The sequence below is a fragment of the Haemaphysalis longicornis genome, unplaced genomic scaffold, assembly GCF_048455015.1.
Source record: "Haemaphysalis longicornis isolate Haplotype H1 unplaced genomic scaffold, Haemaphysalis longicornis Haplotype H1 scaffold_7, whole genome shotgun sequence".
In the NCBI taxonomy this organism is placed as follows: Eukaryota; Metazoa; Arthropoda; class Arachnida; order Ixodida; family Ixodidae; genus Haemaphysalis; species Haemaphysalis longicornis.
This window is the reverse complement of record NW_027526422.1, coordinates 114,763,523-114,835,611: the sequence shown is the minus strand read 5'-3', so window position 1 is coordinate 114,835,611 and position 72,089 is coordinate 114,763,523. Positions and strand designations below refer to the sequence as shown.

Here is a 72,089-nt window from a genome sequence, read left to right as displayed (position 1 = left end):
ACTCGCTTTGTGCTTCATCGAATTAGTCCACGGGAACATGCAACGAAGCTCACAAACAAGAAGTATGTATGTCGATGCTCACCCCCGTCATATCGAATATTGCTATTTACTTGTTGGATTGCAGTACTTTGAGCTGCTAGCTGAGCATTGCTTGAGTAACGTTTGAGCAGTAAGCTTTACCCTAGCCCCTACAAACCTCTGACAAGCAGCTACTACGTTTCTTCGGGCAGTGTTATCGAACCGGAATGTGTGATTGTGCTGAAGACAGGTCTTCTATTTCACCCTGTGCGAAGGTTTTATGGTTTGGAAAAGAAAATTCAGTTTGTTTCATTTTATTATTACGTGCAGTAATTGAATTTAAAGAAAAGCTTTCTAGCTGTACCAGCCAATGGTTCTTTCATGACGTGCGGGACAACAAACTGCCAACGAGCGGAGGCGGCGCCGGAGGGGAAGATGGTGGGAGGGACGATGGAGGGCTTTACTCACGGAGCATGCTTTGGATACTTGGCGAATTTACCCACCGTTCCCCGCGTGGAAGTGCCTGATCACTGGCGGCGGTGTCGGCGGTACGGCTTTGTCGTCTGCTTGAGCGACGGCTGTTTTGGGCCTGTTTCGGTGCAGCTTCGCGTGCATTTCCCGCTGCCTTATCACGGCTTAAATAACTTGTTCGACAGCATCTTCAGGCTAACCCGCACCCGACGGAATTATGTGGTCGTACGGCAAACATACCAGGACTGGTTTGTAGGGCGGGAAAACAAAATATACAAACCACACACAGACATCTGCCCGCTAGAGAAACGCTACCTTTGGCGCACTGCTTGCCGCGAATGGGACGTCGTTTTCTTTGTCAAGAGTTCGAAGGAATGCCGTCTGGTCAGGTAAAGGCATTTGCATAAAAAAGCAGGACGCTGACCAATGTTGTAACAAATTGCAAATTTTGTGATCCGTACGGATCCCTTGTTCACAATGGATTGATGGCTTAGCATCAGGCTCCTAAGTAGAGTTCAGCGCATGACGTAATGTTCGGGAGTACAGGTGGTTTAAAGTGCCAGATGATCTGTTGATTGTGTTGCTTGTTGTCTGAATTATTAGTGATTCGGTATTGAGCCTCGTTGCGGATTTGTTTTCCGTGGCTGTGATGCACGCGTGGTCCCTGTTTATCTTGCCGTCCATCTTCACGGTATGCTGTGCAAGTGCATTCGTCACGGTGTGGCCCTTGGTGACGTCGTTCTTTTTCTGCTTAAGACGCCTGCAGAAATTCCGCTTTCACCAATGTATACCGGTTCGCCGTCAGCGCATGGGATTTTGTAGACCACATCAGGTGAGCGCGCCTGCAAAAGACGGCCTCTGGTACTTTCGAGGCGCTCCTTGCATCAGCAAAAAGGATATACTTCCAACTGCTCTGCAGCAATAGTTCTACTCCAGCGATCTACGGCTTACTGAAGATCCACAAAACTGGGACGCCTCAAGGCCCAGAGCAGATATCACAAGGTGATGCCTATACAGCCTCTTAAGGTACCTTCAAGGCATTCTGGTTCCCCTGGCAGGAAAGAAGATTGATTGATTGATTGATTGATTGATTGATTGATTGATTGATTGATTGATTGATTGATTGATTGATTGATTGATTGATTGATTGTAGGATTTAACGTGCGCCGACGCAACGCAGGCGATGAGGGGCGCCGTAGTGAAGAGCTCCGGATTAATCTTGACCGCCTGGAGATCTTTGACGTGCGCCGAACTGTCGTACACACGGGCGTTTTTGCTTTTCGCCTCCATCATTAGAAACGGCCGCCGCGGCCAGGAATCGAACCCGTGGCATCGTGCTCAGCAGCACAACGCCTTACTGAGGCATCGCGGCGGGTCCTGGCAGGCAAGACAAACTCACCACCGGAGCACGAATGATTTCCTAGACAAGATGCGGAGTATCACTGTAGACACAGACAAAATAGTGGTTACTTTTGACGTCTGCTGCCTTTTGACAAGTGTTCCCTTCGATATTGCGGTAGAAACTTTCAGGCAGTTGCTCCACAAGGAAATGACTTTGTTGGATCTTATGCTGTGCGATGTCACTGAGCTCTTCACCTTGCTACGGTTTTGCCTGTCGAACACTTCTCGTAGAAGCTCGAATTCTACAGGCAAGTTTTCGGTACCGATATGGGAGCATCTGTTTTAGTAGCGACTGCAAATATTACAATGGAAGCGATTGAAAACAATGCATTGTAATTATTTCAGCCGAAATCCGAGGTGTTCTTGAGATACCTCGACGACTGCTTCTGCTTTATCAACAAGGAAAAAGTGCAACCTTTCCTTCACTGTCTCAACGGGGTTGAGCCTTTCAACAGGTTCACTTTGGAAGAAGAGAAAGACGGTTGCCTTTCTTTCTTGGACGCAGTTGTGAAGCTTGCTCCCACAGGCCTCGTTTTCAGCGTGTATCGTAAACCAACCCACTCCGGTAGATTCCTTGACTACGAGCCCGCTCATCCGGTAGCTCACAAGCGCTCAGTGGTTCATTCTTGTTCAACGAGCCATTCGTACCTGTTACAATGTAAGCAGTCTGAAGGAGGAGCTCCAGACCATTGAAGAAGACGTCATCAGGAATGGGTACCACAAGCTTTTGATTAGGACGACAAATATATTAAACCATGAATAACCAGCCGTCAAACAGTCACGACATGGATAAAGTGTCAACATGCAAGCGCGCTGCGTTTCCGCACATTCGAGGTGTAAGTGAAGCCCTCGCTCGTGTCTTTAGAAAACGTGGTGTGCAGATCGCGCATGTGCCAGCAAGCAAGCAGGGTGACTTGCCTAATGTGGTGGATCCTCTCTTTCGGCACAGTTTCCTTGGTGAGGTCTACAACATATCATGTCGTGACTGCGAATGAATGTACATTGGTGAAAGCGGAAATTTCTGCAGGCGTCTTCAACAGCACACGGATGACGTCACCAAGGGCGACACCATAAAGAAAGAACTTCACAGCATGCCGAGGAGATGGACAGCAAGCTAAACTGGGACCACGCGTGCATCATAGCCACGGGAAAGAATTTCGAAACGAGGCTTAATCTGGAATCACTAATATTTCCGGCAACAAGCAACACAATCAACAGATCATCTGGCACTCTAACCCACCTGTACTCTCGAACATACGTCATGCGCTCAACGCTACTTAGGAGCCGGCTGCTAAGCCATTATTTCAATGTCAACAAGGAATCCGTACGGATCCCAAAACGTCAATTTTGTTGCAACTTTGGTCAGTGTCCTTCCTTTTTTTATACACACTCCGTGTTCTAAATTAGTGTGTACCAAATCGGTTGTGTTGTAAGAGGTATAACAATAGGCGAAAGTAGCAACTAGTTCTGATAAATAGCTGTTATAGAAGTTCCCTCAGCTTTCTCGAAAATATAAAACTTACTGAATTAAGTAGTTTAAATTGCTATGCCCAATTGTTTCCGTGTCCGCGCCTGTGTCACGCGGTGGTTAAGCCCCAAGCTTGCACATCAGGATGGCTAGGTTGTTGTGGGTTTACTTTCCAACCACTTTCACAGCGTGGATTGGAGGCAATTTTTATAATGGTCTTTAGATTTCCTACAAGCGTACCCGTCGCTGAGGCATTTGTAGCTTACCACGAAGCGTCTTAAATGAAGTATATGAAAGGATACCTGCTCGCTACAAGCGGCGACCGAAGGTTTAGCAGGCCCGTCTCTGAAGTCAAAAACAAGTGACCAGGGGGTCATGGTAACTCCTGAAGTATGGCTAATTATCCATCACGGATATCGGTGGGTGCCATAGGATGTTGCATTGCGAAACCGAAACCGAAAATATTTCTAATTACCCGAAAATAAACTACAATAAGCATATTCCGGCACATACTTGATGCGAGGTGCACAAAGTATTTCCTAAAAAGCATCGTTTACACAAACACAGGTGCGTATGCATGAACTGTAAAATCAGGGTCGTCATCCATTACATCGCAAGATGAACTTGCCTCATTTCGCGTCACCGCTGCAGTTGTTGCAGCCATCGCAGGTTTCGCAGGGTAATTTTTCTTCTCGGTTGCTTCCAAACCTAAATATGGCGTTGGCGACTGCATAAACGATAAAAACTATGTTTATTTGCGCCCGCATATGCAACGCAAATATAGACAGAAGGTAAACAAATAGAAAGGTAAACATAGTGGTAGGTTTATTACTTAGGAACCAATATTATTTAGTATTCTTAAAAGGACCAGGAAAACCTGATTCAGTCGGCCACACGAGCAGCGACAGCACGCGGCTACCTGGACTAAGGCTGCCGCCCATCTGCTCTAAATATCTAAAATAAACGTTTGGTCCTGCTCCTGCTCCTTAAAATTCCAACTTGCTTTTTTTCTTGCCGTGTGGAATGTTCATGGGACACTTCATGGAATCTACTTTTCGCTAAAAGTTCAATGATTGTCTGAAAATGACAGAATAGTGTAATGGTATGGCTGCCTTTCCAAACATTGATATCAGAAACGCAATTATATAACAATCACCCGCCCCGGTGGCTCTGTGGCTAAGGCGTTCTGCAGTTGTGCCCAAAGACGCGGGTTTGATTCTAGCTCTCTGTGGACGCTTTTCCGATGTAGGCGAAAATGATCCCCATGTGGTCGAAATCATCCGGAGCCCTCCACTACAGCGCGCCTCACTACAGCGCGCCTCACAACAATTTACACAACAATCTGATTTGAAACAATTTTATCTCTAGAATATGGCAGCTCGGTGCATGTGTAAGGTACTGCGCTGGTGAACACAAAGTTTCGTCCTGATCCCTGGCAACGACACTCGCCTTTTTTATCACTTAAAAACAAGGCCGCAGAACGATAAAGTCGCATAAGCAAAAACGTCTATGTTCCTCGAGTGCTGCGCACGTTCAAATCAATTAGGCGTCATAAATTGTTCCGTCTCCTTCTCCTAGCAGGGCCGTCCGCAAAGCTTAACCAATTTTTTTACTCGGACATTTCCAGTGTCAACCGAATTTTAACATTTCGAAAATTATTGTCATCCTGGGATCACTTTTCACCTTCCGCACATGCATTACACTACAACTTCACAATAGTGAACAGCTTTATTTGAAACGATGCAGCGAAATAGATAGTGACAGTGCTGGTCGCCGATGGTGCTCAGATTCAATTATGTATTTCGTGATCTTCGAGCTGCTTTTATCTGCGTGGTTATTATCGTCAAGCTTAAGTTAAATCACGTTTTTGCAGTGCACCGGACAACTCAATTGGATGGATAATGGGTTGAGTTTAAATAAAATGATAAGTGCAGGAAGTCTGTTTTTGTAGCAAGTGGGTAATTATCGAAATCTCATTTTCTAACGCCAATCATCACGTAATTAGTGACGAGACCACACTGTGTGTGAGGAAGCAAACCATCAAGCCCTGACAGATTGCAGTACTGAAAACGAAACTTTATTTATTTCAGAGACAAACAGTATCGCTGAAATTGACCTGAACATCGCGGGACACTACGCGAAAATGCAACAGGTTCTAAAGACGCAACGCTGAGTCCGGCATGCATAAGACTAACAAAATTGTCAAAACGGCCAGTTACGTCTGATGAGGCAAAATATTACAAAACCGGTTCAAACCCATCGCTATCCGCTTTGTCCGAATGAGCACATTAAACTTGTCTTAGCACACAAATCTATTGTTGTACCTTTCGTCTCTGTGGTTTTTTCTTCTCGATGGACATTCAGCTTCGATTGGACCATCCATTGCGGTGGATTTTTCGTCTAGGTCGACATTCAGGCTCGATTGGACCAAATGTCTCTGTGTATCTTTTGTCTCGCTCATCACGTGACCGATTGGACCTTCTGTTTCGGTGGGTCTTTTGTCTTGGGGGACATTGAGGCTCGATTCGACCTTGCGTCTCGGTGTATCTTTCGTGTCGCTGATACGCGACTGATTGGACCTTCCGTCTTGGTGGTTCTTTCGTTGTCTCGTTAGACATTCAGGCTAAACGTGCCCCGCCTCCGCCTCCACCGCGTTCGGACTTTATTGCCCCGCACACCGAGAAAGAACCGGTGGCTCGTATAGGTGGACAGCTTTGCTTTAACAAAGAAGGAAACAGCAGAGCTACGGGTCTTCGGTGATATCCAGTAGCTTCACTGTTTCTTCACTCTTCGCATCTTAGCTGCGAAGGTAGCTGAATTTTTCTTGACGCAACGGTGACAAGAAAACAAAGGTAAGCACGCTACTTTCTTAAAAGTGCTTAAGCCAGTCGTGGGGTAGCCCAAAGAAATCCATTTTCAGGTCTGTCAATGCGGCGCTTATTGTGGGACCACGCGTGGTTCCACATTAACATTAAAGTTCTAATTGTCAATACTGTGTGCGTAATATAAACCATTCCGGAATCGAATGCAGTCTTTCTTTGGCAACGCCTATTTTTGGCTCCTGGCAGTTAAAAGTTTCTCCGTAGCTACATCATTCCAAGGGATGTTTTAGAGCACATAAGATTAAGGTACGTTGGAATCGCAAAATAACAACAGCATCTAGCGGTGCTTACCTCATTGAAGGCTTGGTTCTTGCCGCAAAGGCGTTCTTCGAGTCTATCGTTCAGTCCCGTCAAAGACGTGTTGAGGGCACAGATCTTGGACCTGCGGAGAGGGTTCATGTTGCAAATAGTGACGTCAGGCAGATCGAGCGAGTCGTTCGCGTTGTACTCGAAGGCGACCGTGACGCTGTAGGTGAAGTACTCGCGCAGGATGGCTCCCGTCTCCGAGGCGCTGTAGTACCCTAGGGTCAGCAGCACACTGGTCCATAGTAGCTGGCGCACCCGGCTTTTCCCGGCTAGTGCATCGACACCGGGCAGGCAAGACTCCCGTGCCAGTCGACCATATACGTGAGCACAGGCTCCTACAAAGCCTCGAGGAGCAGGGTCCGCCATTGCGGCTTGACGAACCTGTGCGAAACATATTAGCTGATATATGGACATGTTTGGTATTCAGTTCAGCATTTGGGGCAATGCCGCCTTGTTGAAGAACAAAGATTTAACCCGGGAGGGTTGAAAGAAGAAATATAAAAATTCCATTAAAGGAGCATACGTTCTAAGGAAAGCACGCAGTGTGCTACGAAAAAATGATAGAGAACGAACACAGTCATCCATCTAAAAGCCTTAAACCCCTATAGCGTGAGTGTTGTCAAGGTTGTATGCAGTATAGGACAAAAATCTGGAGCCTTAAAACCCTAGAATTTCAAAGTTGCCGTGGAAAACGTATCTGAGTTAGCACACAAGGTTCGCTTTTGGCTTTATTGTGCTTTATTGGTGAGTACATACCAGTAGTATGTACTCAGCATGAGGTCGTGGGTTCGATTCGCGGCCTCGGCGGCCGCTTTTCTGATGGAGGCGAAAAGCAAAAACGCCCGTGTGTACGAGATTTCGGCGCACGATAAGGATCCCCAGGTGGTCAAAATTATTCCGGAGCCCTCCACTACGGCGCGCCTCATCGCCTGCGTTGCGTCGGCGCGTTAAACCCCACAATCAATCAAATCAGTAGTATGTACTCACCAATCAGGCAACAAAACATTGCTATTTTATAGTCGACTTGGCTGCTTGGCTTTTTTACGTACGACGAACAGCAGAATAGCTTCGAGTCATTTAATAGTGGCACAAGACATCTTGAAAATAAATACGGATATAAGCTAGCTTAATATTGAAGCAAGCGGGCTCTGTTGCCTACGGGTCTCTTCTTGGGTGGTGGCGGTGGCCGATGACGTCAAGATTGCCTTTACACGTGATAAAATTCGCGTAAGTTGCCAACTTTTCGTTCTTCTCTCGTGCCAAATATTCCTTGTGACCCTATCGACCAATCATAATTTCTGAGCATGACACAAACACTTTGCAGAATTGTCTTTCTGCTGGAATAGGCATTGTTTATACAGGCCAAATATTCTTATTTTTGAAGAACTCGGGCATAGCAAGATAGTGCTCCTTGAAGTAACGGCAACACGTATCACTTTAGAGACCGAATGATTTCTTGCGTTGAAGATGGGCTATGACTGAAAAGCAATCCTCTGTGCCAGTACTTCGTAAGTTATATTTACGAATGCGTCGCTGATTGGCTGTTTAACATTACTTCAAATTTTGTAAGTATTTATTCCGGACACCACATTTGAACATTTGGACCATTCTTTTTGAAGCGTAATTTGGTGTTCTTTCAATAACTGATTGAACATAGTGATGCGGGAAAATCTCAAGAGGCTCGAAATTTATTATTTACTAGCATGTTAGATTATTCCATAAACTCCTAAATACCGTGTATCAAGAAGCTCTAAATATTTTCAGAGAGATGTGGTCGTCTTACGACGCGCCTTCTCCTAAACCCCTTACGCTTCTTAGAAAGGATGAGTGTGGGCACATATTCTTCGAAAGCCCTTTTTCATCTCCTCGAACAACGTGCCTTACAATGCTTTTATCAATTCACTGATTTTTGCTGACCCAGATAAGATTTACACCATGTAATTGTAATCCGGGAAACTTTGTTATTTTCTCCGTTTATGTCATTATTGTAGTCGCCCTTCATCATAATCATGGAGACAAAAGTTTATTGCAGACTGTCAAGCTCTATGCGCTCAGGGCCTAGGTTGAAAGTGCACAAATGACGCACTCATAAGGCAATGAAGCACATATTCTGCCGTAGCGAGATGGTTCATTTGTCACTCAAATATGCTCTTTGCGCGAATAGAGGCTCGCGTATTTGCAATAATGAACTGGTTTTTTATTCTCAGTCACGTGCTACAAAAATGTAAGGACCTCACTATAACATTTAATTTTTGAGACACCCTGAACACTTTAAGAAGGTTATTGCCCCTCGTTCAAAAGTACAATTAAAATACACATTACATATCTCGAAAGTAATTCGAAATAATATAACAGTTCTAAAAAGAAATATGTTTTTAAATACAGCTTGTTTCATATAGTTTCCAAATGTAAGTGAAACTTGTTGCTTCTTCATAAAAAAATAAAATCATACCATCGCAAAAATCATCCAAATTTTGACATATAAATTGTGCCCTGGGAGAATGGCTGCTGGAACAAGTTTTTTTATAGTAATTGTCCTTTTCTCGTTCCGAAGGCGCACAATCGGTCAGAGAACGTAACAGGTTTTTGCGCTCGCGTCAAAAGCGCGCATGAGCTGGGAAAACGTCCATGCAAAGCACTAAAGAAAGACGTTTTGAGGACTGGCCTTTCGGTTTCAGAGAAATGAAAAATTTCCCCAACACTTGTGCAGCTCGACGAGAAGTTCAGATGACTCCGCACAGCTCGTTGGATCTTTAACTTCTAGGCTCCTAGTCACCACCACTGTGAAATTCAACTGCCCGGCACAGTAAATGGAAACGTAGCGTGGCAACGGAGTCCCAATTCTTTTCCTTCTTGCCACTTCCGGCTACCGTTTTTTCCTCCCCCCTACTTAGTATTTTCTCATTGGCTGCAAAGAAACGTTGAATAGTTCATTAGGTGGTAGCTTAGCTTTTGAAAGCCTGCTTTCATGCTACTTGTCAGTTCATACTTGTGTGGCGCGATGACAAAGAGTGCGCCATTGATCACGAATTATTTTGCTGGTACAAGCTCGCCGTTACCGCAACTGAAGCGGAAGTGCCGTATCAAAGGTGCTAAGTGCATGCAGCTGCCCGGATGTGAAGATTGAAAGTAGAAGTTTCTCCTTGCTGCGGCAACCAAATAGCCGCGCTAAACGCAGAATAAATTTACGTTTATCCTGCAGGCCGCAGCTCGCACTACTTAGCATTTACAGTATTCTGAACCCCTCTTTATAAGCAATCGATGCCCCGGGCCGACCGGAAGCGAAACAGCGAGATTGATTAGGATGTTTCTTTCGTGAGCACATTTTCCGCTCGAAGAATGGTTGGACTCGCAGGAAAGATTTCGTGATTGATAGGGGCGCAAAGAAATTTACGCTCGATAGTGGAACTCACTTTCTGTATGGTGTTCTAGTCGTGTGTGTTTGGTCTGTACCTTGGGGCATTGGGGGTTGATTACTACGGGTTTCGGGTGAGCCGCTTGTTGTATTGCTTTATATTTTATGTAGGTGTGTCTCCGGGAGTCAGCGGCTGCCCTTAAGCGCAATTTTGTCGATATGTTTTTGCGTACCGCACGCATACTTTATTTACTATTTATTTTGACCTTTCTATGTCATTTGCAACGAAGCAAGTGCAACCGCACCAGTGGTCAGTTCGCTATTCAGTTGCCATAATCGGTTGCGGAAGCGGGGAAAAGTGTTAGAAAAAGACAAATGAACTAATGGCAGTTTGGCGCAGTCATTTATAGATCCAGAAATAAATGTCTGAAGGCTAGCAAGAATGAAGGCAAGGCAGCCCTACCCACTGTCGGAGTAAATATTTGTGTATATGGCGTTTTTTGAATCGCAGACTGGGCGCACGAAGTTGGTTGCCAGGTTCAACAGAAAAAGATTCAGCCAAGTGTTTCTGCGCGCTTTTGACTTGAAAGAAGCATGTCGGGAACGGTGAAAAAAACTCAATACGTGCAGTGATCGAAACAACCGTTGCCACTAGAAATTAGCTCATCACAGAGACGTTACGACGAGCATCCCTGTTTCGGTGGACTCATCTGTATTTATCGTAAGGTCATATTCTTGTAAGCGAAGGGCCCATCCCAAAAAGCTTTCCGACCAGATCCACCGACCAGCATATATGAAATCATGGTCCGGAAGATATCGCAAAATGGTGCACAGCGACGACAGTTGCAAGACATTCACTTTTCGCGACTTTATCGCCGGTGTCCGCCTATGTCAAAGGACGGTTAGCGTTTACAATAGCGAGTTTTTTACCCGAGAACGAATTTTTTTTACCCGAGAAATTTTTAACGAGTTTTTTACCCGAGAAATTTACCCGAGAACGAAATCAATACCGAGCAGGAACGTTTACCCATAAAAAGAGGAAAATTCGCGCCAATTTCACCGCGCAGATGTAAGGGATATGACACCACATTCCTGGCAAATTACGTTTATTTGGCATACACAAGTATGGCAGCAAAAATGTCTTGCTTCACAAACTTGGTTACTAGGCACTGCTGGCATCCAAACTGGAGTTGGGGGCATTGAACGCGTGTTTGCTATTTCGAGCGCCTTGACCTTCATAATTTTAGACGTGAGGGGCCGTTGCTTCATTCGCTGCCTTTTTTATGAACTCCACCACAGAGACTTGAAGCTCCGGGAATAATGTGCGAAACCTCCGAATCGTCTTTGTGTGCTTCAATTCTTGTAAACATCCGTGCTCAGGGCCACTGAACCCATGCATAAAGATTGGGTTCGGGTGTGTTTTTGAAGACCACTTCTAGTGAAAATAGGTGCGCGCTATGATTGCGCAAGTAAGGTATTAGGTGCCACCGGTCCCAGTGGCACAGTAGCTCTGTTCCGAAACAGCCAGTGGCCGTAGGACTCCCAGTCGCTGCCCCTACAGTAGCACTTGCTCTAAATACCTCCAATCAATCAATCAATCAATCAATCAATCAATCAATCAATCAATCAATCAATCAATCAATCAATCAATCAATCAATCAATCAATCAATCAATCATTCGATCGACCGATCAATCAACCAATCGTTCAATTATTGAATGAATCAATCAAATAACCACTCAAACAATCAATCAATCAATCGATCGATAAATTAATCAACAAATCAATCAATTATTCAATCAATCAATCAATCAATCAATCATCCGCGCGCAGAACGTGGACGAGAACAAAACGAGGACGCAAACGCAAAGCGGTTTTTGTGTTCGCGCCGCGTGATTGACTCGCAGTCTTTTACCTTATTTTCTTTTTAATTTCATTTTGTTCTCATTTATTATCTCTGCACCTTCGACCCTAGTCACGTGTGGTTAAGAGGCGTTCCGCTGTTACAGAAAGTGGACCTGAGCTTTCCCTCTTAATTAATACTTGCTCCCACAATAATACTCTATATTTTAAATGTGCGATTACTTTGTACTTCCCTGCTGCTGTTAAATCTGGATGTAAGCAACCTGTATTTACGAAATTGATGGATTTAACGAAGTTTTTTAATTCCCCTTGCACCGCCACAGAAGCGCATGTGTTTGCGACCTCTATGTAACGAAGTTACTGCGGCGGTTAACCTTGATATAACTTACTAAGCTATCATTGTTTTATGCACTTCCGCTGAAAAATCACCAGGAGAAATGCACTAATTTACCGAATACTAGCACTACTTTCAGAAGCCAGCAGCGAGGAAAACGCCTAGAAACGCCAAAAACAAAACTCGTCATGAGTATGATGATAATGATGATGATAATGACAATTATTGGCCTCCGCTTTGAGTCGGGATGACGGCATGCGCCATCTCGCCTACGTCAGTCAAGAACATGAAGAAATTAGCGGCTAGGGCCATCTCATGGCTAACGCAGCACCACACTAGCACCAACTATAGGTTTTGCGCAACCTCAGTGATCAGCTCGTGATCACTGAGTAGCTGATGAGTTACAGATCACTGAGGCCCTAGATTTTCCTTTTATAGCACCACACTGGGTGGAAAGAGTATCTGCACTTCGCTTTGTTTTTCGTCCGTACCGCAAACTACCGTGCATTTTCACGTGTGAACGTAAAGTCGGCCAAACATTTACGTTTTGAAGGGCTAGGCGTCCCTGTCGGTGAGTAGTAGCTCATCTTCACTGCTATCTGGGCTGTCGGTTCACAGTCGGTTCATCCAACACAATTCAATTTAATCCAATCCAAACCAAATCCAGTCGAATCCAATCCAATCTAATCCAATTCAGTTCAATCCAATGCACCTCGCGCTTGAGCAGCACGGCCCTTCAGGGTGCACGCGAAACTGCTCAACCTCGGCCACTTTAGCTTACGCTACAAAAATTGCGAACCCTTGTCAACTTCGTTATATCCAGGGTTAACTGTACCGCCTCCGGATGACAAAGCATGTAAGTCCTATTTAGCGAAGAGGCTGGCATCATACGTCTGTTGTAGAAAACGGCTCTTAAACATCTCATTGGCGGCAACGCGTAGCACAAATCCCGGAGGTTTATCGGCCATCGCTTAACTTCCGATATTTTTTAGGGGCGAAGCCCGTTAGGGGCTCGGGCTGTCGGCGTCTCATGCGGTCCTTGTCTCATGTCGTCGTAGTGTCATGTAGTCACGGTATTAAAACATCAGGGCACTTGCTTTTTAACGCCTAGCGGTAGAATGTTTTATCTTCATGGAAAAAACGCGTACTAAAGGGACACACCGGTACACTCCTTTTCCAAAGCCTAGCTCCTGGAACGCTTCGTCCTTCAAAGACACGAGACGTACAGCGAAGCTGTATATCTCTAACTCCCAACGGTTTCATATGCGTGGGCGAAAACGTCAAGGCATGAAGAATTCGATTCTACACTCCATGCTTCGCTGCTCCCCAGGTTTCACGTAAGTGAAATGGCGCGGTATTTTTTTGTTTGATGCGAGGACAAATACTCGAAAAGTGTTGTATATCCATATAGCAGGAGACGCACGAACACGTGCATTGGCGAGTAGTTACCATACGTAATAAAGGGAGTTCAGCGTTACATTGCACCCTCAGCAGCGTGGGAACGCACCACGCGAATTTTCGCACTACTTAAACTGTAACCCCCGCGGTGTAGCATTTACCGAGACTTGAGCGGGCTTTGCGAGGCGCACAGTGGCACCGTAATAGGTGGTATATGCGTGCGGCAATCGCAAAATATTGTTTTTTGCATTTACAGGTTGCAATAATTTCCTGGGTGTTTTTTCTTGCAATTATTTTCACATTATACCGTACATTCTTGCCAATAACCTTTCGCTTTAATTACCCGGGGTATGCAGTTGAGGACTGTCCCCCCAAACAAACGTCATCCACCTCCCGAAGTATGGGAAACCAGTGGATTATGCGAGGGAAATAAAATGGCAGCATCTCCACTCAGTGGATGATGGCGAGGGTGCTGAGTACGGGGACCCGAAATGACATTCAAGTTGCGCCCCGAGTGACATCCGATTTGCGCCCCGACCGTCATTCGATTTGAGCTGTGGGCTGCGCCTTGATTATTCCCGAAATGAAACTGAAACTCACCGCTCAAATCTAATTTCGCTTGGTTTTCGCTTGATGGTGGCGTGTGCATAGACGGACGCGGGTGGAGATTGGGAAGTCCTAAGGTACTTTTCACCGTTATAGGTGAATGAGTAAGCCGTTCGACTCTCGGATACTAACTCACTGTCGTAGCCCAACGGGTAAGACGACTAACACTAACTCTGTCTGGTCTACCAGACACAAGCTCGAATCCTGCCGGTACCTGTGTGGTTTTTTGCGATTGTAAGTGCTATGTGCACGGACGCGGAGAAACATTGTGCGGTACTTAGGTACGTACTCCGCACCTAAAAACAATCATTTATCCTTGGCAAGGATACGAAGCGCTCAGCTGTGAGCCCATTACCATAATACCTTTGAAGTCTTCCTCTGCCTTAGCCTCAGTGAGAAGGCCGGCATGGAGTGTTCGCTTAGCGGGATATGGCAGTAATATATAGAATTGCTTGTGTGTTTACGTTCATAAAATGATATTATTGTATATAGACGTCTTGAGCTGCAGCGCAGTAGACACAGACACGGTGGAATCGAGACAAGGGGACAGCGCCGTCCTGTCGTCTTCTTTTCTTAGGGACTGTGTATATTACGCTGCAGTTCAGAACACAGCTAGGTCAGCAGGTATACGTCCCAGGTAAGCGAGAATTGCGTCACTAGCGTCAATATTTCCCCTGGTGCTTGGTAGGCGAAACTGTCAAACCAAAAACAACAAGAAATTACTGATGTTGCTATGGCGAGGCTTTTGTTGGTGAGCGAGGCGGAAACGCCGTGCGGCTTATCGTCTGCTATGGGCTCAACAGGTGCGAATGTCTTTGTGTGCCGCAAACGTGTACCAACACCGCTTGCATTATTATTTTCAGATTTTGTGCTGCTGCACATCTTGTTTTCGACAGCTTTCAGCTGCTAATTTGCTTTGACTGTGAGCACTTGCGAAAAACATTTGTTTGGAAATGTTTCTCAGTTAAATACGCGCCAGCAAGCACGCCTTGAAGCGTGACAATTTTGTTTGGACAAAAAAAAAAGGAGCAGGCGAGAAATGTGGTTTATTCACCGATTTCATTACCAGCGTTTCGCAAACGAAGGAATTCAGTACAAACCACGATAGCATAGAGCTCTGCATCTCGTATAGCAAGCGCAAATGTTCGCATTTTGTATTGGTCTCACAAGGTAAAGAGACATCTTTGTGCACTTCATCGTATACAAAACTTGCCGCAGAGGTCACCACGCTCATTTGCTTCACACAATACAATTCTACAGAAGCGATGTTTTATATTACCATACGTTTGTGAATAATAAAATGATTAGGAAGTGCAGATAACCAGCAGACTTCGCACAACATTATTAACTGCCTCTTTTTCTTATCTTGTAAAGCTGCTAGCCCAAAAAACATTCTATAGCTAGTGACTGCGTAATTCTAACATACGTCACAACTAGAAAAGGAAAGAAATACTATTATGGACAACAGTAAACAACAAGTAAAAGCGAAACAAATAATTAGAGTAGAAAGAAGGTACAAAATATGTGTCCTGTAGCACAGGTCGAAAAGCGAAGCGCAGCTTGGACCTCGCGCAGATAACTCGAACTTCTGGTAACACGAAATGCAAGCAGTTAGACGCTACGTAATGATTTTGGGGGCGTCTTTCGTGTTAATAAACATTCAAAGGTTGTAATGCCACTATAAGAAACTGGTCGTCGGAACGCTCTAAAAAAATCCAGTTCGTGGATGAAGCATTTAAGCACATTCGGGAAACAACATTTGCAAGCTTTACTCTCGTGCAAAAAAAATTAAGACCAACTGTTGACCAAACGGATACCAAAGCGAAATTTCCCTCTGCGTGTCCGCTGGCATCAATCGGCTCATAAGAAACAGTGGACATGTAGCTTCACATGCATACAACATTACTGGCAAATGCGTTGTACCAAACAAAAAGAAATTCACTGTAAAGCAACAGAACAAGATTTTTCATCTTGGGGAGCAGCGCGGACTAACAGGAACACAAAAAGAAAGAAGTGGACAGGACTAGCGCTGTCCACTTTTCTCGGTTCGCCCTGCAGCTTTTTTTTATAAAGATAGCCCTTGCTTCTTCATAACTTTCACTGAATAAAAAGTGCGCGGACCTGCCGTCCCCAGGGAAGCGGAAACTTTTTTCTGTGCTATTCGTCCCCGAGTTGTCGCACCAAACAGCAGCGCAGCACGCGTTGTGTCCTTTTCTCAGTATCTTCGATATTTTGAGCCCGTTCGCACTCACAGAGCTCGCAGACCTTACCAGGCACAAATAATTACACCCCAAGGGTTTTTTGCATGGGTGGAAAACCCATATAGGTATATCCTAAAGGTATATCCCTGCCCTGGGTGCCAGAAGAAATGGTTGAGGAGAAAAATATTTTTCGGTTCGCCCTGCAGCTTTGTTTGATAAAGATATCCCTTGCTTCTTCATACCTTTCACTGAATAAAAAGTGTGCGGAACTGCCGTCCCCTGGAGAGCGGTAAAATTTCGCTGTTATATTCGTGCCCGAGATGTCGCACCACGCAGTAGCGCAGCGCCTTGTGTCCTTTTCTCAGTTTCTCTGACACTTTGAGCCCGTTCGCACTCACACAGCGCGCAGACCTTACCATGCACCCCAACAGTTTTTTGCGTGGGTCGAAAACAACACTAAAGGTATATCCCTGCCCTGGGTGCCACGAGAAATGCTTGAGCACAAAAAAAACTCTCAAGAATGTTTGACTTGACAACATGTTTAAAGGTTCGCGCACCTTCTACCACTTGGTGCCGTAACCGCTAACAACTGTCGATGGTGGGCTTATGTGTTACTCCGACATTGAGGCTTTCCAGGTGGGGAAAGAGCCCACTTCGGCGACCACGATGGAAAGTGCGGACTCTTAAATGCATCAAGACAGGACCAGCATCCCATCTCCTGCTACATCTGTATGACTTCCATTAACGCAGCGCTGCGGAATTTATTGAAGGGCCCCAACAACTAATTATCTGCCGATGACGCCCTTCCGAAATCCAGCACCATCCAGCCTCCCTCCTTTAGAGCAGCTAGCCACGTGAAAACTCAAAACGCGCCGGACCTGCCCTGACGTCCCACCTCTACATTGCCGCGCAGGAATCCTCCTTGCAGTGAAAGGGACTTATGGCTCGCCGTCTGGGGCCGTGGGGTGTGCTCAATATAAAAATAATTTCTCGCTTAAAACAAAAACCACTCCGCTTAACCTTTCTGAAATAAACATGCTTTGTACGCCCCGTCAAATGAGCCTAAGCCTGTATTTTACATGGACCGCCACACAGCGCGATGGACGTCTGAATATGGACAATTTCGCAAATGGTTCAAGGTTTACGTCTTTATCACGCTGAAACCACCCCATTCTCGGCTCCTATATATTTCTTCCAGAATTATCGTCACCAATATAAACAAAGTATGATTGTCTCTACAAAAGTTTCAATGGCTGTGAAAAGTGTGTAGAAATTCCTCAGAAAAGTCAGTTTGCTTCCCTGCATAGCCCATTTTAAAACGCACTACAAACTGTACATACATTGTAGCAAGCAAGCGCGTTTCTTTTTCTATCATCTGGAATTATTTTACTGCTCTCAGTATATTATTTTATTTTTCTGAATGTTTTTTTAGCAACGTAAGTTTTCGTCACCGCTGCGGCTTTCAAATGGCTGTAAAACACAGAAAAAATTTTTCCAGCCAGAAATCGGCTAGGAGAATTAATACTGTGAGGAAGTGATGAACCATGAATTTCTATAGTGTAATCGGACATGGTCGAGCGAACTCTCTGCGACGTTTGCGTGGAATGTCTCTAGGCTGTAAAAAAGGAAAATAATCAGAACACATTTTATTTATACAGGTAATAGCATTAGTTTACGTTAATGCTGCGTATGTTGGAAAGACAAAGCCACATATTCAAACGTTGAGGAATTTTCGATTGGCTACCAGCGTAATGGCGACACTTTATTACCAATACCAAAACTAGCCGAAATATCCGGCCCCTGTTCAAGACGCTAAACGCATACGAGCTTGCCAAAATGTAGATCCTTTTGCGTACATCATATATCGTTTTAAGTGTCAAATACAGTTGTACACGAATAGTTATGAATCGAGAGACAGAGACAGAATTGCACACATACAGATAGGCAGACCACATTTTTCCGGTATTAGATACCTAAGACTATCGGGTTTATCAGATCTGATGCTGACGTTATTATTAAAGCTGCCATTTTCTTGTTTTGACTCAACTGCTGTACACTAATCACTCAGTTTTCGTGAGTGACTATTGAGCATTGAAGGGGACAATGCCTTGTCTCATAACGTGGGGATCACTGTTCTACGCCTGATTCCATCAGTATGGGTTCCAACTCAGAGTTTGGCTTGTTCATACTATTAGCGCTACCTTTGCCATCGCATGTCCTCCATACTCCCCAGGCTAGCAAACCAAAGAATCCAGAGTTTAGCAGACCGACAAGCATATGCCAGGCGAACACACTTGCGGCCAGCATCAAATTGTCAGGGTTGTTCTCCTCCCAAGCTGGGTGGTAAGGGTACCGACCGAACAGCATGAACGCCAACTGCCACAGCCAGGTTCCCTGAAGTATCCCGAAGTAGGCCCGACCGAGAGCCGCCAGTACGCTGTGTGGCTTTGTCAGCTCAATGAGGATGCAAGCAGCCTCAGCCGCAGTTACGTATACTAGCACCGTATGAGTCAGTACGTTCAATGGCGGTCTCCCGTGCAGGTGGAAGTGGAACAGCAGTCCTTCGACAGATATGGCGAGGAAAAGTGCAACGTAGTCTGTCCCAGGCGGGAGGGGGAAGCGATTGTTGGTCAGCACGTCCACGATCCCGCTAAACATGTAGAAAAGATACATAGATATGTGTTGCGAGTTCTCAAACACAACAAATTTGCCATCTCGCAGAGCTGTGATGATTTCTCCTCGTAGACCGTTAGCGGAGCAGACAATTTTGATGATGCCTTCGAAGCAGTATGGCCGGAATTTCCAGGGGAGTGGGTAGGTGCAGCGGCCCTGGTAAGGGCGCTTCTGAGCTTTGCAGCGGAAATATTCGAGCCAAACGCAAAAGGTCCACCAGCAGCCCACAATGATGAACAGTGTTCCAGGAATTGTATGTCCGGGAAAATTCCCCATTGCCTAACGGTAGTCTTTGGTGGTGAAGTGGTGGCTGTGGCTTTCCTGCCAATTAAAAAAAAAGAGAAAGAACAATTGTATTACTGAAAGGCTGAAGCAAAAAATGTAGTATTTTGTGTAATTCATAACTCAGCACATATTTCATAACACGACGGCTATGTTTGACGATGACCCACGAGTGTGACCACAAGTATTTGGAACACCCCTACAATTTACCGCAGACTTCAGACACGCGGAAAAGGAAGCACGTGGCAGGCGACTATAAAAGGGCTAGCTTGGCAGTGGGCACGTAGACGTTAACGAAGGAGTAAACGGAGCACGGGACTGGTGACCGAACTTGATCAGGGATGCCTGCACACTGCCCCCACCACCCTGTCTGATATCTTTAATCACCGCTATGATCGCACGTCGGACGTGGCGTCACGAATTTCAATTGGAAGTGTTAGGCTACACTACAGCGCTGTTAGATTGCTGTTCGCAGACACCAGCGGTGCCGAATCCGCCTTTGTTGTGCCCAGGAAAACTCCCGGCTTCCCAACCAAGATGTCGTGTTGCGGGCTATACAGAGAAACCATCGATGTCCTGCTCCCGGGCGGCATATTACTGCCTGCTTATCTGGTCCCCAAGCGCGTGCCTTTATGATACAATATAAATAAATTGGCTCGTAAATATCCCCGCTGAATACAGCCAGCACATTCGGAAAGAAACTGTCCAAGAAATGTAGAGATTTCAAAAAAATGTCATTTCTGAGATTTTTGTTATTTTTAGCTACCCTGTTTGCCCTAAAAGGCTGCCACTTCGACCAGGACTGCTCTGACTAATAGGAAATAAATTGGAAATAATGGGAAATAATGAGAAATAATGGGAAATAATGGGAAATATGGGAAATGGGAAATATTAAAATAATGGGAAATAATGGGAACGAATAGCGTTCCTGATAAAATCTTGCAGGATGGGCAGGAAATGATGTGTCGCCAGTGAAACGACATCTTGGTTGCGCTGAATAGCGCAGACAAAGAACCGGCCTTGCAAGAACGGAGAACGTATACCGGTTTAAAGTTAGGCCATCTAGACTGGGCAATGCGAAGTCCCCTTTCAGCCTATGATGCAATCTCTCCCGAGAGAATTGAAAGGACGCCCCTTTTGTGTACTATCTATCTCTATGACGTAATTGATTTTAAAGGAGAGCTTTACTAATGTGGTCGAGCGGTTACTGTGCCGCGGTAAATTTGACCTCAAGTAAGGCTTGAATTCGGGCTAGGTGGTTCGTCATTATACGGTGAAAACGGCGCATAAACGAGGACGGGTAAATAGGTACATTGACATGAGCAGCGTTCGTTTTTGTGTACTTCTTTCCCTTTCCTTGTTTGACCGCTGTTTTCACAGTATAAATTTGACCCTCATTTGACCGCAGCGGCGCCGTATCTTTAACAACGAATCACGTGACTAGTTATGCCCAGCTCCGCCGACCGAGCTCCTCGGACGGCCCACAATAATAAAAAAAAATTCACGTATCTCCACGAAGTGAATCATGACGAGTGGTCGAAGCACTGGGGATCGTTTTTACCGTAATCACCCGTGAGAGTGCTTACTAATGCTAAAAACATTTCCAATCCAATCCAATCCAATGCAATACAATTCAATTTAATCCAATCCAATACAATCCAATACACTGATCCCCACAGACGCCCACCACGGCTCTTCAGGAGCACTCTCTCTCTCTAACCTTTTGTGAACCTTTTATTTTGTTCTTGTTAACCTTTTGTGAACCTTTTGCTCACAGATGTTACGATTTACACGGTGCTGTACCCCTCTTCCCTCTCCCTCTCTCTCTCTTGCTCTCTCTCTCTAAACTTGTGTGAATCTTTTATCTTGTTCTTGTTAACCTTTTGTTCCCACGTGTTTCGATTTACACGGTGCTGTGAGTCTCTCTCTCCCTCTCTCCCTCCCTCTTTCTCTACCTCTCTGTCTAACCTTTTGTAAACCTTTTATTTTGTTCTTGTTAGCCTTAAGGGATCTATTTATTCACAGCTGTTTTGATTTACATGGTGCTGTGCCGTGAGCATGGACGCCGGACGCCGGACGGACAAGCCTCGGCCTTAACGATCTTCGCTCCTAAAAAAACGGCCGCGTTCGCCGCCGCCGCCACCGCCACCGCCGCTGCCACTGCCGGCTTGGCGCACGCGCTCTCCGGAACTGGTTCGCGCATGACCACATGACTTGCCTCCTTCATGTCAGCTTGGCCATGAATGAGAGCGAGTACGGTCCGCCTTCTCGGAGCGGGGTGCGGGAGTTGGAGGCTTCGATCCGTCGTCGTCAAGCGGCGTCGGACCACCCCGCGGATATCGTTAGGGGACCACAACAGTAGACAAAGGCAGACTTTGGACAAATAGTAGAATACTTACCGCTAAATTAAAGGTTAAAGAAGTGCAAGGAAGGCTTAACAAGGTGAAGCCAAGCTTTCGCTTTGCAAATAAAGTGTTAGCTGATCTGAGCCGCCGCCATTTTTTTCAGAAATTCTTGCCCTTTTCGGTGAAAGGAATCTGCGACTCAACCAGTTGTCGTTACGTGAAGCGCGACCTAAACGTCTTGGGCTAGTTCTCAGACGTGAAGGGATTAAAGCCTGGCTCCGATATGAAAAAAGCGGTCGAATTCGTTTTGCGAACATTTATCAAAAGTTTCGCTGAGATCGCTCTCCGTTTCACCAATATCCCCAAAATACGTCAGATTTTTTTTGCGCAGTAAGCAGGCTGAAGCCATCACCACGGTGCTATTTGTACTCTCCACTTCATCTATACTAGCCTGCTCTTGTGCGGTGACTCTTACAGAAGTCTATACTGACACTGGTAATCATTGGCACTGGAACTGCTTTAGTTAATAAAAATCCACTTCCGAATGCTATTGTGCACGCCAGCCGTACCTCGCTCTAACTGAACAAAGTTTATTTATAACCGAACGGGACTGCATCGCTCTTCTTCAGGCTTTGGTAATTTTTGTGGATGCGTCAATGGCCGAGCGTGTTCAGTCGTGACAGACGATCAGATGCTACGGTGGATGGCATGCTTGAAAGACCCTACAAAGCATCTCAGGCGTGGGCTCACCTCCTGCTGGAGTATTCATTGTCTACACTCCCTTAAGGGCGCTTGCGGAAAGATGCTGAATGTCTCTCACGTGACCCCGACTCAACAAATGCTGATGGAGGGGCATCGCTATTTTTTCGTCAGTTTTTCTGCCCTTACCCTTGCTTGAGCGAAGCGCTAAGGCTACCAATAGAAATATCGTTGCTTCTTTGACATGATTATTTTTTGAATGATTTTTACACCACTCTACGTTGGTAGCATAAATGTCACTAACCTGCATCGGCCAATGATCTCTGACAACCCTGTGATATAAATACGCTTTTTCATGCTTGACAACAAGCACCTTCGGCATTTTTCAATGTAACCTTATCGTTGTGAGTGTGGGTACCAGGCTAACTTTTGCTTTCGTCCTAATCTAAAGACACTAAGTAAATCTACGGAGTCATCTTCGTCAGTTAAAACGATGACACTTGTTCTCAAGCGTTCAACTTATGCGATATTATCGTTTGCTGATCACCACTTTGATAGCAGTATTTTACCATTTTCGCCGTGTCTCTTATTAAGCGCGATTGAATTATCCCCCTGACGACCATGTAATCACCAACTACAATCTTACATTTTACTGAGAGTGCCTGCGAAAGAACTAAGTGACACTTCGAACAGAGTCGACTTCATGCTGTGGGCACTAACGTTTGGGAATTAAATGTCATTTTCATTTTCCGCATACAAATTACGAACAGATTTTCCATTACTAAAGTGTTTCAACAAGTCGGATCGAACAAATTAACCATTCTCCTCCATTAGAATTAGTTCCAAATTTTAGGTTTCGGTACAAAAAGTCACTTTCCTGAGAAAAAGGTACGTTGTTTTTTATGTTTCTGTATTGTCTAATTCTTTCGTTGTCAATTGCGAGAAAAAAGAACAGGAAAATATGCACAGGTATTCAGGGTCACTCCACTGTGGTTGCCGTTGTGCAAAGAAGCGCTTTGTCACTCTTTCTAGCGCAGTGGAATTAATGCAGCAAATGGTCATGAACCAGCGCGGAGTAGCGTTGCTTTTCGCATCGCGCCAAATGAAACCTCCCGTTTTTCTTGAAGGTCTTTCACAAGAAATACTTCCATGAAAAGCCGCAAAGTATTTTGGCTAATTGGTTTCCCACAGAAGCGTTTGAACTTTCCGATATTCAGTAGCATTCTTTTCTTGCTGTTTCTTTTGTTGGCGTTTGACGCAGGGGGAATTTTAAAAATGTTACCCTTGTAAATGCAGTTAGAGTTTATATAAAAGAGAAAAAAATTAAGAAAAAAACGTAGATTTTCAAAAGAAACCAAAACCTTCTTGACGCATTTGCATCAAAATATTCCGGAGAACCTTACATCGCGTGCATTGTGGATAGGCATGAGCGAGCTTCAATGTGTTGGTGTGCCGCGCGCAGAAATATTTACCAGGTTAACAGAAGAGGCTTACTTAAACTAAATTCACTTACGGAACAAGAAGACAATTTGGTTTAATTATCTAACTACCCCATGTTCCTCCCAGTTTCATATTTGGTGTCTGCTTGGTTTTTTATGATTAGACCGGACCTAATTCTGCAACTAATCGTTCTCTGAGCCCTATTCCATTGCTATGACATCAACGTCAAAATATTACACGAATTTTCGTTTAAATAAAGTTGAGTTTATTTTTTTCTTTTTTGTTTGCGCTAGTTTATATGGATATAAAATACTGTTCAATTTAATGTATACACTATGCTCAGGTGTTACAAATCTGAAAATTCCTTGATTAGACGCTCTTGGTTATTATGATATATGTTTCGCAGCAGGTGATAACACATCTGGTTGTGCTCTTATCAATTATGGGGGTTAATTGCCCCTTCCACATTACCGTGGACACTATGACGAGTCTCATCTTTGTAGTTAAACGTTGATGAATATGCTTTCATAGCCTGTACACTCGTTTGAGCTTCATCACTACAGCCGCAATCTTTTTGCTAATGCTGTAGAATTTTTCCACATGGCGTGAAATGTGTTTGTGAAACAAATATTCTACCACAAGTGCTGTACTTGTTTGATGCCCTCTTTAGCGCATAATATTCCCGCAACTCCACAGCTTTACCCCTTTCTTGTTCTTGCTAGGTGGATTATTTTTGGGCTATCTATTTTGTGCCTGAAAGCTTCTTCTATTTCACGGCGCTGCAGCAGTCGTCCATAAACCGATTCTTCGCGTAAATTTTGCCACGTTATGTGGCAGTGAAGGTTTGTCTGGAATCCACGTCTGCTGAGCCGCATAGCTTGCATGGCGCCAGCCAAAACTGATGCTCTACAGTTACTCAGGTATGAGGGACGTGAATTCGTTCTCTAATACAAATGGAGGCCGTGGTTCCATAACGCACCAGAGTGGCCACATTTTGTTTTGGAGAAGGAGTGTTTTTAAAGATGATAGTCTTTCTTGGGCAACTTAATTAAATGGAGAATTGTGCTCTGTCCGTATTTCTGTTGGTTTGTCTGTCTGCGTAACCCTATTCAGCCAGTCGTCCAAAGAGAAATAGGATTATATACCCACTGGCAAATCTATGCGTCTACGTCCGGTGGCAGTGTTCATACTTGCCTACATTGGTGAACAACAACAAAACATTACGCAAATGTGAGGCAGCAAATATATACATAAGTGGTATTTGAAGTGTTCCTTCATAAAAGTCATGGATGCTTGATTTTTGCGATACCAAATGAAGTACTACACCTACTGCAAAAAAAAATCGCTCTGTAGCCTGCTTTCGCGCGCGCCACTATAGATTATGGTGGCATTTTAAGTAATCAAACGGCAACAATTATGAAAGGCTTTACTAGATTTCTTCTATGGTAACCAAGGGAGCTGGTTTCCTGTGACTTAGTGTTATTCTAGTCATTATTCATTCTATGGCCATTTGGGCCAACCCAAATTTGCTTTCGAGTTGTTTAGTAAGGCACCTAGTTTCCGCTGCATATATCATCACGTCATATTTATATAGAAACTTGCCGGTCTCCATGACTGGCAGGCCCGGATCATTTCCTTCGCAAGATTTGGCTCCTCTCCCAAAGTGGATGGCGTTAGAACCCGCGGCCAAGACCGAAGCCAACACCCGCGCTGCAAACACAGAGGAAATGCTAAGCGCCCAGAATGCGGTGATAGCTAAATCGGATGGAGGCATATTTCATAACAGTAGGGACCGAGGTTACATTCCGACGACGTGAAGCGTTTTTTTTTTGTCTCGATTAGCTGCTAATTGTTCCCCACCGCTGCTAATCCGGACACCTCTGAACTTAGGGGTGGCCCAGTCATTCTGCTTGCGGCTGCGCTTGCGTACGGACGCAGAATGTCGAGCTCCGCCCAAGGAGCGGCTTCGGCGGGCCTTTCGGCCCGCGGTAACATGCTCAGGATTCCGAAGACTATCAAGTTGTTCTGCCCGAGTTTCCAACAGGCCAATCGGTGTTAAACACAGTTTTTTCCATGCCGACATGCCTGCATGCCCGTACCGAGTGGAGGATTTTCGAGATACCCTGACTCGTCTGGCACTGCTCCCCGATGTTTTGGCATTGGGGCGAGATACCCTGACTCGTGTAGCACTGCTTCCCGACGTTTTGGCATTGGGGGCGTATCAGATGAATCGCGTCTGGGCCGTGACTTTGAAATCAGCTGACGGCGTCAAGAAAATCCTGGCCATGAACGATGTCAAAGTGAAGGACCGGCGCTGCATCGTCATCGACCCTTCGAACCAGGAAGTGCGGCTAAAGCTGCACTGGCTGCTCTACAACGTGCCGGACGACGCCGTTTGCGCTGCGCTGGCACCCTACGGGCGTGTTGGCGAGGGGCGTAAGGAGCGGTGGCGCGTGGACGGCATCCAGGACAAAGGCTCGACGCTGCGTTCGGTGACCCTCAAACTGAAGGCTGCCGTGACCATTGATGACCTGCCGCACGAACTTCGTGTGGCGGGTGACAAGGCCCTCGTCGTCGTCGCACGAAGGGCCCCGCAGTGTTAACGCTGCAAGCTCAAGGGGCACGTCAGGCATGATTGTAAGGTCCCGAAGTGTTCCTCGTGTCGTCGCTTCGGGCATGACGCGAGCACATGCGTCAAGTCGTACGCTAGCGTCACCGGTCCAACAAAGGATGATGACCTCCGCGAACACCTCATGGACGAGGCAGGCGCGGAGGAGACGGCAGCAGGAGTTATCGACGAGGCGGCGAAGGAGCTGACGACGGCGGGACGGGTTGAGGTCGAGGCTGGCCAGCGAGCTTCTGAAAAGAAGCCGGTCGAGCCGAATACGCCCCCCCCCCCCTACTTGCGGCATCTAACGAGGTCAGCGGTACCTGAACGGCAGGCCAAGGAAAGACCGTGGCGTCTTCTCCCGTAGTGGACGTCGTAGACATGGACCTCAGTGTTGCCGCTATAAAGCGGCAGCGCGAAAGCAACGACACCGGGCAGGGCGACGAACTTCCCAGCGGCGACGAGCCGCCTACCAAGGCGGTTACAGTTAGACGTCCGGGCTCTAAACCGAAGACCAGCGCTCCCCCCGACCGAACGAAGCCACCGGCTACGCCCAATTAGCACGTCGCTTGAAAAGGTAGTCGGCATCCTTTGGCTCCTTTTTGGGGGTTTTGCTGTTTCTTCGAAGGGCCAACGGAATAAATGCAACTGGGAAGTTGTGTCGCGGGGGTTTTTTTGTCGTTCCCTTGATGTTTCTCGAATCCATAGTGTTGTACGGGTAGGGGGGGGGGGGAGGGCAGGGGTTAGCGTTTATTGCAGTGGCTTTGAAGCCCTTAGATGCTATAGTGTTTTTTTTTTGGGGGGGGGGTTTGGGGGTGTGTATGGAATGTTCAGAGTGTGCAAAATGTATTTTTTTTGTGGGTTGAATGTAATTGTTGCGCGAAAAGACTGATTGATCCCTCATATAACATGGTTTATCAAGGCAAGCCTATGCGCATAGCCACGCTTAATGTCAGAGGGCTTGCTGATAGCAGGCGTCAAAACCAGTTATACCGTCTCGTGACAGATGAGGATCTAGACATAGTTGCTTTGCAAGAGACGAAGGTTGAGAGGGAGGATCAGACGAACCGTATGGTGCGGCCATTTATGTCGCGCTACGACGTCTGTGTCTCGCACGCGGTGGGTTTATCTGGGGGTTGTGCGCTCCTAATACGGCGAAGTGTAGGGGCGACACCAAAGACCGTCACCGCGTCGGAGTCAGGACGGTTTTTTGTATGTGACTTCGAGTTTAGTTCAAATGAATGGCGCATTATTTGTGTATACGCCCCCACCAAAGTCGCCGAAATGAAATTGTTTTTTGAGGAAATCTTTAAGTGGTGTAATACAAAAAGGCTAGTTATTTTAATGGGTGACTTTTACTGCGTGTGTTCCACCCGCGACAAAAGTAGCTCGTCCACTTTTAGGGACGGAAGTACGGTGGTACTAAGCGATATAGTCGCCGACTTTGCACTGGAAGATGTAGGTGATAGCATGAGTAATGCTGGTTCCGTTTGCTATACATACTTCCAAGGTAATAGCCACGCGCGACTGATAGGGTGTATTTATTTCTTGATATTCTGCCGCAGTGTAAAAATTATAAAGTAACTTCTGTCTGGTTTAGTGATCACTGCCTGGTATCGTTAACGTTAGGCAGGACCACAAAGCGGCGAAAGGCCTTTTGTTGGGGCTTGTGGAAAATAAATAATAAGTTACTGGAAGACGAAGTATTCGCGGAGGCAGTTACCACATGCGGACAAAATATTTTTAGCGGCGAAAGCGACACGAACATTATCTTTAAATGGGAGCTTTTTAAACAAGAGGTAAAAATGAAAGCCCTGGAAAGATCGGGCGCACTTAACAAGGAGGGCAAACGTAAAGAAGCTCTGCTACGAAGAACCCTTGATGTTTGTGTCAAGGAAGAATGCAAGTCGCCCGGGACGTTCAAGGATGATATTCAAACACTGAAGCAGCTCGAGGAATTAGATAAGCAGAAGTATTATGGTAGGCTTGTAGGTGCGAGAGCTGAACGGTTCCTGCTTGGTGAAGCGCCGACTGAAAGGGCGCTCAGCTCTGAGAAAAGATATGCACATAAAAACATGATAGTGAATATCGAGCATGATGGCGCACTGTGTAACGACCAGGCAAGCATCGAACGTAGCTTCTGTGACTACTATGAGAAGTTGTTTGCTCGTCAGTCTATTGATTTAGTGCAGTTTGAAAAAGAGTCTATGTGTTTGTTGCCACGCCTGAGCGAAGAAAAAAACAGCAAGCATAGAAAGTGATATTACAGTCGTTGAAGTAAGGAGGGCTATTGACGAGCTGAGCCCAGGGAAGACGGCGGGTCCTGATGGACTGACCGCAGCTTTTTATAAAAAGTTCAAGGATGACATTAGCCCTGTTCTACGGAACGTCTACGCCGAGTCGTACAAAAACAGGAGTGCTACCACCTTCCTTTCCTGTGTCACATACAGTGTTTATACCCAAATCAGAGGACGAAAGCAAACTGAGGTATATCTCCGCGTACCGCCCAATCAGTTTGACAAACGCCTATTAAAAGGTGTTAATGAAAATATGAGCTAGTCGTTTGAAGACTGTAATAAAACATATTGTGGGACCGCACCAAACGTGCGGAATAAAGGGGCGGTCAATAGTGACAAATACTCCCACTGCCAGAAGTGTTCTCGAATGCTGTGACAGTATGCAGGGTGCTTTGGCCATGCTACAGATAGACCTGGCAAAAGCATTTGACCAGGTATCCCATGAGGTTATTTTAGATATGCTACAGCATGTGAACGTAGGTTCAGTTGTTCGCGAGGGAGTGCGCATGGCGTACAATCGGTGTTGTACTCACCTTGTTCTAAACAAAACGGTAAGCAAATCCATTAAAGTTTAACGAGCTGTGCGTCAGGGTTGTCCATTGTCACCGTTGCTTTTTTGTTTGTACATTGAAGCCCTTTGTTTAAGTATCTTAAGAAGTGAGAGAATCAACGGTTTTCAACATCAAATCTTGGGTGTGGACTCCGTTGGCCTAATTCTTTGGGTTTATGGTGTACCCCGCGAATCGGCACCTTCTTCGTAGATGTCAAAATAGAGCTATTGGATAGACGCCCGCTTCATAACGCGAAGAACCCAGGTTCCATTCCGGCTACGAAAAGCGCGTTTTTTTAGATACGAAGCATCTCTTGCTCTCGGCTTCGTCGTCCGTCGTCCGTCCATTCGCACCTCTCCCACTACACTATAAAAAAATAAATAGTTAGCGGCGCCCGGTTTCGATCCCACGACTCTCTGGCCGCAATGGGAGGTACGTGGCGCTCTTCCCACTGCGTTCCAAAACCGAGACAGGAGCAAGTGCTACGAACGCGCCTTATCTCCTTGACTCATTCAAACTACGTCAAGAAGCTACTGATGCCACGAAGGCACGCGAAGCTGAACGTCAACAGAAACGACGAACTGAAAACTTTAGAGGAGGATGTTGAATTTTGCGTGGGAAAGCTGTGGCGAGAAGCGCCACGCGCCTTGCAGCTCAACCAGAGAAGAGGACGAAGAGGGCGGGCAGCGGGGTAGGAGCGTGAGCACGCAATAAAGAAAGGCAAGAACTAGGAGGTGTTCGATCAGGTAACACGGGTGTCGGTCTCTTCGCTGTGTCTACATTTCTCTGCATTTCTATACATTTCTCTGTCTCTACATGGGGGTTCACACTACGTTCCCATTCGTGCTCCCACAAATGAAACAACATAACGGCAACACAATGGAACCTACACAGAACCCCCATTATGCTTCGCATCCTCCTCATGATTCCGCATGGTAAGATGGTGTAATTGTTTTCTTTGTCAGGCATAAAAGTCATTTTTGAAGCTTTTCACTTTGGCTCACCGTTTCGGCAGCAGCCGCTTCATTTTCAAGGACAGGACGCTTACTAGACGACGTTATCTCCATTGCAAGTCATGCCAGCTTGTAGGCCCGACAACGTGTTGTCTCATGTGAGATTTCCCACGCTACTTGTGTGCGTGTCGTGAAGAAGCTATTGTAAAAAATGTAATATACCTACTTAGTATTGAAAAATAGAACACCGATCTTGTTTCTAGGGAGGGGCGAGAAGACCACGTGGAGAGCTTTGTTGTAGCGGTGAATGTGCACCTGTGAAAACCCGCAATTTTTAATGAAGCGTTGCATCCACCAAACTCTCGTAAGCTCGTTAGGTTGCTCTTCCCATCACAGTGAGGGGTTAGTTGCTGAACGGATGGAATGTAAGGAGTTCAACACATGCGGCGTTGTTCGGACAGGCCGGTACCCTCCTGAAAAAGGTATCATAGAGGGGATTACGTAGGGGAGATGGGCGATAGCGCCTATTTTAGCGTAAACCAGGGGATAAGGCACATGGGTGGGCATATATCCTACAGTTACCACTGCACAGTGGCTGGTCACATAGAGCAGATATTCGTGACTTCGCGGATGTCCACAGAGACGAGTGGGGTTAATATTCGAAGTATCGGTTTTCGGGTACGGCCTTAAATGGCGGTGCATGCGAATGCCAGTTAGGAAAGCGGGCGAGCTTCGAATGAGAGTCGTAAGTGGTGTAAAATTACACAGATGCTTTGTGATCAGCCTTCTTATTTTGTTCGTTTTAGCGTAGCGGTAGGTTTATGCTGTGTGAACTTGTATTTGATATATCTTTCGGAGGCCGTTAATTGTTCCTATAATATCGGGAGACTGCGTGTAATCTCAAGGGTCGGGAGAGTGCCGAGCTTTCATCAGCTCTGGGTTGATGTTCTACTTGATGTGATGACTTATGAAGGATCCTGTTTTGCTTGCTTAAAGGAAAACCTCTATTCAGCCGGCCAATTGCCAGCAGAATGGCCCTGATTACTGGTGAAAGCGGGGGAATTAATAATTCATTGGGGAAGACAGGTCGTGGTCTTCCTCCAGCCTGATATATCTATTGGCGTGGTGTGTGCTACACAAAAATACTAAGGCTGCATCCGGGTAGATAGCAGATATTACTGGCTTGAAACAGCGTTGGAAGGGTCTGCGTGGTCCTCTTACGCTTTTACCTTTTTTCTTTTTTAAATCGTTGTTTACGGTTGAGAAGGTTATGCAAATCGCCTAGGGGTGTCTTCGGTCAAAGAAGTTTATTTCTCATCGCAGGCGATGAGATAACAGTCCTGAGTGGCGCGTCAGCTTAGGCCAGTTGTTTTTATGCATAGCCTTTGTCAGAGGCTTTGTCGGTGGCTGCGAGATAAATGTATCACATTCTTGGCATGGTGTGTGGAGGCAGTCTGGTGATTACTCGTTGACGTTTATCATGCCTTGTTTGTACGTCTTTTGAATGTTTGGTAAGAGCAGTATAGGGCATTTGTTAGTCGCGGAGCGAGAATGATAGTGTTGACATTCTGCATGAAAATGGTGCTTGCTCCCCTACATTTTGGGCCGATGGTTGCCCTGTTTAGCCTGATTAAGCAATTCCGTGGCGCTGCCATTGGGCTGGTAGTGACGCCCCGTACGTGGATCAAACTTTTTGACAAGAGCGGGGTCGTCTGATTTCCCAAAAACTCTTTTTCCTGCTCTTTCACAGCTGAAATACGCATAGTGGGGATTTCAGGCACGTGGATACTTGGTGCCTAAGGTGCGTTTTCCAGAGTGAAAAAGGCCATTTAGGTCCCTGGGTTCGCTACGCCTGGCGCATATGATTCGTATCTGCTGTAACACACGCATCTCTGCTTGTGCCTGTTAACTGAAGGTTACCGATGACGAAACCGAAGAGAAGTGGCATAATAAGAAGCGTAGTGGTAAAGCTTGGTCGATTTACTTCATATTCTAGTTAGTTTACTCGTGAAGATCTCGAAAATTTGACGTTAGGAGCAAGCTGGAAACGTAGCTGTACTTCCACTTGCCTAGATGGGGTTGCAAATTTCTGTCAGTATAGATGTAGGAAACTCACGGCAGAAATCTCTTCGGAGATTAACCGCCACCGTATTGCGTGGCTGTACCGATAGGATGCTTGCTTTGGCTCAGTTGGTAATGTGTATGAGGAGGGAAAGACGGACACGAGTGGGCATTTTTGGGCCGAAGGCAATGCGAGCAGGGGTTGAAGGGGTGCGTTCTCTCTTCAGAATAATTGAGGAGGCGTTTGATGGCCCCCCTATGAAGGAGTTCTATAGGCGAACGTCGAGGGCCAGTGGTGGGAAGGGCTCATGTAGTTTTCAGTTCCCTTGTTTAGAGATAGGTTTTACCGCCAAGCCTGCTATTTGGAAACGGATGGTGCGAAAATGTTAATCATTGTGTAAGTGCCCGAGCGGGAGCCGCACGTTTCACATGTTTTCAGCAACGGAGGGTAGTACTTGCAATACAGCCTCTGCCAGTTCCCTGCGACTGGTGATTCATGGTGGGTGGCCCTTATTTCTGTCCCTCTGACCGGGGATTCAATCAAGTGTTTTCTTTACCCGCTAAGAGAGGATGAGGAGAGGAGGAGGACCATGCCCAGCTCACTTGTTTTCATTGGGCTTACAGTTCTTAAAGTATTTTCGGAAATACTTTAGGGACTCTTTCCTTGGCTTAGAAGGATCGGGACGTGTACACTGCTTTTTGTGCGCCCACGTTTACACGTACAGACTTGAGAGTTTTTTTTTAAAAGGTGTTTGTTTTGTTCAATAAAACTTCACTTAGTCGGCGCTCGTCCTGAGTTTTTTTTTTCTGTGCACATTCACAGTCGCCCAGTTTTTTTCGCCATAAGAGGCTGTGAAACTGGTTGAAAGGGTGGCAGTGAAGCTTTAAGGGGCAATACTCACCTCGTGAATCAAGTTTCGAGTCCGTGCCTGTTGCTGTGGCTCTACGGCAGTTAAATTGCGATTTGATTATGAAATGTTGTCCTATTCGCAGCTCGGCTAGTGGCACAATAATTAGCAGCTTTTTGAGTTTGGGGACGATAGACGTGATCAGAGACTCGATTTCTGCATGCAGTGCCGTGGTCATAAGATTTAGGTTGCGCTTGTTATAATATCTCAGTACATTTGATTTTATTGCGATCAGCGTGCCCTTGGTAGGTTTCTGTTTTGGTGTTAAGGATGTTTATTATTATCGAGCTTTGCGTAAAGCAGAACATATCTACATGCTTTGTTTTTGTGGGTTATGAAAATCGCCTTGTAAGGAGGAGTTGCTATTTTGTCGATCAAGGTGGCAGTGGATAGGACTGAAGAGACTGTCGGTGCGTTGTTCCGAATTTCTACGGCGGCATCCTGATAAAAATACGGTTGCCACTAAATGCGTTTGCCTAAAGATAACTTCAATGGTAAGTGAATTAACTCTCGAGTGCTTTTCCCAGGCGGTTAAGCTATTTTGCAATATCAATATCATTTTCGTCTGCTCATGGAGGCCTTTTCACGCAGATGCGGCGCCCCCGGTTCCGGTTGGAAAATTAGATAAAACCGTCTTTTAGTGGCATTTAGGAGCACGCGTGACTAGGGTGACCACTTTAGTACTAGAAACCGCGGTGTCCAATGCGGGGGGGGGGGGGGGGGTGGTTGGGGTCTGGAGTGTGGAAACGTCAACACAACACAATGAGAAATTAGTTGCAATGATTTATTTGGAAAATTTTGGAGAGATATTTTTGCAATGTGGTGGTGTGCAACGTATATATGCGTTCGCACGGGCAAACATCTCCCCTCTGACAATGCCGCCGACTATAAAGGTGAGTCCGTGACTACCCGCTCACTTCTTGGCAGCAGAATAATACCGATCTGCTGTAATGCAGCTAGTAGACCCAAGTTGCAGCACGCCACCCCCTGCATGTTCCCATAACCCATGTCACCTCGCAGGCAACAATACTGGGGTCATTATTTGACTGAGCTTCATCCTGGAAAGAGAGAGAGAGAAAACTTCGCATGTCTTTGTGTGTATTTGCGTGCCATGACAAATCGAACGCGTCGTTACCTATTACGGAAATGCACAATCCTCAAGGCATAACGTTGTCACCTCCCCGTTCAACCGCAAAACGTGGGATAGTACTTGCGGACCTTACGGCGGACGTATCTATCATGCAGGACATTTTTGAAGAGTTTCTTGCCTGTTTGGGAACACAGCACAATAGCCCTGAATGTGGGACAGTCCCGCGACTTGATGGATGGGTGGTCAGCACAGGTATAATGGGTTAGCTTGATCTGGCACAGCTTTGTCTTTCTTAGTAAGTACGAAGGTACTTACCACGGCAATCGTTAACAGAATTTCTGCCACCTCAGATTTCAGTCGACCTAATGAACAAGAAGTGTTTTGGTAAAGCCTATTCAACAATAGCCCATATTCACATGGTCGATCGCGTGAGAGAGGAGTGCGCGTAGTATACTCAACCCCTATATATAGCCTTCATAGAATAGGAAAAAAAAAAACATTGGGCATGGATGAAACTGAGCAGTTATTCAGGCATTGCGGATTCAGGATGAAGACGAGCATTACGTAACAATATTAGAGGATACCTCCAATGGGTCTCCAGCTACCATCGTCAAACATGAGGAGAGCAGTGAAATATCTATGAGGAGAGGGTGTCAAACAAGGATACAAAATCTCCCCAATGTTATTCACAGCATGTTTACAAGTGGTATTCAGAACATTGGATTGGGAACAGGTGGGCGTAAGGGCCAATGGAGAATAAGAAACTTCAGATTAGCGGATGACATTACATTGCTAAGTAACTGGGGGATGGATTGCAAAGCATGATTACCGCACTGAACAAGCAGGGTAGAATCGTGGTCCTGAAAAATTAATGTGGAGAAAAGTAATGATCAATAACCTCGCGACAGCACAGCGGTTTGAGGTGACGAGACAGTGGAAGTGGAAAGCGAATATACCTACTGAGGTCAAGTAGTGACATCGGATCCCAACCATGAGGCAGAGATAATGAGAAGGATAAGAATGGGGTGGAGTGCATACAGCAGGCATTCTCAGATAATGGTTGACAGCCTACGATTGTCCCTGATGAAGAAAGGGTAAGACAGCTGCATCTTACCGGTACTCACCTACGAGGCAGAAACTTGAGGCTCGCTAAGAGGGTTCAACTTAAACTGAGAACGACTCAGCGGGCAATGGAACGGAAGATGAAAGGTGTAACATTAAGCTACAAGAAGAGAGCGGAATGGGCCAGGGAACAAACGCGTGTTAAGGACATATTAGTAGAAATTAGGTAGAAGAAATGGACGTGGGCAGGGCACGTAATGCGACGGCAAGATAACCGTTGTTCATTAAGGGCAAGAGAGTGGATCCCTAGAGAAGGCAAGCAGGGCAGGGGCAGGAGAAACATGGGCAAATCAGATCGGGAAGTTTGCGGGAATAAATTGGTGGCAGTTACCACAGGACCGGGATAATTGGGGGTGTATCGGAAAGCTCATTGCCCTTCACTGGGCGTAGACAGGCTGATAATGATGATGATAGTGAGGAAGAATTCTTTCTTACTTAGAGATTGCGAGTGCAAAATTGAACGTCATTGCCCTGTTTCTGTGTTGGCTTCCTGGCCACGTGTTTGTAGTTTCTAGCTTTTTCAGGTTTGAGCAGCTATTACACGTGGCCAGGTGACCGTCTTTTGTCATAAAGGTTACTAGCAAGCGTTTTTGAGATCTCATCTGCTTCCACGATGGGTAAAGTACCACTTTATGGCTGTTCAGGATAATTCCCAGCGACGGGTCAGCGACTATTTATGGCATGATAAGCAGTCAGCAACTTGGATTTGCGTGGGGGGGTAGAAAACTTTTGTAGCTGTACATAAAGGAGCAGGGTGTTTCAACAAGTTACTGGAATCAATGCCTTATTGCTACATCTGGTCCTACTGGCTTCCAATATCTACACTAGCTCATTGTGAAGACTGGACAGCAGTTGGCCAATAGTTTCGTCATGTGCAATATTAGTTACTCTTTTACTTGTGGAGCTCCTATGCCTTTTGTAGGTCATTTGCTAGAAATCCAGCTCGGGGTAAATGCTTGCTCTCTACAAGAAAGCTGCTTTTGAGACTCAATATTGTGGAAAAAGTTTAGAATAGGGTGCACCAACAATAAACACTGCATAAAATGAGTGACTCAAGGTAGCTTTTGCCTTCACGGGAGTTTTTCAAAGTACAGATGTTGAGATGGAACTGAAAACTTTTCAGATCGGTTTATTTAAAGTTCAGTTGGTAGATGTTTATATATACGCAAGGGCTCAACACGTTGAATGTGTTAATTTATATACCGAAGAGCTTAGTTCGAAGTCGTGGACATAAATGAGTACCCTTGTGTCGGAGAGATGCAGAACGCTGTCAGATTTATTTATCCCCTAGAATAAAGTTCCGAATATACTATTCTGAGGCACTGCGGCATGAGAGCTAGCAATATAAAACTCAACATGCAGTGTATTGAATGGAAACAGAGAGCCCCATTTCTCGGCGGATCAAATATTAGCTGCTCACCTATAACGTGTAAGGAGGACATCTGCATAGCTAAGATAAGGATCATCCTCTTTAAACGTAAGTTTTTTTATATTGCTTTTCGTGTTGACTGGAGCTGCATTTGCATGTTTTAAGGTTCCAAATACTTTTGAGCTAATCAGGTACTCTTAAGGTACTTTTAAAGTGCAGCTAGGTAAATGCCTTCTGCATTCTTTAACCGATCGAATGTTACTCTGGGTGACCTTGCGTTTATTCTGGCGTATGTCCTAGCGTATACTTATTTTTACTTCGCCAGTGGCGTTCGTAGCGCCAGTATTGTATTCTGAGCCAGCACTGCGAGTGTACAATTATACGAAACACGCTTCCGCTCCTCTCAATGTAAATATATTTTTCAAGTATTTCCCGCCTTTTCTCAAACGCATGGCCTCAATATCTACCAATTAAAATATATCCTCGCTCAATCTTCTTCTCCATGTGATTTGGCGTAAATATTTGTTACGTTGATGGCCCAAATGTCGCGAAACTTGCTTTGGTTAGTGAACCCTGACAACCTCGCTGATTATAATTACCGTCTAACACTTGAAATTGATATTTTAGCGTGTCTCAATTGTAACCTTCTTGTTGTCAAAGTTTACCATCCTTCTTTTTCGGGACGTTCTTTATTTTGTAGACGCTGCTTATTCTGGGGTTGAGGAAAGCGTCAGGTTTGTTCTACAGTGTGGATATCGGGGAACTAAACTGTCAATGATTGCAAGTTTGATTTACGTACTTCAATGTTGTGGTCATTTTCCGTATAAAGAAACAAAAGATTCTGACAATAAACATAGTATACTCACGTTAAATGAAACCCAAGTGCCACCATTTCGGCGTTCACATGTTCGGTACCGTGTTGGTGGTTGCAGGCGTATACCAAACTTTAGACAGTAGCAGGAGCCTTTGCCCAAATTCGAATAGACCTAATCGCCCCTTTTTACTGTTAGGGTCCATTACAATGTTGCCAGACCGCATCCAAGAGTACCTTCTTCTGACAAAAAATTATCCTGGTTTGAAGGCCATTTTTTCTTGCAGGTTGCGAGAGAAAATAAAACAAGGAACATACCTATGCACACGTGTCGAGTGTAATCCACGATCGTTACAATGACGTTCAATGGGCTTCCTCAATTGCTTTGCGCCTAGAGTAGGTTGAACGTAGCAAGTGGTCGTGTAGCGACAGCCCGCAGCGTTCCGTAGCAAATACAATATCCGAGTGACTCACTTTCTTCAAAGCGTTCTCACAGAGAACAATGATCTTTGCAGCCTCAAGGTATTTTTGTTATTTGTTTTCGAAAGTGCGAGCATGCAAGAAGTGACATTTCCGCGCATTTACATTTTTGTTTTTCTGGTAACGTTTGGAACCCGGAAAATACGGAATAATGCGACCCCTTCACACGCTGTTTTAGTTGATATCAAAGAAAGCTTCAAACTTGAAATTAACAAGAAACCTTTTTGGCGTGTTGATGTATAAATAATTTGGAGAAAAGTTTATGGCATACATTATTGTAGATTGAAATAAATTTTTTGTAGATGTTTTTTTTAAAGACGAAATGAAGGAACAGAATTGAAATTAGTTTTCCTTTCGCGGGCACTCCACGCGTTTTAAAAGATCGTAGGTGAAGTGCATGACAGGGTGACACAAACATGCGATCAAGTGGTCAGAAGGTGAATTTTTATGGATCCGAAATGAAAAAGCATGAAGCTGCTACAAATAGGACGAGCTTTCGTAGCGCTCTTAAGAGAAAATAGTGGAAGTATTTAAAGTGCTGCTTGACAAGACGTTTTTAGTTTCATCGGTAAGTGCGACAGGGTAACGAGAGCAACGATGATTTCAAAAAAATTGCAGGGGACATCTATGCTTAGGACTTAAGATGGAAGACGCGATAGCGTTACCTGGTCGTCAAGGGAGAGCTTCGGAGCTGCGGCATTCGCCATTCATGCTGTCCAAGCACTGATATTTAACTTAACGATACTAGGAACATCAGCTTTATGTAGTAGAAGGAGCTTCACTGCGCTGAGGCGGCAATTTATAAAACCACGTATCCTTTCTGTCTTCTGCGGCGGAGTATCATTGTCGGCAAGCCTGCCGGCTCGCCTTCTCCTTTCCGCATTCGGTTTTAAGCAACTACGCCCGATTAGAGCTTCAGGCAAGAGCTCTCTTTTGGGAGCGCAGACATATTCCTGGCGGACGGGGACACTGTCTTCCGTGGTCGCTTCATGAACACGGCTGATAGCGGTCAGTTAGCCTTTACGGAAAGTCGCCAAATGAGCCCAGTAACGGCATCGCGTCAACAGTTGCTCATTGGCGCATGCACGAACGGTGGCAGAACAAACTCACTGCGCAGACGCAACGCTTGATGAATCACCACGTACCACTTCTGTGTAATAACATCTGCCGTAGCATTACTGCCCTCATTCCCTCCCACCAGTCAACCTTTGCATCTGGCTGCCTCAGTCGTAGTTTCCGGTTGGCATTCGTAACGTATTTCCGTGGACACTTGATGAGGACAACTGATAGCGGACGACTAGCGGGCACGCAAAATCGAGAAGTGAGCCTCATGACGCTCGCACGTTAAAAACATCGTATTTACACAAACGCTCAAAGGCAGCTTCAAAACGAATCTAAACTATCTATAAAAACTAGAACGCTACTAGTAAACGCGAAAGTATGGCTGTAATGTACTGGAGGTTTACGTAGAATTGACAGAGTTTCGATATTAACTGACAAAAAACAAAACGGCGGAAATCAATGCGTACAACATGAAATGTTTGGCGAAACGTTAAAACATGGTGGACAATTAAAACTACCAGAGGGAAACCTACTATCGGGAGAAATAAAGTTTGAGCCGTCATGGACGCATATGGCAATATTTCAAACAACATGCATAAAATAATAAAACACCGGAGGCATTTTGTGCAAATTGGTATGCTTGCGACTCGGTAGTTTAGCAAACGTAATTCATAATAAAGTATTACAGGCCAAACAGACGAAGAACAAAGGAAGAAAGCACAACGCAGGCGTTCACTCGATACTGGTATTTTATTGAAAAAGAACACAAATACCTAAACTACACTTACAATCTGGCGATGTGGAAACACATGGTGAAACCAGAATGGAGACATTAGAACCCCTGACATGGCCACAACGTATCTAGAAACGCCTTGTCCTCCTCGTACTTGGCTTACACACGTGTCAAGACTCTCGCTTATATGATGGGATTCAACAACTTCGCGTGTCAGCTGGTCCTTGTGGGTGAACAAAATATTGTTATCATCAATACACGCCGAACAACCACGTGCTCAGCAATGCGCTCACCGGTAAGAAGACGTGTATAACATTAAATTACTCTGATATTCACGTGTGTGTGTCTGTACGCACACATACACGCACACCCGAGCAAACACAGAACACATACACAACACACAAAGAACAGACACACCTACAAGAACACGCATACGAACACGCACACGTGCACATACATGCGCGAACGCACATACTCACACGCACATAAATAGAATGCACAACACAGACACGGAACACACGCAGCAAACTCGGAACACTTTCACCCACAGAAAACACACAACGCACACGACACACATGCACACACATGCACGCACGCACGCACGCGCACGCACGTACCCACACACGCTCACAGATGCACTCACGCACAGGTGCACACGTACATGCAGGCACATACATCGACACAAATATGTTTATTCATGTATAGCTTAAGTAAGGGCTACGTGATTGTCGTTAGATGACGTGATTGTCGACGGCACATTCAAGGGGTATAACTTCTGCTTCGCACTTGTGCTTCACTGTACAAAAAAGTCTTAAAGGGTCCATGTTCGGCACCCGACCAATTATTCGGAGCCCGACCAATTCCAATGGCATAGGGCGCGCTTTAATGCACCCGCATCAAAAATCTCTCCCTGCTTCTCAGCTGGCATTCTCGTTCAGTAGAGCAGCTTTGCTGCAGCATGGGTAGTCATTCTGCCACAAGTAGCTACAGGGATACCCATGTACATGTGGTAGGCCTAGCGGCAGGATTGTGGGCTGTCCTTTCGACAAACCTAGAATAAATAAGCCCTTACACAATTCCATCTCATTAGAATAGGTTGAGGCATCTTCTGCAAGTTTTTAGTGACAATCCTCTTTCAAAAAGACCTGATCCTGATTTATTGATTTAATGATTTAAAGACCTCATTTAATGATCCTGTTTCTGTGCTTCAGTGCAAGTAGGCTGCTCAAGTTTACTTCGCTGTCGACGGGGGGAAATTATGCGTGGTGGAACCCGTCGCGGTGGCTCAATGGCTAAGGCGTTGCGCTGCTGAGCACGAGGTCGCGGGTGCGATTCCCGGCGGCCGTGGCCGCTTTTCTGATGGAGGCGAAACACAAAAACGCCCGTGTGTACGAGATTTCGGCGCACGATAAAGATCCCCAGGTGGTCAAAATTAATCCGGAGCCCTCCACTACGGCGCGCCTCATCGCCTGCGTTGCGTCGGCGCGTTAAACCCTTCAATCAATCAATAATATGCGGGGTGGATGTGTGTCTTAAATGCGGATCAAGCACTTTTTTACGCGCGCAGAAGCCAGAGAGTTAACGAGCGTAAAAACGTCATACCGAAGCGTTGAAATCAGCCTTTAGAAATTCTTTTGTTAAAACCTTCACTTCTGTCGTAGCTTGAGTGTTTGCATTTGCTTTCTTCGTAAGGATTTCATATGTTGATTGTTGTATAGCAAGCGGCGCTCATTCGTCGGCGCCTCAATGAAATCTTTATTTTAACCTCAAAAACAGCAGTTCCTGATATTGGACGAAGAAAAAAAAGGCCGTTGATCGACTTGACGAGGAAAGTGCCTCGTGTGCGGACGAACACTAGCCCTACTTTTCGGCGTACTGTAGTTTTTGGGCGGGCAAATTTATGCGCGAATACTATTCACACATGTATAGAGCAAAGACTAAATTTTGACCCCAATAAATAAAATTGATTGATTGTGGGGTTTAACGCGCCGACGCAACGCAGGCGATGAGGCGCGCCGTAGTGGAGGGCTCCGGATTAATTTTGACCACCTTGGGATCTTTAACGTGCGCCGAAATCTCGTACACACGGGCGTTTTTGCTTTTCGCCTCCATCAGAAATGCGGCCGCCGCGGCCGGGAATCGAACCCGCGACCTCGTGCTCAGCAGCGCAATGCCTTAGCCACTGAGCCACCGCCCAATAAATAAAATTCTGGCGCAGGTTGTTCCAACGAATGCCGCAAACTATGTGACAAAGCCTAAAATTTCCGTTAATGCCCAACTTCTCTGTACGCTACCTTGATGAGATACCAGAAGTTGGATGAGGTGCGGGGTAATTAGCAGGATTGTGGTCTGCTGCAATTCTCAACACTGAGGCTGTTAATTCGCAGTTTGTGAAAGATGGGCATTTTCGACAACAGTGAGGGTACTAAATCGCTGAGGAGCAAAGCAGCCTCCCCCTGCCAACACGGTATTACCAAAAAGACGAAAAAAAAATTGCGCAAAATAACTAATGGAGTGGTTTTGAAGGGCAGCGTTGCGCTGCTGAGCACGAGGTCGAGGGTTCGATTCCCGGCCGCGGCGGTCGCTTTTCTGATGGAGGCGAAAAGCAAAAACGCCCGTGTGTACGAGATTTCGGCGCACGTTAAAGATCCCCAGGTGGTCAAAATTAATCCGGAGCCCTCCACTACGGCGCGCCTCATCGCCTGCGTTGCGTCGGCGCGTTAAACCCTGCAATCAATCATCAAATCAATCAATTTGAAGGGCACAAGTACACAAGTTAAGTTCCACTTCGTAGTCACGGCTCCAGGTTTACGCTATAAACGTACATCCAAACGCATTTTTGCGCACGCAGTTCCATAGAGAAAAAATACCTGCATCTCTAAATTTGAATCGGAATGCAGCAGATATCATGTGTGGCAGTGTAATCAGGTTATACTTGAAAGAAAAAGCTATGCCGCGAAATTTATGAGAGACCAGAGAAGAGTAAGATCAATAGTTTAGGAGAAAAGTCCGTATACAGAGATAGCTCCATTTAAATATAATGTGACCTCTTAGTTCTTCTGTGTACAAGGCTTCAACACCGAAGTTTGTCTGCGCCCAAGAGGTGAATATATTTCTTACTCAAGCTATGCCTTCTCATCTAGCGGACGTACTGCGTGCGGAAAGTTATAAAGGAACCCTGCAACAATATTTTCGCCATTTTTAAACTCTAAAGAACCTTCAGAACGCACTCAACAACCGAATCCAGTATTTAGAAGGGTTCCACAAGTACCCAGCAAATATCACTGCATTAAGTTGAGACGATTTATTAGAAACTTGCCAAACACTTTTACTCTCTCGGTTTGTGAATCGTTTCTAAGCTGTACTGATTTGAATACAGCGAAATCACAGCTATATCCCGGCTTCCTTTCTGTTGCACGCGTAGGCACATTCACTGGCCACTTGCATGAAATTCGCAACAAAAGTAACAGAAAAAAACTTGGCCACCTTCGCAAGTGAGATGCGAAAACAGGAAACAGGGAGAAGGTGGTCTTCACTTGCTCACTTGGCTTTTATTAGGTCTGGCCCTTTCTTAAGAGAAAGAAGACTAAAAAGCGAAGCCTTTTCTATAATCCACCCTCTTGAAGTCAAAAATCTAAATTGTGAGTCTTAAGCCAGAGTCCACGTCAGTTCAGCCAAAGTCCAGGGCAAATACCCGCCCAAGGAACCCAGATCGAAAGCTAGGCGTCGCGAAAGCGCTTGTGCATATGCCTCTCAATCACAACCGCGGGCCTGGTTGCACCTCCTACAAGTGTGTACGTGTGTGTGTGTGTGTGTGTGCGGGTGTTTGTCTGCCTGACTTTTAAATATGTACAGTTGACCCTTTTATTAACGTATGTTAGTGAATGTGATACTATTGCAGATTGCCTGTGAGTTTATAGCTTCTACAGTCAGTTTTTACGTCATCAATAAAAAAGAATACGGTGATAGCGCTACCGGACAGACGGAGGTTTCGTGATTCCAGGGACACAGGTTTGATTCCTACCACGGGAACTATTTTTCGTTTCCAATTGGCTGAGCATATTATTGTTTCCCACTGCTGCTAACGCTGTACCACTACGGCCTGTGGGGCAATCCAGTGTTTAGGTTGCAGTTTTTATGGCTTTAAGGTCCTGGGGTGAATCCCGGGATCTCCCGAACCGCAGTATTTCCTGCAGGCGTGAACTCCCAACACATTCTCGTGGGCGTCTTGCCTTTTGGATAATTTCACTCACCTGTCTTGGCGTAGCGTTTTCGCCCTCTTCATTTCCCCGAGCGGAATATCCTGAGAACAATCCGCACGGACAGAAGAAACCTTGACCGGCATGGGTGTTAAAACTAAAAGTCCGATATGCTGCGAAGAGCAATGAATGCATGCTCCTCTGCCTTGGCGATGGCGATATCTTTCGGTGTGAGTTCAGGTACGGAGGAATGAGTAGCCTTTTATTGGCAGTGTCACAGGGTCTCTTAATGAAAGAACCATCAAAGGAGAATGACACTGTATTGAAAAATATTCTGCACATTCGTGCGACACAGCAGCACAACGATGCTTTGAAAACAATAAAAAGAGAAATTCGAATAGTAATTTTTATTTTAATAGCAATAATGGACACAACAAGTTGGGTTACTGAAACATGAAAAAAGGGAATAAAATAGTGACACCAATATTGCTTCTGCAATAGGCTGGAAAGATGAAAAGTTACATCGCAATCATTATCACAAATAATGTGCCGTATAACAGGCGAAAATTGAAACTGGGTCTTGAAATCAAAGCTCGAAACCGGAAAGTGCACACTTAAAACAAACACTCAGTAGCAGGGTGGCAAAGACTGCACTGTAGCGTATCATAAGGCGCTGACAACTCATTAAATGACATAAAAGTCACAGTTTGCAGTAACACAAAAAACATGTTTACAAGGGGAAAACAGTAGCTTGCGTTGCAATGCAGTGAACAAATCGAGCTCTAACATACAAACATTGGCAATACAAAACTTCCCAAATGAGCGCCAATCCACATATCGGAACATATAATACAAAAAAACGATATACGTTCTGCCAACGCAACATCCATAGGAATAAATGATAAACAAAGGCTCCACTTGCCCAAACAAGTACGACTTCAGGAAACGTTTGCCTTTGTCACAGGATAGCGGTATGGCGCAAATACGAAATAAGGACATTGTACTCAGGCAAAAAAGTAAATGGCCAGAATGCGCCCGCATAAGACTACACTGCATCCGGCACCAATTATTGCTGCGACGTTACGAATTGTCGCCTGTGCGATAGGCCCTTTCAATACATAGGCTCCGGGGCTCTTCCAATGCAAGCTGACAGGTATTTTGAAGTTCTGCAATACGCGAACATTTACCGTATTTACACTTTGTTGTGTCACATTGTAAATAAAAGTAAGGATAGTAATCGTGTTATTACATGCGGAAAAACGTCTACAATACGGCCAGCTACTGCCTTCACTGTACAGAGACAATTTTGTCCAGACGTGCGCAGCTACTTTTTATAGCGAAAGAGGTTTCGATACTTCATCAGCTGACATAGGCCGCCACAGAACAAACTTCAGCATGGAGGCGTAGCTTTGGTATTACGACGTGACACAAATAAATTGTGAAAAACATGTACGCTGCAGCCGTTATGGTCATCATGTTTGAAACATACTATAGTTGTATTATAGACACGCTTAAGGTGAGTTCAGTTGTCATTCTGCCTAAACGTTTTGTGATGTTGCCTGTTTTTTCGCATGTATTGCTATTTTTGAGGATTACAGAACTGTGGCAGCTTCTTTCCCACCCCAAGTAAAGCACAAGGTTGTTACGCAGCAGTGCCGGCATTGCGTTTTCACCTGGGATATTTACTACGAGTAAAAAGTGAGGTATCCAGAAATTTCTTTGAGAAGAGAACATTTTTTTTAGTTGAACTTTAGCGAATATCAAGGTTACTCAGGTATTTCAAAAGTAACCTTGACTCTATCAGCAGTGTCGTGCGGCAAACATTGCTCCGTCTATTTTCATACTACTCTTGCAAAGTTTACTGTAGACAAACGAGTTGTTATGGTTTAGCTCTGGCAGATTAGTGTATGTCTTTTGAGGCAATTCAAAAACACGCTAGTTATATTTCAGAATCCCCGGCGTTTGTCTTGCTACATAAGGCATTCTTGAAAAAAAGTGCTTGGCCGCTGTGAGATAGATGTCCCGCGTGTTTAATAACGGCTATATATTATCACATTGAGCAATTGTAATGTTCCCATTGAGAAATTGTAATGTAATCAAGATACTAGCTTTTATAAGTGTGCAATATGGTGCTAATACTGTTTCTAGCAATTGTGTTTTTTTCTTGAGGTTAATCATAACCTCAACCGTTTTTTTAAAACTCTGAATACGAAAACATGGGAGAACAATAAGTGGCCACAATTATTGTTTGTGTTGAAAGGGAAACACATACAAAGCTTATGTTGAATTCCAGTGCCAGATCCGGAGCGGTCACCGCCATCTGAGCGAACAGCAGGTACTCCGAAGCTGCCTTTGGCACGCAGCCGCCTCTGCCGGAGCAAAGTGCGGAACCGTGACGGGAACAGGAAATCCCCAGCATTCTTTGCGTCGCGTTTTTCCCAAATCGTCCGGTACCCGCTGGCGCGTTCATCCCGCGCTGCGCGGCTGGAGGAGGCGGAGGAGGCGAGCATTGGCTGGAAGCGCAGACGGCGGCGACGTTGGCGACATCACGCGGCAAAAGTAAGCGCTCTAGTGAGTTCCGGCCGACTCCGCCGTTTTCGGCGGGGCAACTTTTCTTTGCATGAAGTTGAACAGCGCAGGGACGAGACTAAGAGCAGAGGCGACCGTCCCTGCGCTGTTCAACTTCATGCAATGAACCAACTAGCCCAGTTACAAATCCTCCTACAACTTTTCTTGCTCCATGGAGCGATCTCGGCTGCAACGGCGCTCCCGATCTGCCATTGGAACATAATTTGGTTGATCCCTATCTGCCATTGGAACGCGTTTGCTCCAGATAGAGCAAAAAAATTGCTCCGAAATTGCTCCGGATCTGCCATTGGAATTCAACATTAATCTAGACCGATTGAAGTTTGTTAGTTGCAATGGAGGTGCCATACAGACGTGTGTATAATAACTTCCTGAAAACAAAAATGATGAATCCGCCACAGCGACTCTAGATCGATAGTTAGGCAAAACGTAAATGAGAAGAAGTATATGAAAGATAAAGCATTCAAAAATGGCTAGCAATTCTGGTCAAAAGTTATGGTCATGCTATTTGCGTAACCTGCATGTGTATCGATTAGCCTTTATTATAGAATCTGGTGTGGTTGAAAAAAAAAGAATATAAGCTGGCGAATCGTTGCATAGCTGAGTTTTTCATGAGTCAGTTTCTGCGTGACTCAGTTTGTCACAATACCGTATGAACTGCGCGAAATCTTTCAGTCTACGGACTGCGTTAATAGGAAACCCCTAAATGGCTTTCAATTGGCCAAACAAAATGGCACAGTTTTGCACCCGAAGAAGTCGCCATACTCTCTGCTTTTTCATGATGAGGGCCAAAGTAATTCAGGCTTCTTCGATGGTGGTTCCGCATTTGTGGATACCTGCGTATTATATGGCATGGTAAGTAGGTAAGAGAGAGTGAAAAGGAGAGACCTAACACGAAAGATGCAGATAAATCCTTGCGCGTCAGTGTGGAAGCTTCATCAAATATCGAGTGCCCATTTATACTCGTTGACACATTTTCTGCATGGGGCCGAAGCCTATGCGATGTTTGCTCTCCAGCCTACGATTAGCATACTTTTAATGTCAATCGATTAATACAAAAATGAAGGTAACTCTGGGAGAGTCATAAAAACAATGCTTAGAGCGTCATGAAAATACTCCTTTTTTATCCTGAACATTTTCCTCGTTAATGGTTATATTGTTTATATTCGATTACCCGGTTTTGAAGTTTTCCTTCCTTTTCTCGGAGGAGCTATTATCCTGTGCTATTATGCTCTGCATATACTAATATCACATGCTATTATCCTATGGATAGAGTAAATTTGGGCTCAATTATAGATAAAAGTTGGAAATCTCACTAATGAATAAGTAGTAAAGGCTGAGCATTGGTTGTACTCAATTTGCACAAAAGAATAAGTGACGCGCACATCCTTTTAGTTTCCTTTTATTTGTAGCGGCATGGTCTTAATTGATGCAGCGTGCAGTTTTCAGCACTTGATAGTATTAAACAGAAAAATTTACTGCCGCCTTTTTCGCTAATCTTTACTTTTTCTTTCCCGACTGCACCATGATGGATGCCAGGTCGGAGTGTCCGTAATTTTGTTGATCAACCTGATCTTTGTGTTTGCATGTCCTGGAGATGCCCCAAGCTAGCAAACCGAAGAAGCCACTGTTTAAAAGACCACCGAGCATGTGCCATGCAAACACGCTAGCTGCCAGCATCATATTGTCATGGTCGTTTTGGTCCCACGCTTGATAATCTGGGAACCGCCCGAACAGCATGAAAGCCAGCTGCCACAGCCAAGTGCCCTGAAGGGTCCTGAAATAGGCCCGACCGAGGGCCGCCAGTACGCTGTGCGGCTTTGTGAGCTCAACCATGATGCACGTCGCTTCAGCCGCAGTAACGTAAATTAGCATTGTATGGACCATGACGTTCAGTGGAGGTCGTCCGTGCAAATGAAAGTTGAATAGCAGTCCTTCCACTGCTACGGCGAAGAAAAGCGCGACGTAGTCCGTGCCAGGTGGGAGAGGGAAACCATTGTTGGTGAGCACGTCCACAATACCACTGAACATGTAGAAAAGGTCCATGGACAGGTGTTGAGTGTTCTCAGTTGGAACAAATTTGCCCTCATGGATACCTGTGATAATTTCGCCCCGAAGGCAGTAAGCGGAGCCTACAATTTTGATGACGCCTTCAAAGGAATACGCCCGGAATATCCCGGGGAGCGGGTACGTGCAGCGGGCCACGTAAGAGCGGCTTTGAGCCTTGCTGCGGAAGTATTCCCACCAAGCGGAAAATGTCCACCATACGCCTACAATGATGAAGAAGGTTCCAGGAATCGCATGCCCTGGAAAATTCCCCATTGCCTGACGGGAACTCTTTGACGTGGACGAGGTGTCTGCGGTCACGAGGAGGCCGTGTTGTCCCTGCGAATTGAGAAAAAAAAAAACGTTGCACTTGCAAACTTGAAAAAAGCGCATAGCGTTTTCGATATACCATGAGGGGGTATAAAAAACAGTTCTATGTTTGCCGGAAACCCACATGCTTACCGTGGATGTTGCGAACGTCTGTACACAGTGGGGTCAGCTTACCGCTGACGTGATACATGCTAACAAAGAAAGCTCGCAGCAGTAACCTATACATCGGCGGTAATTAGGATGCGGGAGCAGACATAGGCCCTTATATTACGGCGAAAACTGACAAAGGCATGTTGGTTTCACCAGTGGAATCAGTTGTGTGTGATGTACCAAATCAGAGAATTGACCATGATGCACACGGATACATGAACGAGTTATAGGGGTTTCAAGCAGGCGCATCTTAAATGGGCACACCTGACAACAATAAAAACTGTCACCAACCAAGAATGTTTAAAATCTAAAAAAAGACGTTTTGGTCCTATACGGATGCCTTGTTCACAATGAAAAGTGGGGGCGAAAGTGATCCGGTTATGTTTGCTTCAAGATGTGACGTAGGCAACGTGCGTACACGTGTGGGAAGTCGCCGTTGTTGCGGCTAAGTGCGTGCTCCGTGAACCAGGTTCTCAGCAATTCAAGATAAAGCCGTGATGTGGGATTGCTCTCTTTTCCAATTATTTTCGCATTGGCCCAATCTATTTCATGGTGTGTTGCTTCTGCTTGTTCGGCGAGAGCGTAAGAAGACACGTTCTTTTTTCTTACGTGGTACATGTGCTGCTTGAGGCTTTGCTGAAAATTGCCTGCCTCGCCGACATAGCTTCGGTCGCAGCCTGCGAAGGAAATGCTGTAGATAATGCCTGGGAACTTATCCTCTGTGAGCTTTTCCTTCAGTTCACCAGGGAGTGCCGTAACATTTGGGTTGGCACTTGCGCTGCCTGTACACTGTAGGGAAATAGGTCATGCGTCAAGTGCTCGCTAATTGTAGGTACATACGGTATCAGAGCGCGGCGATTGGGACGTGTGTTGCCGGTCAGCGCAGGACTTTCTAGCTGACGTTCCACGGAGCGCACAAATGAGTCAGGGTAGCCACTTGCAGAGAGATCCCCTTGAACGTGCTGAATATCGGCGGCGACATTTTCCGGTTTCTTGCAAACCCTCTTCGCGTGCTTTACAAGCGAGGCGATTACGGACCGTTTGTGGGAGACCATTAGAGACCGTTGATTACAGACCGTTTGAGGGTTTGCAAAAAACCGGATGATGTCGCCGCCGACATACAGCACGTGCATAGGATCTCTCTGAAAGTGGCTACCCTTACTCATTTGTGCGCTCCGTGGAACATCAGCTAGGACGTCCTGCGCTGTCCGACAACACCCGTCCCAATCGTCCTGCTCCCATTCCGTATGTACCTTGAATTAGCCAAGACTTGACGCGCAATTTGAGCCCCTTCAGTGTACAGATAGCGCACATGCCAACACAAACGTTACGGCACTCCCTCGGGAACGTGAAGGACAAGCTCACAGAGGAAAAGTTCCCAGGCGTTATCTACAGCATTCCCTTCGCAGTCTGCGACCAAAGCTATGTCGGTGAGGCAGGTAATTTTCAGCAAAGCCTCAAGCAGCACATGTACGGCGTAAGAAAGAATAACGTGTCTTCTTACGCTCTCGCCGAACAAGCTGAAGCAACACCCCATGAAATAGATTTGGCCAATGCGACAATAATCGGAAAAGAGAACAATTTCACCTCACGGCTTTATCTTGAACACCTGACAATCCGGTATACGGAGCACACACTTAACCGCAATGACTACAACTTCCCACACGTGTACGTGCGTTGCCCACGTCACATCTTGAAGCTAACATAACCGGATTACTTTCGCCCCCAATTTTTATTGTGAACAATGCACCCGTACGGGAGCCGAAACGCCTATTTTTATTTTAAACATTCGTGGTCGGTGACAGTTTTTATTGTTGTCATGTGTTTTCCTCATCAGACGGGCACCCGTGCAACCCTCTATTTCGAATGCGCACACCAAGGCGTATGCAATAACCCGAATCATAGCGAGTGTCCTGTCTGTCCGCGCGCAAATTCAGGGGCGCGCAAGGCCGGGTACTCAATGGAGTTAGTGGAGCATATCCTCTATGGGTGCTTTATGCTTATGGAAGACAGCAGTATCACCCGGTATTCGTAGGTGAACTGAAAATTCACATTTTGTCGCAGCTAAAACCACTCCGGTTATTTGTGGCACACTGACAGCTTCAATTGAAGAACTGTATTGAACCGAAAATGATGGTTGTGATATACTGGTACAATAGAACACATCGTCGCACCTGCCGTAGCAGCCAGAGACTATATACATATACACGCGCATCTAAAAAAACGGCGAGAGGACAAGCTGGTGAATCAGTGAAGGAATACAACTAGCCTAACAGCCGCGATTTCGTGCTAAAACGCCATGCTAAAACATCAAGCATGATTTATGAGAATATTGAATTCGCAACATGAACGGTACTCGAAAAAAATCATTACGCTGTAAAACTATTTCAGGAGCTGTTAGATTTCGATTTGCATCTACAAAAAACTGGCATTGCAAAACTTCGCCATTCCGTGTTTATACAACAGGTAGCGTTCCGCAGACGTGTTATAACTGGACGTTTGCTGTGCCACCTATTACTTCGCAGCGAAACGCGCAGTTGTTTTCGACAGCGTCCACAGAGTACCCTCAAACGTGCCTAGTAGCTTTGTCCTCTGAAATACTGCCGATTCATGGTGGAAGAGTAGCATGCAATGCACAATGAGAAATAAAAAGGAAATGGGGTGTACATAAAAATCACCGTTTTACGGCGGAGCGATTGCAGGCTGACTGCACGCTTTTTGCGTCCCTAGACTGAGAGAAGCCGCTCCATACCCTCCTCCTCAGGTAGCCGCACGGGCCCTCCCCTTCCCGTACTTCTTCTCCTCTGCCGATTGCGTTAGAGTAAGGGGAAGCGGGACAAGTGACAGAGAAAATAAACGTAGTTATGCACATGAACAATGTGCGTTACTCCTTACTAGACGGTGTTATTTTCACGTACGTAGAAGCTTTACGTACAGTCGCCAGCAAAAGTTTGCGGGATGTGCAGCGCGTAGCGGAGCGGCGCCAAACTGCATTGCTGCGCCATCTGCAGCCAGCAAGCGCCGGGTCGAGGCTCAAGGAACTGGCGTGTTAGGCGCGCTTTGCGCATGCCTGTCCTTTATTTGTCACCGGGCATCTCTGATTACTCGCTTGCCCGTGACATGCTTTCGATATTCGCGGCAGCTGCGGTGGCGCCGTGTGACCATCGCCGTCGTTCTGCTATCCCTGGTGCTACAAAATACCCAGCCGCGGCCGCCGTTTACGCGGCGCGCAACGTTGAATAAATCTTAGGCTATGTTCAGACTATCGACGCAAAAGCTATATCGTGATCCATGTACGTAAAAAGACGGCGTGTCACGCTGGTCGGTGGATTGAGACGTGAAATGACGTCATTCTTTAAAGTTAGTTACGACAGTTGCGGACAGTCTGAACCCGGCTTTATCATTCAAGAGGCACTGCTGGTTGAATAGGAAATACTTTTATTTTATTTCTAACCTAAGACCCGATAAACAGTCAGCTGACCCACAATTGCGTTTTATTCATCTCAGGGGTTAAGTATCACAAAATTTTATTTGGGGTAGTTCCAACAAAACAAGAGGTACAGCCGTTTTCGGTAACTGTATGTCATGTATTGAATGCCGTATCGTTTACGGCTTCCCTAAAACTAATTATGGGAAGTAAATGTGATTCGGCGTAATGCTAACGGTCGTCCTCGCGGCCAATTCCAGTATGATGTTTACATGAGACCTACATTATATTGAGAGCTCGATCTTTCCCCAGAAAGTTTGCTTTGCCGCATGATTAAATTTGGCGACGCGACTTTTTTTCTAAGCACCACATCGAGGTACGCAGTTTCCGCAGGTAGCCTTTATTAGCTCCTGTAAAATACATCTAGTTGTGGATTATTACATCACTTGGAAGATAAGATTTATTGAATGCTGCGCGCCGCGCAAACGGCGGCCGCGGGCTGCGTGTTTTGTAGCACCAGTGATAGCAGAACGACAGCGATGGTCACGCGCCGCCATCGCGGCTGCCGCGAATATCGAAAGCATGTCACGGGCAAGCGAGTGACCAGAGATGCCCGGTAACAAATAAAGGACAGGCATGCGCAAAGCGCGCCTAGCCCGCCAGTTCATTGAGCCGCGACCCGGCGCTCGCAGGCTGCAGATGGCGCAGCAATGCAGTTTTGCGCCGCTCGGCCACGCGCCGCACATCCCGCAAACTTTTGCTGGCGACTGTACGTAGAACTTTCACACGGGAGCAGAGCCAATTTTAAGAAGGCAAAAGGCCTGCGTGAGACTTACAGACGTACGTGAGGTTCCGAATTTTGCGTTGCGGTTTTTACGTTGCTTCCGCACTTAGAGTTAACCAAAATGGCGGCGCCAGGCCCGACCGCTTCGCAGCGATAACAGCTTCGTCGCTAATCTATCAATTCGATGTCATGCTCTAAGCTGTTGCTTTCGCCTTCGAATTGCCCATTTGTAATCTCAGATGAAGTTTCGAGCTACGAAAAGCTTTCGCTTTTCAGACAGAAAGGAGATTTTTCAGCTGTTAAGCCTGACAAAGTAGCGATTGTTATCGTGATAGCAACAGCCTTGCGAGATCACCTGTGACTACAGCAGTGGCTGTGTCTGTTAGTAGATGGCACCAGGAATTACGCGAGGCTAGGGGCGGTGAGTGCGTGCATCCAGGTTGCTTGTACTTGTGGTGTGCGTTGCGTCGCGTAAATATGAGGCTTTGAAACTACATGCGCGTGGGTTACGTATACTTCTCACATTTGCGTACGTGAACTCTGTACGCACGGGAAAGTAAAACTGTCTACTGGTACTAATACATCGCCAAGCATCGTTATTACAGTTGCGTTTCGGTCGGGCTATCGTAAAATGCGTGCTGTCTGCAGCGACGAAGAACAGCGTGCCTACGAAGAGCGCTGGCGTGCAAAGTAGCGCTGATTTGAGTGACGGTGGAGGAAAGAGAAAATGGACGACGATGGTGCCGCAGGCACCAAGCTTAAGCGCGATTCCCGTCGGGACTGCAAACACCCCGAGGCCAGAAACGCAAAAATGTCGGTGCGGCTTCAATTCCGCTGAGCCCCTTCCGGTAATCCACACGCCCTCCGCTTGGTCATCCACAATCACAGTGTGGAATGGCATTAAATTTGTTTCACCATAATCCTCATCATCATCATCATAAGCCTGGTTGTGCACACTGAAGGACGAAAGCTTCTCCCAAAGGTCTACGGCTACACCTATACGTCGCTGGCTGAGGCATAGCCTTCCCCCAAACTTTCGTAGCAAACCACTCCATCTGGACCTCAGCCGACCGCTATTGCGTGTGCGATGTATAGAAAGCCATTCTGTTACACAAAGTCCCCCTCTCGTACCGAATACGCATTACGTGACCCGCCCGTGCGCAATCGCTTCGCTTATTTCAACTAGAATGTCCTCCATTTTATTCTGTTCCCTAATCCAGCGGCTGTTATCCTACCCCTCCGCGGGGTAGCTTTGGGCACTTCTAGAGTCCTTATGCATTCCGAAAATAGTTAAGCAAGCTTTCCCAGTACAATCTTCTCCTTTTAAAAAAAAAAGATGTACGGTTATCCCGTCATCACCTGCAGGTTTTTCTTTTTTCATGCCCTTGAGATGCTTTCCTACCACATCTTTACTTGCTAGAGAAACACCGTAAGCTATTCTTGTACTTTGGTATTTGCGACAATATTCCCATTGGCATAAAATCATATTTTGAGGATACAGACAGGCACGCGTCTGTCGGAGACGGGAGCGGTGGTGGTGTCCTCAGAGCCACCGCTGGAGGGCGGGGGGTCTTGTAGGATTGATTCGCTGTGTCTAGTAATGAACACGCTCATAATACACGATCCGTACCAGCTTGTTTGGCAGAAGCTGTGCAGAATAGGCAGGCGTAATCTAATGGGCCATGGTAGAGTGACGCCCACGCCCGGGGTACAGCAGGTGAAAGAGCCACTCCAACGCGAAGTCTGCGCAGCAAAACCTCTCCTCAGTGAGCACCTACTGGGGACGTCCCGGGGAGCGGGGGAGCGGGGGGCGAAAAGGTTGAGGGCACGTCTGGCGTTCTTTCCATTCCTTCTTCCGTTCGGGAATGTTTTCTAGTGAATCAGTTGTCATCATTGGCAGCGGCCGAGGAATAACGTAGAGTGACAAGTTCTATCCGGTGCAATGTGAGCGGGGCGTCCATTCCGCCAAACACACAACAGCCGGAGAGGGTAAGGGTACGTGTCTAGTAGGGTGCGGATGTTCCTTTTAAATAGTGACATTAGTGGCTACTGTGCGCAATTCCCGTATCACCACCGTGGAGTCCGTATTAGGACGCAGGATGAAACCTACTTGGCTGTAGGGCCAGCGTTATTGTCTGTAAGCCATCCCGCATGCTGTGAGCAAGGTAGAGACAAGTTTGGTACAGGCAAGGTTTGCCTCTACCAAACAAGTTATTCTTGTAGCCTCAGTAGTTTACGCTTTGTTAACGTCCCTCTCATATATCCGTGTGTAGAATCCTCCAGCTATTTTGATTGTCTTCGCCACGTTGCGTGTAATGATACCGCGCACCTTTCAAATCGCGGACACTCTGTATATGCCGATGGCGAGCTTCCTCTTAGTTGCTTTTACCCGCCGCGGTGGCTCAGTGGCTAAGGCGTTGCGCTACTGAGGACGATGTCGCGGGTTCGATTCCCGGCCGCGGCGGCCGCTTTTCTGATGGAGGCGAAAAGCAAAAACGCCCATGTGTACGAGATTTCGGCGCATGATAAAGATCCCCAGGTGGTCAAAATTAATACGGAGCCCTCCACTACGGCGCGCCTCATCGCCTGCGTTGCGTCGGCGCGTTAAACCCCCAGAATCAATCATCAATCAATCTTAGTTGCTTTTAAGCTTCCTCCTACTTCAAGCGTTTCTTTTATCGCTGCCATGTTGTACGCACGAATGTGGCGTGTTTCACTTCGGTTATTTAATTTCGACAGGTCTTAAAATTCAGTTTAGCCCACCTTACTCGAAATTTTCCTGTTTTTACATTTCTCTTTGCTTGTTTTTCACATGCTGTATCTAAAACAGCTGCTCTGAGTCTATAATTGCAGTTGTGAGGTTGCCAGTTAACGTGTCTACCCAATCCTCGTTCTTGCCGTTGAAGAGCCGGAATTGGTTTTGAAGGGTTATTTTAAATTGCTTCGTTCCGGCCCTGACTGACTCCACGCTAGGTTTCTTACTTTTCGCGAGTTTTCTAGTTCTTTTTTGAGAGACAGCCTTACTTTGTGCCGGACCATCCTATGATCACTACGGCGCTTTTCCAATAATACATCCACGTCATGCACAATACCTGGGCTGTTAATTAACATGAAGTGAATTTATTTTTTGTTGTGCCGTCCGGACTTTTCCGTGTCAATTTCATACTGTTTTCTTTGTCGAAGACCATGTTGATTACCCTCAGAATATTTCTATCAGAAAATCCAACCAGTGCATGTCTTCGAATGTTGCGAGTGCCGATCTGAAACTTTCCAAGGGATCTCTCTCCTACCTTTATCACATCCGGTTGCGTTAAGGTTTCTCGTCGCAATTGCGAAATCAGTCATTCTGATACCTATGGCTGATTCTACGTCCTCTTACAAAGTGTCTAAGGCCTCAGCAGCGTAGCTACTGTTGGCACATAGGCCTGTACTATATTTAGCCTGTATCGCTTGTTTAGCTTGATCATACAACTTCTACCCTTTTGTTAATGCTGAAGAATGTCTCTGCGTTTCCGGATGTCTTCCTGTTGATCAAAAATCCCACCTTGTGCTTTTTCTTTTCCTGAGATGCTCGGACGCACAGACGGTGCCCACTACTCAACTCCATGAAGCTTTCTCGTTTTCGTTTAACCTAACTTAGCCCTACTACAACCCACTTGATGCCCGCGATCTCTTCTAATTGTACAGATAGGCTTCCCTCGACAGGTAGGGTTCACGCATTGAACGTTGCGAAGTTCAAGTTCCAGAGGCGGCTTGTCTGAATCCAAATATTCTTAACACCTCTGCTGTATCGCACGCGTGACCATCCCCGTGGTCAGCGGCTGTATACCAAGTGGAAACTGGAGGCCGAGAGGTGAATTGTGCAATCATGGGAGGTGGAGTTTATTACTACGAAAGGTGACAATATCTTTCTGTGGTGAGTATCGCCCAGAGATTTCTCGGCTCTCGCCGAGCGCCTTCCCCTTCAGCGACTCGGCCTCTTGCTGTAGATCCGGGTAGTCTCGCAGGTAACAATGTACTCGGTGCTGAGCTAGCGTTTTATCTCAGTCAGCGTGTGGGTGAACGCTCAGAATTTTTTCCGGAGCATTATTTGGCTTTTGTCGTGCAGGGGTCTGCCATGGGCATGGTGGGGGCGCACTTGTGTGGATGTTTGTGTTCGAAGGCAACGGCTCTGCAGCGTAGGCATGTGTTGCGTAATGCCATTCTCTTTGACAACCCTGACTCCATTCTTTGGTGGTGATGCGGAGTTCTCAAGGGAAAGTAGAGAATGTCTGCACAACGTCACTGCGATTATTCATATCTGTTGACGCGCAGGCTGAAAATCGGGTCATATCAGCGCAGACGACAGACACCGGGGCACGGGTTTTTCTTCTGCAAGATGCGGAAGCATGTGCACAGGCACTGCAATGACGGCTTTTAGTATTGCCAAGAGAAGAAATCGCCTGCTAAATGTTTATGTGAAGACGATGTATACAAATCCCGTACCCGGGAGTTATGAATGGTTTATATTTGGGCTTGATTGAACAAGCGCGGCACAACCGACGCAACTCTGGTGTTACTGTCTAAGAAGAAACTGTAATATTATCGTGTTTAGTGAGAGTAATCAGCCTTGTTTCTCGAGGAGCTTATTGGAGCGGTTATATGCGCATGAGGCTGAGAATGTGGCGTTGCCTACATCGAGTGGGCGGAAAAATTGCACGCCATCACTCAGTTAAAATTGACTGGGCATTCTGCTTGGCCGATGAAAGAGTCGAACGGCGTGTTACGACAGCCCTGCCGTGTAACACCGATCTCTACCATCCAGCCCCTGACACCCAGTTGCTTCCATCTCGCTTTTTTCAATCGCTTCAGGTCATTAGCCTGATAAATTCAATTTTCACGCGTTCGCGCTGAATCGTTAGGGCCATTGTTTTTTTTTTTTTGCTTGAAGCAGGCTGTGACCAATTTGAAAGTGCATGCCAAGATCTCCAATTTACTCACAGGATCCCCAGGACTGTTCTTGTTTCGCGACCTGTAATGCCGAAAGAACTGGTACGCCTCAGATTATCGATGGCGGGAGGGGCCGCTGTATAACTATTTGGATTATGTCGTTTCGGGAATGCGATATTTTTTTTGTGCAGATGAGGATGTTAATATAGTGAGGGAAAAAGAATAATCAGTTCTCGAAAGCCAGCTTTTGTCTCCCGGAACGCACAACGCGAGCGTACAGCCACCGGTATATCGAACGATCTGATATCTGCGGTTATTGCACTTTCTTAGGGTGAAATGGCCACGCAACAGTTTATTCTCGATAATTGTTCTGCGAATTATATATACATTTCAGCATTTGTTATTAGCCCATGGCAGCCACATGCGGAATTAGCCAATGCCGCAGCCACATTTGCGGCAAATGCAGCGGAAGATTAACTAATACTATGGTCTTCATACAGACGTTTCAAAGAATCTGTTCTTCCATGCAGCGCCATTATCGCTTCATTGTAGTTTGGGATTGCTTGAATGATTTTATTAGCTGAGATTTTATTCAGATTTTTTCGCGGTTTTTTGGTTTGGGTGTGAGGGACGCTTATAATTTTTAAGGTTGGCGCGGCCAGTTTATTATTGTTTGTGCGTTTTCTTCGAATTTGCTAGTAGAAGTGACCTTCTACTTCCAAGGAAATCAGATTTGCGACTTCCAGTGACGGTCGCAGATGCGGAGATCGTGCGACTGCCTCTTTGCAACTGTTGACTGCGTGGTTGTCTGGCGGCGGTATATTGGCATTTTGAAGTTTCTTGCAGGCTTAATGTTGTGGCGCTTGAGTTGACTCACCAGTGCTTCGGTGGTCTGTGAAAAAGGTCTTTTATAGGTCGTCAATTATTCGCGTCAAGTGGTAGAGCGAGGTTTGCTTGTCACCCAGCCACGAAGGCGGTTGTTGCTGTATTGCAAAGGTGTCAGGTGTTCTGCTGCTGGAATTGGGGCTGGCGGGAAACGCTAGTGCTAGTTGTCATAGCCTAGCGTTTCTTAATTCGAGATTTCAAGCGTGAATTTGAAAGCAATTTCTTGTTGAGCGGTGTTGCTAGGGCGGCCTCGTTTTATGTAGTTTTCAATTTCCTCCAGTTTAGAATATTCTAGTGGCCGGTATTTTGACGCACACGGCGTTAGCATTCTCTAACGCAGAAATCACTTTCTTGCAATGTGTGCAGTGTACGTATATCTTAACAATAATTTGAAAGAGTGACAGACACTACGACCTGCCCGACGCTGTAATATCAGCTTGCGCGGGTCATCGGGAGGCATTTAGTAAGAGCACCTGAATAGGGAGTTCGCATATAATAAAGCCTGTCAAACATTATTGCTGCGTTTTTTCTCTGACAGTTGACACAATGGCAAGGTCGCTGTGAAAACAGAACCGCTGCTTGGTGTGGAATATGTTCAAGGAAGCGTGCTTCACATTATGGCCTGGTATCGCTATATCTTGCTAGAAAAACCTCCATTTATTGCTCACCGAAAAAGGGTGACAAAGGGTGATCCAAACGCAAGCATTCATTACATTGACCGGCTTCAACTGGCGCAGTGTCTGCCCTGTTATTTCTTAATTTATGAACGTTGGCTTGAAGCAAAAATTTGCCGAACATATGAATTCATAGCTGCCGAATTCTTGCGAATTGCTTTGTTCACACTTGGGAAAGTATCGGTGTGTCCCAAAGCACAAAAAAGCTCTAATGGGCCGCTCAGTTTAGTAATTAGTCTTGCACAACGTGCAAAAAACAGAAGGCAAGTACAGCGATTTCGGCATAGTTGCGAAGTACGGAATTACCGTAATTTGTCTCTCTATCAGTGCAGGCACAAAAAAATAAGAAAGGTTTTGCATCAGCTTCAAACTATTTGACATCGCCATTGTGGCCGAATAGGTTGCGATTTACATTCTTTAATGCTAGGGGCACATTTATGGTGATAAGTAGAGGTCAGACTTTACGCCATTACAATGCGCGTTTTAGGTGCCAAAATTATGAAGGCAAAACAACTTTTTAGGCCTGCAGCATCGTCATTATAGGAGCCATAAATGTTCCCATGAACGCAAATATTTTAAATGATGTGCACGAGCTGTATCTAGGACTGTATCTAGACAGGACCGAACAGAGGCACAAAAGGTGAACACAGCCGTTGAATCGTCGCAAAAAACTGCTGGACTAATGGCGATCATTGGGCTTAATTGTACTAGCGCACGTTTCCTCACTTTTATGTTCAATGAATACGGTTGCTTGCTCGAGGGTCGGATATAGTGAAACAGGAATAAAAAAAATAGAGCTTGGGATGCTGAGTTTTAAAAAGCGTGACTTTATGTATGCCTGACTCAATTTAAATGAAACACAAGAAAAACATACAAAAAATAATAAACACAAGAGGGACGGCAATTTGTCAAGAAATAACCATGTTCTTAGATAAGGACTGTTAGGTACAACTCTAGCATTTTTATAATGTACAATTACATCCGAATTGTTCAGGCAAGACGTCCCGAGGCTGCAAAGAACTTCATCACAATTGACGAGCAGCTTTCATTGGGCGTTAAACAGACAAAGACAGTTTTGATGAAAAAGCGTGTTTTAGAGACCGTCGGACGTGTGAAATTTAAGGCATGTGGAAATTCATCTCCGCAGTTGGCTATTCAGTGTAGGAGTGATATGCTAGCAAAGCCATGTTCGACGCTAAACCCTTGCGTCGAAAAAAGAGTTCTGTTTTAGGAATTCAGAAACGAGGGTACTTGGGTGCACGTGCTTGAAGAAGTTTGAAGAAGATAAAAAAGAAATCCCAGTGAAAATCGAAAAAACAGTAACGAACTACCACAAACTCGACATTTTTGAACCTAAATTGCGCCCGTCGTCACTTAGAATGAACGTCTTATACCCCTGACACACGGGCACCTAAAAGGCCTTTGCAGAGAAAGACTGCGACCGAAACGGCGTTCGCCTCGGTGACACACAACAAAGGAGAATCTCCTTCACCGAAACGGGCATTTCCCGTAAGGGGTGTTCGCCTATCTCCTTACCCGCACGAGAAGGAGCAGCTAGCGGCGCAGCCTCGTAAGCAGGCGCTAGCAAATCATAAGCTTCTCAGAACTTAGGGAGACCAAATGCGATTTCATAATACTTTCATAAATTGTTAAAATTGCAATGAAATAAATTTCACCAAACAAGCCCAATCGTAATGTATTTTTGTAAACATCTGCCCACTGTTGCCAGATTAGGCACGGGACATAGGCGAAAAAAAGCACTCTATCATTGCGGTTTAATACAAATATGTGAAATTACCCATTTATATTTTTTACACAACAATAAAACGCACAGTTCCTCTCTAAAATAATAAAAAAGGTCTATTAGCCGCACTTTATTTTTGTTATTGTGCATGCTTTTTCAACCGAACTGCTAGCGCCACTTTATTGGTTTGTCAGTTACAGCAACTACATAAAGGAGATCGGGTGTTGCTGTGTGTCAGGAGCGCCACTCCTTTCCACAAAATGTCCTATGACGTGGCGAAAGGGGTTTAGTTTAAAGGAGATCTAGCGTTGCCGTGCGTCACAGGTATTGTTTTACTGCCACTAGCGGGTGTTTTTTGTAAGGTGGTTGAACTAGACGACCAAATTCATCCCCATAGTGCTCTGAACAGCCATTACCATCCGGTAACATATATAACCACCTAAAACTGCACTTGAAGGCGAAACTAGAGGCTAAAATTGCAGATGTAGGCTTCCGTGTTGAAAATAGGCATTTATAGGCATGTATGCACAGACGGAAAACTGAGCACTTATGGGCACTATAAAACCGCTTAAAAGCTCGGTTCAACCTATACTTCATGGTAATAATCACAGTGTGGCGGTATGAGTGCATGGGCCAAAACAGGAATTTGTCTACAATTCAGTCTCTTCTGATGAGCTACTCCACAACTTCTTTAAAAGCGTTGCTAGTGAGATATTTTCTCAGACCTGCATGAGACCCAACGTTCTGGTTGCTTGAACTGGCTGCCTCCCTCTTTCCCGATTTTTAGTGTGTTTTTCTTTGCCCCACCAACAAAATTTGTTCTGCTAGCTTTGTCTCTCTGTCCCTGCGTTGGTAGTACAGAAATACAAAAAAAAATCTGTTTTCTCACTGCGTTACAAGTTTTAATCACGAAGTTGCCACTCAATTCCCTTACGGATTGTGCCAAAACAACTCTTTTACCTCGGTTGCGATGGTTGCTGCTTGTATTATTGCCCCTGAAGCCTTCTCTGCATTGCCGGCACGAATGTCGCTAACCTTGCTTCAGGTTTTAAGAATTGATAACCTCTAAAACTGTATTCCCCCCTCTCACATCGACACTTCCCCACTCGACCATTCCTGAAATGTAATCTTTGTTCGTAGGTTTATGCCCCTACTGTTTAAGTCCCATTCTATTTATAGTTCGGGCTTATTTCAAGGTGTTTAAAGGTTGCGATACTGCATTTTTAAACTTTGAAAGTCGTCATTCAACACCTTTAAAGTGTTTTTCGATCCGACACTCCTACGAACCGTCAGTGTTTTTAGGCCTTTTCTGATGAAGTATTTACGAGTTTGCCCATAAGCCTTATGCGATCAATGAGGGTAAACTGCTTGTACTACACATATACGAGCCTTGGAATGAAGTAAAATTTATTTGCTAAAGCCATCTGAAAATTGGCTCCGCTTGCATTAGACTTATTCTATCAGTGGACGAGGAATTGACCTAGTATCGCCACCGTAGTGTTTCCAAAATTTTTAACGAAATTATCGCTGTTGTTACAGAGTCTAGAAGTCTTTCATAGTTTCCCTGAAAGTTTTTAGGCATATTATACAACAAAATAAACACAGACTGCTGTGTACTGTATATTTGTTCGCTATCAGTTTCAAGGGGAAAAAATCATGAACGTACCTATTCATACATATTGACGGTCACTCTTCTATGTCACAGTGGTGTCTAAAGGAGATTGATCAGAATGTGCAAACTCTCAGCAGTTTGGCGATCAGTATTGTTGCTTTTCTGTAGACGAAATCTGATTCGGGGGTTTCTTCGAACCGCTCTTACACCAGATAATGATTCCGGGAGCAGCAACGTATTGTTGGCGATGGATTTAGAAGATGTGCGCATGAAGCAGCTGACGTATCTGCATCTGTTTTGTCGTTTTTTTACTGTCTTTTGAAACACGGGAAATAACAGCATGCGACCGCTTGAAATGTCGTTTTACCACCTGCGTGGGTATCAACCAACCAACAGAGCGGATGTTATAATTAGAAGGTGAGTTTTTTTCAATTGTGTATAAAATGAGTATGCAAAATTCTATGGAGCGCTTCAACAAAAACAAGAGAAAATTTCCACGTGCTGTCTTGTTGTGGGTATTATGAGAAAACCGGTACATTAGGGGAATTATTTTCCTAAATATAATTCCCCTAGAATTTACAATGATAATCCTCCTTCCCAAATAAAATAAAGTAAAATAAAATATAAACTAGGCCTCATGCACAATCACGAAACCGCACTTGATCACAAGCACTCCCCGATTTTCACAACCTGTTTTTTCTACTTTATTATTATACTGCTTTGCGAACGGACTGTTGTAGGTAGAATGATTAGTCTATTACTGTTCCCTTTCACGAAACCCGTGTCGTGTGACCGGTGGAGATACTTTATTTTTAACGAAACGGGCTCTTGATTACTTTGAAAGAGAACAACCTACTCATGTTTCATTGCGCCCGAAAATATATTCTGCGGAACTTCTGCCCTGTCGGTAGTATTATCGTTAAATTCTTGGTTGTAATAAAAGCTAGGACAAAGCTTATTTTACTATTGAATGGTAAAAATCCCAAAAGTATACTTCAATGAAGTTTTAAATATAGTGCTTTTTTTTAGGAAAAAAGAGATTACCGTCCAATGGAGGCACGCTGCCGCCGTTTTGCTGAATGGCTACATATGCACGCGAAATCGCCAGGTCTGGTTATGAGTACAACCGCTGCAGGACTAGCAATGACACGTGCCAGAGGAGGTGAACAATGAAACGTAGAAGGGACATCGTAATGTTGCCAAGATGTCATAGTGATACCGAGGCCCAACGACCTAGAATGTGTCTCAAAATGGTGGATTGTAGTCGATGGTGTAGCAGCGGGTCTATTTACTTGTCAAGTCCTTTTCTGAGCAGTGGGAGACACTGTTGACTGGCTGTCAACTGGAAGACCACACTCACTTCGTGACACGGACCAAAACGGCTAGGGCAACGCATGGATTTTAGGACTAGGGTTCCACTCTCACTTTTAAGCAGTTTTCGATATCTTCTCTATCTATCTCTCGCTTCCAGCAAAAAAGTGACTCCGCGGGGCGCAAGAGCTCCATTTTTCTTCTCAGTGGTTTCGTCTGAACTGCAGCGGTGTATATAACAGAGAAATAACACGTGACTGTATGCTGATGAAAATTGTCGACGATGTCGGTGCACGACACTGCCATACATTCTATGTCCGTGTGCGGAACGCCAGTCACGCAGTTTCGGCAAGTTGTGAGCTTCAAATTCGACCGCAAAGTTGTTAGTTGGCATAAAGGCGGTTCGTCTTGGCTGCTTGGTTGCTTCTTCCTTGGTTGCTTCTCACGGAAGCAATTGTATGCCATGACTTTAAAAAATGCATAAAACATGATAAAATGGCCATCATGGACTTTTTTTAATTGTGCCATAAGAAAAGGCAGGCCTTGCTTTGCGATCTGTTCTAAAACACGTATAACCGTAAAGACTTTGGGTTGGCTTTGACCGATTGTTTGACCTTGCTCAACGAGACTCGTAGCCAAAGGGGGAAGGGGTTATGCGACGGGGACGGCTGGGTGCAACTTCCTTGTGGCTTGAGCCATGGGTGCCATCTTGACAAGTTTTTTAGATTTGCATGAGGAAGACTCTAGACAGACTGCTTTTGAGCACGTAATAGCTAATTTCTCCGAGAAAGGATGGTTCACTGTTAAATAACAGGAAACGGGCATTGAGCACCGATGGGCACGCCATCACTCGACTAAAGCAGCTTGAAGGAGGATCGGAGAAGGCTGAAGCTTGTGCAGTGCAATATGAAATGCGTTAGGTAGTAGTATCCAACCACAAGCGAGCGTATTTCAAGCCGTGAGGAGGTGTAATAAGAGGGTCCTGTTCGATGAAACATGAGTCGTTTTTATACGTAAACACGATAAGCTAGACACCCACCGTGTAGTCGGGCACCTGCAGTAAAGCTGCTTATGCAGCTTTTACCAGAAAGCTGTCCAGTTTTATCTGAAATAAGAAAATGGAATTTTATTGAATAGAATTGTTGTATTGTAATGGGTGTAAGGCCCCTGTGCCGGGCTCTGAGCCTGTGCTGTAGTAGAAGAGCGTGCATAGAGTAGTGGAGCGATGGGGCACCCTGGCTTTTGGCTTCGTAACGAAATGTGTCATGCGGAAAGCGATGTAGCTGCATGGCGCTTTCGGCTGGGCGCAAACTCCGAAGGGCTAGTCCAACTGCCGGAGGTTTTAGAAGATCAGGATAAGTCAAACGTAAGCTCTGAGAAGCAGGTTTCTAGCAGAGAAAGGCAGGACATATGAAAACAATGTGAGGTTTATAGGCTGTGAAAGGCGTGTATTCAAAACTCCAAAAATGGGTACGCAATTATGCACCTACAACTCGTATGCAACCTGTCTTCTGGAATATTTGTCTTCAACGCAGTGCACTGCTCCATAGCGTTGTGCAAAGTAGCAAATATCATCCTGGGGAACCACCAAGTCTTATCTTACTTTGTCTCGACGATATAGGCGGCGTAGAATTACAAGTCAGACCTAAAATTAAGGTATACTGGGAGGGAACTGAATATTCAGTGACGACCGCTATCTGACTAAACATTTAAAATTTCCCACTGCAGCCAATATGTGGAGCCACACTGCCATGATTTTAGCATTCAAGTGAGCTGTGAAGCCTCAGAAACATTTGGCGCTGAAACACAAGTGCACGATACCGGGCTGTTCTTTCAAAACCCAGTTCAATGTGGCTGTGGCTTCGTCATGTGAAGCTTTAGCACTGGTCTTGTACTGGGAGATGTATGTTTATATTTACGTGGTGGTCTCTTGTAAGGTGGCAGCGCTTTCCTTATGAATCATTACACGAGAAGTCGAGAAGACTTATGGGGTGCGCTTTACTATTGCGAGTCGGTACCAGCCCTGATAAGAGAGTTGATGTAAATGCCGGAGGTGGGGTGGTTTACTGGTCCAACAATTTTGAACGCTCTGCTTAGTGTTGCGCCTCGGCTTGCGTTTGTATCCTGGAGGGCTACCATTGGCATGGGGGCCTTTAAATCTTTTAAATTTCCGGTCGCCATATCATGTTTCCAACAATTTTGAAGCGGCAGTTCCTGCCCGAAGAAAATATTCAATCAAACACGGTGATTGGCTTCTCACCATATAAGCAATCTGAAACATACAAAATCCCTCTTATTTAATAAAATCAATGACTCAAGTATTGCTTTAGAACATTTTTACATACGAATTACTCAACTTAAAAAATATATGATGTTTACGGTTTGTACCCAGGCCATTAGAAAAGAAATGAAAGATTCTACTTCAAAGTTACATAGTTTCGGGCGTTGGCGCCTTTATAGCGGTTGGTGAAAAATGTCGCAAGTGTTGAAAGTTAATCACTAGGTGGCAGTTGCTGCTTTCACTTGCTGCATTGTTGCTGCATTGTTCCCGAAACGGAATGCTCCTCCATTGCATATGTTTCTTAGAGTAAAGTGAGCTATGCTGAAAGAATTACAGGTTCGGGTCTAAATGGCGAATCCATGGTTGTGGATGTCAACTTTGAAGAAGACTGCAACTTGGCCAACGCCACTCAGAGTGCTAGGGCCTAGCCACAGCTCAATGACGGGTGGTTTGGCCGACGCCACGGAAATTGAGACATATAGGGGCAAAGTGTCGCCGGGCATGGCTTTATTAGGTGTTCTGGTGAGGGAGGCACAGATGCAGATATAGCTATTGATACCATATGGAAGATTTTTTGCTAAGTCATGTGCAGCCACTCCTGCTGAATTCCTACTGTTCGTATACACCAGACATACGTCCCGTTATTCGGATTGTTGCAAAATGTTACATAACTAGTCATCCCTTGGTGATCTGTCTGTGGTCTCTAAAAAAAATTCCGAGCGCCTTAAGCCGAGGTTGCAGAGAGCCACATTTCTCGACGGTGTTCGTGCAGCACGGCGTCCTTTGTTCACTGCGCTGCACTACACGAAGCGAAGGTACAGCAGCCCCCACCCGCTCAACGCAACAGTCGACGCTGCATTTCTGTCAGTGTAGCTAAACATACAAATGCGCTTGAGGAAAACACCTGACAGCCACAAAAGCTCTGAAGTCTACTATCTCAGCTTTGAAATTGCGAGAAACCATTAGTACTTGCTTAGAACCTATTTTCACTCGTTTTGATGTGATGCGCAGGCCGGTGTACTTATATAGTTAAAAGAAAGCGAAGATGTGGTCAAGCTGCACCGTGGGCGTGCATAGAACTAGTTAAACACAAATATTCCAGCAACCATTACAAAACAAAAGGCAGCAATGAGGAAAAAATTACACCCATCTCCCCGAAGTGAACCATGAGTAGGATGCGGAGCGTCATGGGGGTTCCGTTTGCGTTTCCGTTATGTTTGTTAACCAAATTTGGTGGAAATGTAGTGAACCCCGTAATGCTCATATATCCTACGCATGGTTCCCTTCGGGGAGATGGGTGTAATTTTCCTTATTGTATGCGTATATACGCGAGTGAGACGAGATTGAAGTGGTATCTAAAGTCTTTATTTAGGTTTGCACGTCTTCTTAGTTTGAGTATGGCGGCCTTATGGTCGCTGAAGTGCACAGTCAGTGGATCTCATAGCAGCGGTTGTATGCAGTCGTCGCCGATGCAGTTGGTAAAGAAGAGATCGATACACGTTCCGTGGATTGTAGTTGGGTGTAATTGCTGTTAGTGTTTGCGCTGATGCTCTCACTTAATTGCGTCAGCACACTCACTGACCAGGCTGTTGCTTCCATCGTACTTCATCTGAAGAATCACGGAGTCAAGCGCAAGGACAACCGGAGTTGTTGTTGTTGTTGTTATTGTTCCTCTTCTATGGCACGTACCCACGTGGGGGATTGGCCACGAAAAGGTGGTATGCGGATTCCGGATCACCGCCGACGCCATGGGACATACCCCCGAGTATAAGACGTAGGGGATTGGCCAAGAAACAGTGGTGTGCGGACGCCGGACCACCGCCGACGCCGCGGGACATCCCCCCGAGCATAAGACGCTCCGCATCTAAAAAATCCCACCTGATCTTCCCGCACGCGAACGCCCTTCGACAATTCCTAGTGGGGGTGTCCAATTTGCAGTCGGGAATGCACCGCGGATAGACCGTTGGTATAGTCCGAGGATTCCGCGAAGCCATAGGAATACATGGCAAAATCGAATGCCGTATTGCTTCTCGATGAGAACGCGGGGAGTGCAATAGACTTTGAATGGAGGAGCCACCGTGAGTCAAAAAGCATTTATAAACAAGTAGTTTCTGCTTTCAAAAGAGCCAAGATCATGTCGGGGAACGTCGCGGGCACGACTGATGTGAAGACATTCCGCAACGGCCAAACTGCCTAAAGGGTTGTCATCGCTATTGTGGGCCGCTTCCTTCTTCAGTCGCTGCAATCCCCTCAGTATCTCTCGGTTCTGCAATGCCAGCATGAATTAAAATGGAAAATACAGGTGCTCTAAGTTTTCAGTCCTTAATATAAACGCTCAGCGTATGGCTGTTATGAATCATCGGGATCAAAATAAACGCTGAAAGGGCAGAATTCTGGCTGATTGGGGAGACCTTAAAAGGACCAAATACCAAGTTGTGCTCACACGAAAGTTCAACTGCCCCGAAGCCCCCTCAGCGTTTATTCGACGTCGAAAGATGCTACAATTGCCAAGCAATTACGAATTTAAAAACTCATTTAATTCCTCGGGTCATTTTATGACATTTCGCGTAACGTAAATGGAGGCCGGAAGCCAGTGAGGCAGTGGTGTGGTCTAGCAGTGAAACAAAGCCTACCGAGCGAACCATCGAGGCCGCAGGATCCACTGGTAGTGCTTTCGGCGCCTACGAGAAAACAACTTGCCCACCCTACACTCAATCTTGATGCCGCCAATCTTTCGTTAATCCTGGTGCCGCACGGGGCGTGAAGTGGTAGGTAAACAACGTGGATGTGCCGCGCGACCTTTTACTTTACCTGCAAACCGTCTAGCCGACAGCGAAATCACCACTACAACGACGACATGTGCGCTCTTTTGATTTCCATTGTTGTTATTAACAGTCGGATGTTTAGTCTCTTCGATGAAGTCGGCTTAACAACGTGTCGCCATCTGTTAGTTTAACTTGTAACAGCGTCCAACACTTAATGTCTGCGTCCCGCTACTTCGGCACCGCGACGTGCTTTTAGTGGAACGTTTCGTCAGTTTTCCGTCGCGATATCGTAACGCTTATTGCGCCACCTTTTGATCTTTGGCGAAGCGAGTGGCCTATTAACACATCTACCAGAAGTGTGGCAAGAGCTTTTACGAGCACCCAAACTAATACCAACAAACGCCTTGGCGCCATTATGGAATTAAAGAACCTGGCTAACATTATAGAAATTTCGTTTTATCTAAGTCCGCACCAAAGTGAAAGCATAGCAGCACACAACGCCCGGAATCGATAGACTTGATTTGGCGCACACATTCTTTCAACTTCCAGAGAATGAAGAAACGGTTTCGAACAAACTCATTGCCCTGTCATGCGCTTTGAGGCGGAAGCACGATATTAAAAGGCGATAGATTGCCTCGTGCTTGTCGTAAGGGTAGCACTGGCTTCTTGCGATTTACTACGGCGAACAAGTCACTTCACTTAAGCGCAAGCCGAGAAGGTTTAAAAAAAAATTTCAAATGAATCATGACGAATGGGAGAAGCACTGGGGATCATTCGTACCGTAAATCACCCGTGAGAGTGCTTACTGCTGCTAAAAACGATTTCCAATCCAATACAATCCAATCCCATTCAAACTAATCCAATCCAATCAAATACAATCCATTTCAATCCAATCTAATACAATCCAAATCAATCTAACACAATTCAATCCTATCCAATCCAATGCTCGTCGCGCATGCGCCGTACGGCTATCCAGGAGCACTCTCTCTCTCTTTCTACTCTTCCACCCTCTCTCTCTCTTTAACCTTTCGTGAACATTTATTTTGTTCTTGTTAATCTTTTGTGCACCTTGTCTTTACAGAAGTTTTATTTTACACGGTGCTGGTCTCTCTCCCTCCCTCTCTCTCTCTCTATCTGTCTCTCTATCTCTAACCTTTTGTGAACCTTTTATTTTGTTCTTGTTAACCTTTTGTGAACCTTTCGTTCACAGATGTTTCGATTGACATGGTGCTGTGCCGTGAGCACGGACGCCGGACAGAAAGCCTCGGCCTCAAGGTGCTTCGCCCCTAAAACATCGCGCACAGTCTACACACCCTGTGCTTTTTGAATCGCCGCTAGCGGTAATGCCAACGTAGTAAGCACGGTCTACCCACAGGAGGACGCCGTGGCATTTCCTCGCTAAGCAAACGCGACCAGAGCAGACACACAGCTTCGGCCGCCGGCCTTGGTAAAGAACTTCGTTCCAGCAGACAGCGCTGCGTGATGGAACAAAAAACTTGTTGTATCAGACGCAAATTACTATACAATTAAGAGCCAAATCATGGAACACCGTGGCGCTATTCGCCGCCGTCAAACGACGGCGGTTGAACGCGAAGCTTTTCCGTAACGAATTCGGTGGTTGTCGTCCGTGTTTTCCAAACTACTGCGACCATGTCGAAACGATGCAATTGAATAGAATTTGGATTAATAATGCGAGGGAACCAGTTACGAATCCGGTCACATGAAGCGTTTTTTAAGTTTCACTTCGGCGTACCGGCGCTACAGACGCTATCAATGAGAACACTAAGCCTCGCTGTAAAACGGAGATTACAGTCATGTGACCACGCCGAACCTGGAATAACCATCGATACTGCCATTGGCGCCGTGGTTTTTCCGGCTTGAATTGCAACTGTACATTTATGATTGTTTATGACTTTGAAAGTTAACTTGCAAGGCGAGATTTTGTGTTTTTTGAGAGCTTGTGTGCGCTGTTCTCGTTCTGTTGTTCTTCAGGTGACTCTTGGCACATCCGCTCAACCGCCGTTTACGTGATGTCTGGAGGGCTACTAATTGCTTCATGTTTTATTTATTTATTTATTTATTTATTTATTTATTTATTTACAGATGCTGCTGTCTCGATACACGAGACAGCAGTCATGCTTTTTACGCAAATATTTTCACGGTACTGCCCCAGAGAGTGGTATATTCGTTTTCTGGGGACGCCGATATATCTATTTAAAGTAACTTCGGTTATGATTTCAGTGTCCCTTTACTGGCAAGGGTCAGAATGACGCAGGTTCACCGCTTGCTGTTTTGTTTACGCCTGTCAATCTCCCTATCTTACCTAGATTGACGGCCAACGGCATTTCATCTGCCGCCCCACGTCATGCGGCTGCCACCGGTCGTCGTTCGCCGACTTTTCGTCGAGTACTCGCTCCATGTGTGGGTCACTGTTCCGAGCGTTTACAAACGGCGCACCATAGAGATGACCTTAGATAAGAGTGGGGTCACAAATCTTGTTTACTGAACGTCGGGCATGAATACATATGGGTGCAGTGAAGCACTGTATATATAACTCTATATAAACATTTCGTTTGTGTT

At 45.7% G+C, this 72,089-nt stretch overlaps 2 protein-coding genes across 3 annotated transcripts; both read right to left on the bottom strand.

Annotated features, from left to right (window-relative positions):
- Positions 1–15,110: 15,110 nt before the first annotated feature.
- LOC144146839 (transmembrane protein 45B-like) lies at positions 15,111–38,010 on the bottom strand. Its single transcript, XM_077678777.1, has 2 exons — positions 37,830–38,010; positions 15,111–19,296 (listed from the first exon to the last, which is right to left on the bottom strand). Exon 2 carries the CDS (start codon positions 19,249–19,251, stop codon positions 18,430–18,432), a length of 822 nt encoding a protein of 273 aa, XP_077534903.1. The 5' UTR covers positions 19,252–19,296; positions 37,830–38,010; the 3' UTR covers positions 15,111–18,429.
- Positions 38,011–44,374: 6,364 nt separating this feature from the next.
- On the bottom strand, positions 44,375–63,398 carry LOC144146838 (transmembrane protein 45B-like). Of its 2 annotated transcripts, none has more exons than XM_077678775.1 (2): positions 63,207–63,398; positions 44,375–48,956 (listed from the first exon to the last, which is right to left on the bottom strand). In XM_077678775.1, exon 2 carries the CDS (start codon positions 48,891–48,893, stop codon positions 48,072–48,074), a length of 822 nt encoding a protein of 273 aa, XP_077534901.1. In that variant the 5' UTR covers positions 48,894–48,956; positions 63,207–63,398; the 3' UTR covers positions 44,375–48,071. The 2 variants fall into 2 exon arrangements, with proteins under 2 accessions (XP_077534901.1, XP_077534902.1); XM_077678776.1 differs by lacking the exon at positions 63,207–63,398 and adding an exon at positions 58,289–58,401.
- Positions 63,399–72,089: the final 8,691 nt, after the last annotated feature.

What these genes read in the sequence shown, in the direction of transcription:
- LOC144146839 (XM_077678777.1), bottom strand. Translation starts at nt 19,251, where the DNA reads ATGGGGAATTTTCCCGGACATACAATTCCTGGAACACTGTTCATCATT.
- LOC144146838 (XM_077678775.1), bottom strand. Translation starts at nt 48,893, where the DNA reads ATGGGGAATTTTCCAGGGCATGCGATTCCTGGAACCTTCTTCATCATT.